This window comes from Galeopterus variegatus, unplaced genomic scaffold (genome assembly GCF_000696425.1).
Source record: "Galeopterus variegatus unplaced genomic scaffold, G_variegatus-3.0.2 Scaffold106, whole genome shotgun sequence".
NCBI lineage: Eukaryota > Metazoa > Chordata > Mammalia > Dermoptera > Cynocephalidae > Galeopterus > Galeopterus variegatus.
The window spans coordinates 713,986-766,628 of record NW_007726217.1 but is presented as its reverse complement, the minus strand read 5'-3'; the positions used below and the strand labels follow the sequence as shown (position 1 = coordinate 766,628).

The 52,643-nt window shown below is 40.4% G+C and overlaps 1 protein-coding gene across 2 annotated transcripts; it reads left to right on the top strand.

Annotated features, from left to right (window-relative positions):
• The first annotated feature begins 17,596 nt into the window (after nucleotides 1-17,596).
• Nucleotides 17,597-51,954, top strand: PSMB2 (proteasome (prosome, macropain) subunit, beta type, 2). 2 transcript variants are annotated; one of them, XM_008585410.1, is made up of 6 exons: nucleotides 17,597-17,764; nucleotides 22,771-22,893; nucleotides 27,693-27,763; nucleotides 47,179-47,341; nucleotides 49,148-49,197; nucleotides 51,736-51,954. In XM_008585410.1, the coding sequence occupies exons 1-6, from the start codon at nucleotides 17,674-17,676 to the stop codon at nucleotides 51,841-51,843; spliced, it is 606 nt and encodes a 201-aa protein (XP_008583632.1). In that variant the 5' UTR covers nucleotides 17,597-17,673; the 3' UTR covers nucleotides 51,844-51,954. The 2 variants fall into 2 exon arrangements, with proteins under 2 accessions (XP_008583632.1, XP_008583638.1); XM_008585416.1 differs by lacking the exon at nucleotides 17,597-17,764 and adding an exon at nucleotides 17,833-17,997.
• Nucleotides 51,955-52,643: the final 689 nt, after the last annotated feature.

The following is a 52,643-nucleotide window of genomic DNA, read 5'->3' as shown; positions in this document are numbered from 1 at the left end:
CCACAGGCCCCATCTCACTCATCCAGCTCATCTGAAGACTAGCTTAGGCTAGTTTGAAGTAGATTTTCATTTCTTGTAAACAGAAGAATTTTGGCTAATCCGGGTTCATAAGGATTGCCCTTCCAGGATAACACAGTCTGTGATGTCTGTCTAGGCTGCTGACATGTGCCTCTATTGACTGCTTCATCATGGCGTCAGGACCACTGAGCTCAACCTTAACCCAAAGGACCCTGCACCCCATGGCATCTGTCCACGGTTCTGACCAAAATCCTCATTTGACACTACAGCCCTAGGAGTCTTTATCAAAGCTTATAGCCCTTTAAACCCCCCCTCTTTTTTTCTTTTTTAAGATATCACATATGAGTGAGATCACATGGTATTTTCGTCTTTCTGTGCCCAGTTACTTCACCTAACATGATCTCCAGTTCCATCCATGTTGCTGCAAATGACAGGATTTCATATTTTTTATAGCTGAATAGTATTCCACTGTGTATATGTACCACAGTTTTTGAAAATCCATTCGTCTGTTGATGGGCATTTAGGTTGATTCCATCTCTTGGCTATTGCGAATAGATTTGCAGTGAACACAGTAGTGTATTTGTCTCTTTGAAATATTTATTTTATTTCCTTGGGGTATATACCCAGTAGTGGGATTGCTGGGTCATCAAAGCTTGTAACTCTTAGTCACACTCTGCATGTATGGGGACTCAAGAAGATGTTCTCCTCTGGCAATAGTATCAGAGACCTTCAATGGTCCTGCAGTGCCCAACTCAGGCAAGGCTGAGGCCAAGCTCTGGTAACAGATGGCCTGAACGACTTGGGGCAGAAGGCCAGCCATCAGTAAACATATTCAGGCCCTTGGGCAGAAGTCTGGCAAGATCAAGGCAGGGGATCAGGGCCATTGCCAACCGGGAAAAGCTCCAGACTTGGAGGGACAGGGAAAAAAAACATGAAGGAAGCCTGCCATGTGGACTTGGTACAATCAGGGGTAATGGAAGAGGCCACAGACTGGTAGGCGAAAGAATACACCAGGAACCACCTGGATACTATGTGCCAAGCTTAGGATATAACCTCTAAGGCCAAATGGACCTTAGGGGTCTGATGATTCTGAACCTGTCTGGTTCTCTCGCTGGAACTTGACAGCTCACTCCCACAAAAGCAACCCAATATGGGCTAAGTTTCCTTGAAGACAGAACTGCTCTAGGTCAGGACAAACACGGAGGCTCTTGCTATCACTTATTCACGACATTCAAATGATGAAAAGACAAGTGTAAGTGAGATTAAATAGAGAGGGCTTCCCAGGGTGGACACCTATTGAGGAGAGTGAGAAGTCATTTTCCAACTAACATTTTTAGTTTCTACTATGTGCCAGGGACTGCAAAGTATTTTGACACACATTTCTTTATTTAATCTAACAATGTAGCAAGGAAGCTATTTTTAATCCCATACACGTAGGGGAACTGAAGCCCAGAGGTGCAAATGACGTGCCCAAGGTCGCACAGTCAATATGTGGCAGAGTTCCTGCTTTTGCCATCTCATGATGTAAGCTCCAAGCTGAACCCTGTATCTGCTCACACCTACTGGACCCTCCAAGCAGGTAGTGCCTTTCTAAAAGGCCATCTGTCCTTCTAACAGTTATACCTAGCATGGCTGAATGAGGTGGGTACCAGCCACGTCTTCCTCTTTGGTCAGCAGCAGTTGTAGGAGTTCTGGGCACCATTGTGCCTTGGGTTTGGAGGTAGTCCAGAGACTTCAGGTGGCAGGGATGGGAAGGAAACCTCTGTGGAGGGAGGAAGGTAATGGGAATGGGGATGGGAGAGGACTGGCTCCCTGCTGCTCCCAGAAAGATTCTCACCTGCCAATCGATTGCTGGAGACTAACGCAAGTGCTAATCAGCTCCATTGACACACACAGGCTGGGGCTACAATCCATTTTCACATGGAACGGCAGATCGATTCCTCATTCTCTACAGTCCCCAGCCAGCCTCGTCAGGCCATCCATCCTCGAGGGACTGAGAAGCTGGTTAACTCTCTGCACCTCTAGCCAACTGTGAGCGTTTTCCTTCTCTATACTCTCCTCCAGATACAATTTTGCTCCCCAAACCACTGCTAGGCAGAGCAGTACAGTGGAACTCTGGTCTGCGAGTCCAACATACCTGGGTTCCACTTTTAGATCAGCAACTAATTTTGTGACCTTGGACCAGTCACTTCACATCTTCTAACCTAAATTTTCTCAGCTGTGCAATGGGGATAAAATTGTCAGCTCTGCAGGGTTTCTGTGAGGACTCAACTATATTTAGTGAATGTAAAGCTGGAAAATGCTGCAAAATGTAACTACTGTAATATAAATCACAGGCTGCTGTTCCTAGAAGAATAGGTTCTTCCCCTAAGCCCAGCCCTCCCCCTTTCACCTCAAGCCTTCTCCTTGAGTTCTGTTGACATAGACCTAGGAGAGGAGCAGGTTGTTAAGGAGCCGAAAACAGCTCTTGATCCCTTGTTTTTCTGATATGGTCAGACCTCCTGGTGTGGACCTTTGAGTTCTGGAAATTCAGCCAAGAGGCAGCAGAAACCAAGCAGACAGTAGGTAGACCCACCTAACCCAGGTGGAGTGCCTGGGAAAAGGGTGTTTTTACGGTTCTGGGTAAATTTCTGGGCTTACCTCCTGTATTAGTCTATTTCTGTTGCTTATAACATAAATACCCCAAACTGGGTAATTTATAAGAAAATGAAATTTATTGCTTACAGTCTCAGAGGTCAGAAAGTCCAGGGAACACATATGGTGAAGGTCTTTCTTGGCAGCAATGCAGGGATATCACCTGGCAGAATGGCAGGGCAGAGAGAGAGACTCTCATGTGCTCTTCTTTTAAAAGCCCTAGAACCATGCCCATGACCATGATTATTAATCCATTCATTCGGGCATGGTCCTCAGAATCTAATCATTTCTTCAAGGCCCTACCTTTCAATTACCATAATAGGATTTACCACTCTCTTAACACGGTAAGGATCAAACTTCCTTACCAAATACATAAAATTTGAGGGACACAATTCAATCCATATCACCTCCTTCTCTCAAAAGCAAAATTCCACCCATGTTGACAGATATTTTTAATATTGGAGGAAGGGTCTGGGGAGGCCTGATAGCTGGCCTCAACTCACCCCATCCTCTTACCAGGTTCTCAACTCTGCCACAGGAAAGAAATCAAGAGCAGAGTCACAGTAGAAGATGAAAACAGGTTTAATATAACAGATACGAAATACAGACTTATCAGAGAAAGTGCAGCCTAGCTCCAGAGACTGAGGAGGGCCCACACCAAGTTTAATATGTAAGAAATACACACTTAAAGTTCAGTACAGAGTACAGGCTGGTTCTAGAAGAGTGAGCAGCAGCCTTGCCTTCTGCTAAGATTCCACTTTTATAGTTTTGCTACCTAATACATATTCATGATACCTAATGAATATTCAACTAAGGGGTAGGCCCAAGTTATGTAACATGAAATTGCACATGCTCAGTTGGTCTCCTTTTAGTGCATGTTCATTAGTCAAATTCTGTCACGTGCACCAAATATATTCAAGAATATTCTGTGCTCTTTAGCACCTCTAGTGGAAGGTTATGCAAAGGATAAATTCGACTTTACTGACATGCTGGGCTATTAGGGTTATCTAACCCCTTTCTACTGAGCATGCCCATCCACTGGATTTGCATAAGTCAGCCCCCTGAGGTCTCAATTTCCCCATGTTGGTGCCCAAAATAGGCCCATTAAGCAACAGTTACTCTCCTCTAGGGGAGGACCTAGAGCAGGGGCCTGAGACCCTGGGGGTGGCTTGAAACCCAGAGGTGTATCCTGAAACCTGAACCCATGGAAACTGAGCACCTCCTATCTCATTTTGACAGTACTCATCAGCTTTATTTAATTTCAGAAAAGAGGGGCTGACTGGTTAGCTCAGTTGGTTAGAGAACAGTGTTGGTAACACAAGGTCAAGGTTTTGTTCAAATCCCCGTACCAGCTGGCTGCTAAAAGGGAACAATGTTCTAGAGTTGCCCTTCACGTTCTTCCCACAAATATTCTTTTCCGGAAAGTGGTACCCTTTCTGTGTCTCAATCCCATCCCCTGGACGTAAATGATTAGACAGGAGTAGGGAATATTTGGCCAAGCTGGGCCAATCAGATTCTTTCCAACTTCATGTGCACAGGGGAGAGGAGCTAATAGTGTATGTGAAAACAGAGGAATCCAGTTTGCTGAGAGGAGACTGCAGCAGACATGCAGAAAAATTTACAGGCAAGAACACATGAGACCCTAAGAGAGAGCAATGCAGGGTTGCTGCATGATGGTTTTCTAGTTCCAGAGCACATCAACTATACTTCTTGGGGGTGGGGCGGTGATTCGGTCAGCTTCCCCTGTGTCTGTCCACTATAAACAATTCTTTATAAAGCTGGCTTGCAGTCAAATAGCCCTCTACATAGAACAGACCCCAAACGTGCAACTGCAGCTTTACCTTTTTATTTTATTTTATTTTTTAACTATCTAGAGTTAGTATTGACACATTGAGTGGGACAATTACCAAACACTGAATTAGAAGCTGTTTGGCCATAGAATAGGTCTGCCAAAGTGTTTCTCTCTCTCTCTCTCTTTTTTAAAAATTGTTTTTTGTTTTTTCTTTCCTCTTTTTTCCAAAGTGCTTCTGAATTAGCATCTGCACACTGCATGTACCCTGGAGTTAGAGTGTCACTCATTTATTCATTTGAAAAGTATTCAATAAATATCAAGTAACTACTGTGTTCCAGGTATAGCAATGGGAGCTATACAAAGTCTCTGCTCATATGAAGCTTTCTTTCTTTCTTTTTTTTTTTTAAAGATGACCGGTAAGGGTATCTTAACCCTTGACTTGGTGTTATCAGCGCCATGCTCTCCCAAGTGAGCTAACCAACCATCCCTATATAGGGATCCAAACCTGTGGCCTTGGTGTTATCAGCACCACACTCTCCCAAGTGAGCCATGGGCTGGCCCTGAAGCTTGCTTTCTATTGGGCTTTCTCTCATATATAAACTGGGAATCATAGCAGTATTAAAGAATCTAAACGCATTTAATTGAAACTCATGATTTAAACACATACACAGGACCTAATTCTGTATGTCCTAGGAATTGTTATATACTCACTTCATATATTAATTAACTCATTTAATAATCTTTACAATGCAGATACAATTATCCCCTCTTTTTTACAGATTAGAAAATTGAGGCACAGAGAAGTTAAGTAACCTGCCCAAGGTTGCCCAGTTGTTAAATAGTAGAGCTGGGATTTGAATCCAGTCTGCTTGGTGCCATCACCCATAATTAACCATTGTGATGTGCTGCTGCATTGTGATGTGATGGTTAAGTATGGGTGATGGCACCAAGCACAATGTGTAACTCCTTAAGGTCAGGGATGAATCTGCACAAATTTTCCTGGTCTTGTCTGGGCCCATTTCCCCAGATGAGGGCCAGGAAGCTGAGTATATCTAACCAGTCACTAAGAGTGACCGAAGAGAGCCTGTCAGTCACCTCTGGTGCTAGGGCAATGCACGGAACTTGGGCCTGGGGTACTGGAAAGGAGCCCTGGCCACTGCCCATCCTACCCCAGGCTCTGCACAGCCATCTGAACTCCCCAGACGTGCCAGCCTGCTGAGTTCTTCAGAGAGATTCCTAGTATAAAGAATGCCAGGTCACTCACATGGATAGCTGCTTGGCAAATGCCTCCAACAGGCTGCTGCTGTGGTCTGAATGTTTGTCCCCTCCAAAGCGCATGTGGAACTTAATCTCCCATATTGTATTTGAAAGGTGGGGCCTTTAGGAGGTAATTGGATTGTGAGGACTGTGCCCTCATGGATGGATTAATCTACTCATGGATAAATGTATTATCAGGGAGTAGACTGAGGGCTTTATAAAAAGAGGAAGAAAGTATGTGGACACACTCTTGCTCAGCCTCTCACCATGTGATGCCCTGTGTTGCCACGGGACTCTGCAGAGAATCTCCACCAAGAAGAAGGCCCTCACCAGATGCCCCACCCCAGCCTTGGACTTCCCAGCCTCCAAAACTGTAAGAAATAAATTTCATTTTCTTATTAATTACCAAGTTTCAGGTACTCTGTTACAAGCAACAGGAAACTGACTAATACAGCCACCCTGCCCAGGGCCTGCAGCTCCTGACTGTGCTCTGGGTTCTTTCTCTTCCAGAACACTCATAGCCAGCTGCTCTGATTCAGAAGTTTTCTCAACCCATTAGTTAAATATGGGTGAAGGCCCTCCTTTTTGCCACCGGTCTTGACTGCATCCTTGCTCACTGAGATGATGCTAACAATTTCCTCATGGGTCTGCTGGGGACAAGTCTCTCTCCCTTGAATTCTTCCTCCTCGTAATCGCTACAACACACTTTCTTTCTTTCTTTTTTTTTTTTTTGTTAAAAAAAAAAAAAGATGACCGGTAAGGGGATCTCAACCCTTGGCTTGGTGTTGTCAGCACCACGCTCATCCAGTGAGCCAACTGGCCATCCCTATGTAGGATCCAAACCCGTGGCCTTGGTGTTATTAGCACCACACTCTCCCAAGTGAGCCACAGGCCGGCCTGCTACAACACACTTTCTAAAATACATGCCTGACTATGTCATGCTCTTGTTTTAAAACCAGTGGTTCCCTTTAAGATGTTACCATTAAGGGAAACTGGGTGAAAGAGACATTGGAACTCTCAAAAACTTTGCAACTTTCCTGTAAATCTAAAATTGTCCCCAAATAAAAAGTTTTTTTGAAAAAATAATGGCTCACCATACCACTTACCCTGATATTCAAAGTACCCTGTCACACTCCTGCTTCCCACTGCCTTCCCACCATTCCTTGAGGAGGCCATCTTGTCAGAAACCCCAGTACCGGGCCGGCCCGATGGCGCACTGGATAAGTGCGCCGCTTGGGAAGTGCGGCGGCGCTCCCGCCCGAGGGTTCGGATCCCACATGCAGACCGGTTCCCGCTCACTGGCTGAGCGAGGCGCGGGGGCAGCAATGAGGGTTGCAATCCCGTTGCCGGTCCCCGGTCCGGTACGGGGGCAACACTGAGGGTTGCGATCCGTTGCCGGACACGGAAAAAGACAAAAAGACAAAAAAAAAAAAAGAAACCCCAGTACCATTACATTGCTTGGAATGCTCTTCTTCATACCCTTAACTATCCACCCTGTTAGCCTGATGGGCTCCTAGCCAGTAACATTCATGTGTCAGACACTTATGTAATACTTAACTACTTACTAAGCACTTTACTAATATCAACTCATATAATCTTTACAACAATCCCGTAAGGGAACTACTATTATTAACCCATTTCACAGATGGGGTAACCGAGGTCAAGCACAAAGAAGTTCAATAACATGCCCCAAACCACACAGAGTTGGTGTTCAAACCCAGGCAGTCTGGATCCAGACTTCACACTCTTTTTTTTTTATTCCTTTTTGTCTCTTTTTTACTGACCGGTAACGGGATCGCAACCCTTGGTGTCGCGCCTGTACTGGGGACCAGCAACGGGATCACAACCCTCGGTGTTGCGCCCGCACCATGCTCAGCCAGTGAGCGGGAACTGGTCTCCACATGGGATCCAAACCCTCGGCGGGAGCGCCGCTGCGCTCCCAAGCGGCGCACTCTCCAGTGTGCCACCGGGCCGGCCCCAGAGACTTCACACTCTTAACCAGTACAGTACACTGTGTTGCCTTTTGAGCTTTGAGTTCAGCCTAAATGTCTCTGGAAGTTTCCTCTTATTTCATTCCAAAAAAGTTACTCTCTTCTCTACTCTCAGATTCACAGCCCTTCAGCTGGTTAGAGAGCACCCTTATAACAACAAGGTCATGGGTTCAGAGCCCTGTACTGGCCAGCCTCCAAAAAAAAAAAAAAAACCAGATCCCATAGACCTTTGTGAACTCATTCATTCGTCTGTTCACTCATTCAATATTCATCAAAACTTATTTATTGAGCTCTCACTGTGTCTTACTATTTAAGCACTGGGAACATATCCATCTACAACAGTCTTTATAATCTTATGTTGGATTTATGTGTTGATCTCCCCCCCCCAGGTGGACTACTTCTTGAAGACGTAAAGCTTTGTAACTCCTTTAGAATTTTGCACAGTACCTGGCATGTAGTTTGTTCTCAGGAAATGTGCTTTGAGGGAATAAATGAATAGTTATCAAGAATTGTGATGACAGTAATGATAATGTCAACCATTCAAATGAATCTGGTGTGTGACTTTGACAATGTGGGCTGTGGGCCAGGGGCCAGGTACATCATCACAGTTGAGCCCTAGGCCAGGAGGATCCTGGGGAAATGACAAGTGCCTTCTGCATGTAGACCAAGCCGTTGTTGTCACTGTGATTATGTCTGCCATTACTGTTGGTGTTATGCTACAGTGTGGCAGGTGCCAGCAGCAAGCTGGTTTGCCGCACTTCCTCGTGGCAGGAGAAGCATCAGGGAAGAAAATAATCTAAGAGAACAAGCAGCAAGGAGGACCAAACTCAGGCTGGGCTTTCAGCCTGGAGTCTCAGCAATCCAAACATCAGTTCTGCATGGCTGGGGTTAGGGACATTTGCATCTTGCTCCTGTTTCTACAGTCTAAAGCCCTGGATTTATCAGGGATTGAGTACAGAGAAGTAAGGTGCGATCGGGCAGGAATCACCAGAAGAAAGGACCCTGAGAAAGAGGGCTCATCAAGTTTCAATAGATCAGAGCCCAAGTGGATAATGGGGTAGTTAGGGGTGGGTTCCTGGTGGAAGTTGGATTTGGGCTGAGAACAGAGGGAAACAGGTAAGGCAGGGATAAACATGGTCCTGAATTTTTTTTAGTCCCAAACCCTGGGAGGAGGCACACCAGGCTTCCTGATCTATTGAAACTGTATAATCTCCCTGGGGATCAGAAATCAGATGGCACAAATGATACTTTTAATGTTTGTGCAGAATCTTCAGAAATCCTCTATGACTTTTCCTCAAGGATCACAGAATCACTGTATTGAATGATTACAAGCTTCCTAGGTGATTGAAATTCTCTAAAAGTCATTAGGTTCATTCCCCTGCCTCTGGGCAAGAGATTGAAATAATTATAGATGGTAAACAACAGTTGTTTGCCAGTGATGTGCTCGGTGATGTGCATCAGTTTTAAACAGTACAAGAAAGAAACAGGTCTCTGATCATGGGCCAGTTCAGTTCTACTGGGGCTGCATCAGCTCCTGTGGGACCTACAAGAAAAATGTGTTTTTGGCCATCAGCAGATGTGACTGCCCTGGTTGGTCTCCGGGGGTAATGCAAGGAGTAGGAAGGTGTCATTTGTCTAAAAGCCCCTGGGATGCGAGAGCTTGCTGCTGAAGACACCAGCCAGCCCTTGTGTTTGTGTTTTAGGCCAATCACACACCCCAGAGGGGATGGCAAAGAGGAGATTTTCCAGGAAGGGGTCTTCCTTTCCAGGTGAAGCCAAAGCCTGGAGTGAAAGACCCAGTCACAAAGTTTATTGGATCTCTAGGCCCCTGATTTTCAGTCCTGTCCACTGGGACTGGCTCCATTCCAAAACCTTCTAACTGAAAGCCAAACTTCTTTTTCGTGGGTCAGCAGTGGGGAAGCAGAGAGAGAATTTGACATTAAAGAACGTTTTTTTCTGTCCTGGCTCTACTTCTCTAAGACTCTGCTTCTATCACCTTAAGGGACCCTGGGCCAGGAGGTATATTGCCTTTCTGAGTATTTATTCCAAATCTGCAGTTTACTTGTTTGTACTTTCTCTAGCTACCCCAAACACACCCCACCCATCCCCGGCCTTCTGCCTTGCCCTGCCTCTCTAATTGAGGCTTTGATGGGCAGCTTTTCCCCTTCAACACTTCGGTTGGGTAACCTTCCTTTCCTCTGGCCTCCCTCTGGCCCACCCTCTCCCATGAACTTCCTTCTGATACAGCCCTGGGCCCTCCCATACTGATACATGGTTCCGATGGATGGTTCTTACTGGGCGTTGCCTGGCGCTTGACATAACTACTGGGCAGCTCTGGGGCTTGAAGAGCGACCTTTGAAGATGGTAAATAATAGCAATAACAACAACATTTATTGAATGCCTATCATACATGTATATCAGGCACAGGTTTCCTTTCTTCCTTTTTTCTCTTCTTTTGGACTATGTTATTTCATTCCATGTTTTCTGTTGGCCTATTAGCTATAACCCTTTGTAGTGTTATTTTAATGATGGTTTGGGGTTTACTGTATCCATATTTTACTTATCTACCTTCAAGAAATATTATCTCATGTCTACCTCATGTATAGTATAAGATCTTACAGAAGTGTATCCCAGTTNCTTCTGATACAGCCCTGGGCCCTCCCATACTGATACATGGTTCCGATGGATGGTTCTTACTGGGCGTTGCCTGGCGCTTGACATAACTACTGGGCAGCTCTGGGGCTTGAAGAGCGACCTTTGAAGATGGTAAATAATAGCAATAATAACAACATTTATTGAATGCCTATCATACATGTATATCAGGCACAGGTTTCCTTTCTTCCTTTTTTCTCTTCTTTTGGACTATGTTATTTCATTCCATGTTTTCTGTTGGCCTATTAGCTATAACCCTTTGTAGTGTTATTTTAATGATGGTTTGGGGTTTACTGTATCCATATTTTACTTAAAGAGCGACCTTTGAAGATGGTAAATAATAGCAATAATAACAACATTTATTGAATGCCTATCATACATGTATATCAGGCACAGGTTTCCTTTCTTCCTTTTTTCTCTTCTTTTGGACTATGTTATTTCATTCCATGTTTTCTGTTGGCCTATTAGCTATAACCCTTTGTAGTGTTATTTTAATGATGTTTTGGGGTTTACTGTATCCATATTTTACTTATCTACCTTCAAGAAATATTATCTCATGTCTACCTCATGTATAGTATAAGATCTTACAGAAGTGTATCCCAGTTTCTCCCCTCCTGGCCTTTGTGCTTTATTGTTCTACATTTTACTTCTAAATATGTTACAAACCCCACAATACATTATTTTTGCTTTAAACAATTATCTCAAAGACACTTAAATAATAAGAATCAAAGCCTTTATATTTTCCCACATATTTTACCACTTCCAGAGCTCTTCGTGTAGATCTATGTTTTCATCTGGTATAATTTTCTCCCCACTTCTAGGAATTCCTCTAATATTTCTTGAAATGCAGGTCTTCTAGTGATAATTTTTTTCAGGTTTTCTATGACTGAAAACGTCTTTTGAAAAGAAAATAATTCTGGGTTAACATTTCTTCCCAATACTTTAAAGATATTTTTCAGGGCTGGCCAGTTATTTCTCAGGCTGGTTTAGCTCAGATGGTTAGAGCATGGTGCTGATAACCCCAAGGGCCAGGGTTTGATCTCCGTATTGGCCAGCTGCCAAAAAAAACCCCAAACAAATAAACAAAAACAGTCAATAAGTAGAGATATTTTCCTATTGTCTCCTAGATTTTATTATTTCTGATAGGGAGTCTGATGCCATCCATATCTCTGGTTCTCTGTATGGCTTTTTTCTCTTGTTGCCTTTAAGATTTTCTTTTTATTACTAGTTTTAAGCAATTTGATTGTGATATTCATCAGTGTAGTTTTTTTCATGTTTCTTGTGTCTGGGGTTTAACATTTTGAGTTATATGTGTTTTTATATATAACTCAAAATATACACTCTGCAAGTTTATACTTTTCATCCAATTTGGAAACTTTTTTTGTTATTATTAATTAAAATAAAATTTCTTTCCCTTCCCTCCTTTGAGGACTTCAAATACACACATATTTGGCTACTTGACCTTGACCCCACATCTCATTAATGCTCTGTTCATTTTTTTTTTTTCAGTCTTTTTTCTCAGTATTTCGTTTGTATAGTTTCTACATGATATTTTTAATATACTATAATGGTTGGAATTGGGGGAAGTTACAGGGGCTTCTACTTGGCCTTTCCTCCTACAATGTCTCTTAACCTAAGGGTCAAGAATTTTATGTGAGAGTTCTGCCAACTCTTAGGCATGTCCTTTCTAATTACACATTTAAGAACCAAGGAAGTGGTCACTGGGTGAATTTCTGGACCTGGTGGACCTACTGTAAGGATTATATTTATTATCTGATCTCCATATGCCCCTCATCTAAGTAGGAAACCATGATGGCACTTTGGGTCCTCTGGTATGAAAATTGACTTGGGGGCCAGCCTGTGGAGAGTGTGGTGCTGATGGGATGGCCAGTTGGCTCACTTGGGTGTTGCTGACAACACCAAGTCAAGGGTTAAGATCCCCTTACCAGTCATCTTAAAAAAAAAAAATTGACTTTGATTCTGTATCCACAGCCCTTAAAAAATCTAGGTATTTCCTTTTCCTTGGCATATGACCACCTGAAATTACCATAAGTCCCCTTGGGGAATAACTGAGGGACTCACTACTATATATATACTTGTCCTGGTGTTGTAGGGTCCTTCCTCCTGGGGAAATAACACTCCTTTAGTTGATAAGTACTGGGTCTGAAAACTTACTGGGGTTTGGATAATTGGCAAGGGATTGTGACTTTCTACTGAGAAGGCTTACTTCAGAAATCTTCTAATCTATTCTTGATCTCCTTTGATTATATATATTAAGCAGTACCCAGCTACCCAGTTACCTCATCCCTAGGAAAGCTATGACATCTCTTTAACCTGCAGGCCAAGTTCCCCTGGATGCCGTCCTTACCTATATGACCACTGAGGTAATTACACCTGTCTTGTTTCTGATGTCTAAGTGCTGCCTACTGCTATTCAGAGACCATGTCATCTCCAGTGGTAATAGGGAGTCTGGTTCCGTAAAGCGTCACCTACCATTAGAGCCACCCTACAGAGGATAGCTATTACTGAGCTTTTCAGTGATGCTAGTTTTCCCTCACCACCACCTTCCTTATCACTTTCATTAATGGAGAGTCTTCTGTGCCTCCCCAAAACACATGGTTATGTGGTGGGTTTTCTGAACTTATTGAATAGACCAATTTTAGCCTGCTGACTTCAGAGCCTTTTAATCCCTTCCTCCAAAATGTGCCATGGTAATTCTAGCTTCTCTTTTTTGTTTAAGATAAGCTATTGCTTTTTTCAAACTCCCAAGAGTCATTTAAGCAGCATATTAATACCATTTCTTAGGGCCCTTGCCAAAGTATTACATCCTGTGTCATGGGAAGGTGCTCCCATGTTGAAAACTCTGTCTTATCCAGCTTTATATTCCCTTAATCCAGCACACTCAGATCTATGTCCAGACATACTGTGCTGGTTCCTACTGGCACATATTAAAAGATTCTATAGTTCTTTGGTGTGTAATTTCTGTCCTTCCTTAGCAGGACCAGGACATCCCCAGGCGGGATATGCTGAGATTTGAGTCTAACTATGGTCCTACTGGACAGAAAGGGAGTTGGAGGAAAATCCTAATTAGGGCAAGCATTATTTTAATAGATACTTGCCTCCTTTGAGGCCTCTGCATAGGTTTCAAATGTAGTCTCCCAGCAAGAAGATTGAATCACTTCTGCAGCTCAGAGTTCAGAGGAATCTTAGAATTCATGTTCGCAAGTTCATTGTAGTCAGATATCCCCATCCAAGATCTCAGGGTTTCATTCCTTCCTTATCAGGATCCTGAGTTGGAGTAACATCCTGGCCTCAATTCAGCCTTTCTGAAATTCTGTCACTCTACAGTTAAGTCTGGGCCTGATCTTGAGTTCTCTGCCCTCCAGCTCCAGGAGAGGAGAGTACCTTTAATGCTGCCAAGGAGACCGTCTGACTCTCACACTTTTCTTTAAGTTGTTGATTAACAGAGGTGATACCATCACGTTTTCTCTTCACTGAATCAATGGCACTTAGCAACAGCTCACCAAATTCCTTGGTCCTTAAAATTATTGTTTCTCCCATACCTCTCAAATGTCCAAGAGTTTGTCAGCTAATGCATCCTCTTTCACTGTATCCCATCCTAGTTAAACACAGATGAAAGTCTCAGCAATTGCACTGTTATGGCAGGTCAGAGACTGTCAAGATTTTTCCTACTGCAAGTGTTGGTGTCCTCACTGTCATCCAGCTGGTGACTGATCCCACACTGGGATCCGTGGAGACTGCTTGTAGAATCACTTCTGGTACCAAAGTTTTTTTAGTTTGAGTTCCCTAGAAGTAAACTGAAATGTGGATGCTTGGTCAAGTCATTAATTGGGGGAGTGCTCTCAGGAGAAAGAGTAGGGAAGCAAGATATGGCAGGGAGAAAAAGCTAAGTAAGGACGTGATCTTGGCTTGAGACTAGCTTTAGTCTGATCCTACAGGGAAACTCTGGAGGGCAAACTATATCCCACTTAAATTAAGGGAACTGGCCTTTTATTCCTGTGTCAGTCAGTCACCAGTCAAAGGGTATAAGTGCACAGCCTCCCAGGCAAGGGTGACCTCCTATTTGGCTGAGGAAAATTCTCTGAAGAATAGGGTAGTTGTGAGTTGTTATCAACCAACATTATCAACCAAACCTTTACCAGGTAGGTAAACGGGATATAGGCAGGACATCAAATGTATCCAATACATTAACTGTCCTGAATATTTAGGGATGCACCTGTGATCTCTAGTCTACCATTGTCCCAATCCTGTTGTCTAAGTTCACAAGGTCTTTTGAGTGTAAGCCATGCTGATGCTTTCATCTCAAACTTGGGCTTAGGAGTATTGGTAAGGCTGGCAGCCTCCCACATTATGGCCATATTTCCTAACACTGCAGTCATTCTTCATTAAGTTCCTACCAAACTCACCAGGGTTCATGAGGGAGCAGGATATTGTTCCTTATACTCATGGAAACAACCAAACTTGTATCCCCTTCCCATCTCAAGGGAAAAACAAAGCAAACCTCTCTTCTGAATCCCCTTTTATAAATAAGGAAATTGAGGCTCAGGGAGGCTAAATGAATTTTGCACCAAGACTGAAGGAGGTCGTGCTAGGACCAGAATTAAGTGCTGACTACCCTAAAGCTTCCCACTGTATTGAGGTTGGAAAACTTATGGCCCATGGACCAAATCCACCTTCCTCCTTTCCCCATCTGTTTTGTAAATAAAGTATTATTGGAACACAGACACCCTCACTTGTTTATGTATTGTCTGTGGTTGCTTTCACACTACAATAGAATCATTGAGTAGCTGTTACAGAAATGGTATGACCTTCAAAGTCAAAAGTATCTACTATCTGGCCACTTTACAGAACAAGTTGGTTACATCATGGTGTTTCTGTGAACCTCCACACACTTTCTCTAATTCTAAAACTTAGTTATTCTAAGAGTTTCATTGGAGGAGGGGTTCTCCCTGATTCTTAGCGAGGTAGTGCAAGTTAGGTCTTGAAAACTAACTTTCTTCTATACTAACAAGAAGTTAGAGCAGCTCTAATGTTACTCAGCTACAGTGGATTTCAAGAGTCCTGAGTAGGAAGAGCCATCTTAAAAGATAACTGGGTCCTGTTTAAAACTATATATTTTTTTGTGAAGGACGTAAGTAGGATTCCTCTGAAATTAAAGATCAACAAAAGACTGTGCGCATCCTCCAATTCAGAATTCTGCAGCCTTTGTGAATGACTGACTGACCTAATGAATGAATGAATGTTGGTATATACAAAGGAAAAGATCTGGAAGGATACAGACATTGGTGGGTGGTTACCGTTGGCAGAAGAAGGAGAGATATTTAACTCCACTTCTTTTGTATTATTTATTTTTGTGTGTGTGGTATAACTATGAATTTTTTGCAATTAAAAAAAAACACACACACACACATACACATTGACAGTGAGAGAGAAAGTGAGCTTCCCCAGCGGTGTTTAAGAAAAGAATCTTTCTAGGATGATGGATGCAGCTGTGTTCATAGTGGGATGGTTGACTTAATGACCTCATTTGCCCCTGGCATCCATCCTATGATAGATAGGCTTCTCCAAACTTCTCAGGCTCTGTGTTCCTTTATGGCAGACAGCTGGAAGAAACATTCGGAATGAAGTAAGTACTACAATTTCTGCAGAGGCAAATGAATTGCATACTTGTGTTTGCAGATGTAATTGCAACTCTTTTTCCATTTCTCAGGAAACCAGCATGAAGGCTCAGTTGTGGATGTCAGAAACTAGTCATGGAATATTTCAGGTTTTTTCAGAATTGCTGCAAGATATAAAGGGATGGCTGGGTTTTTTTTTTTTTTTTTTCCTATTTAAAAATTACCAGTAATACATGAACATTGTAAAACAGTCAAAGAATACAGATGTGTATAAAATAAAAAGTTAAAGTCCTCCCTTTAAATTACACTCACCATGGGCTGGCTTGTTGGCTCAGCTGGTTAGAGCATGGTGTTGATAACACCAAGGTCAAAGGTTTAGATCCCCTTCAAATATTTATTTTTAAACCAAAATGGCATTGTGCTACAGAAAGGAAAGCATTTTCATTTTCACTTATATCTTGGGCCATGGCATATATAGGTATATTGAGATTCATTTCATTCTTTTTAATGGCTGCATAATATTCCACTGTATGAGTGTACCATAATTTATATAATAATATCTCGACTTATGGACACGTAAGTTGTTCCTCCCCCCCCCTTTTTTTTTGTTGCTGCTGCAGTACTGCTACACTGGATATCTCTGTACACAAATATTTGGGTTACTTGTGCAAATATTTCTTTTGAACACATTTAAAAGGTTATGTACACTTAAATTTTGATATCAAATTGCCCTATATAAAAAGGTCTGAACAATTTATAATCTTACCACCAGTTTGTACTTTCTTCTTGTTTCATATTTCTCGTTTTCCTAATTACCATCAAAGTTGAGGCTCTTTTTATGTTTATTGGCCTTTAGCGTTGCTTCTTTTGTGGACTGCTTTTCCTAACCTTTGGTCCTTTTAAAATCATGTTGTGTCCCCCCAACCCCCATTGAAATGTAGGAATGCTTTTAAAATTACAGACATTAAATATTTCATATGTTGAAACATTCCCAATTTATATTTACCTTTGAGCCTAAGAATGGCTTTCATCATATAGAAACTTGTAATTTTATGTAGTCAAATCTTATAAGTCTTTTCCTATATTGCTTCTGGGTTGCCCGTCATGCTTAGAAACACGTCTCTCCCAAAGACTATACAAATATTTTCTATTTTTTCTTCCACTGTTGTTATAATTTTAACCTCCGTATTTATATCTTTAATCCAACTATACGTTATTTTCGTTAGGATGTAAACTCCTGTGAAATTAATTGCAAGGAAGAGATTTCTGGCGAGATTTTACCGAGCAACGAAGATAACGGCCACCTGGGGACCTACCCCTTTTTGGCACGTACCGGTGCTCAGCACTTACATACAGGGCATGGTTTTATCCTGAAGTGAACTTTAAAATCCCATCTTGTAGATAAAGAAACTGGGTGTTACACAAAGTAAGCGACCTGCAGAGCAGGTACCATAAGAGTCCAGAACAATCCCAGAGGAAAGTGCAGTGTAAGACGGCCAACACCACGCCGGGAACCACACCCGCTCTCCAACCTCTCGCGACAGTTGACGTCATCAGAAAGCGCCGGTGGTCGGGGTGGCGCGCTGCTTGCGTCATGCGGAGCTAAGCGTCGTGCTGTCTCACTGGTGAGGCTGAGAAGTCGGCGAGTTCCACGCTCTGTCCAACCCTCAGCCCCCGGCCTCCCTCCACCATGGAGTACCTCATCGGCATCCAGGGCCCCGACTATGTCCTTGTCGCCTCCGACCGGGTGGCCGCCAGCAATATTGTCCAGATGAAGGACGGTGAGGGGAAGCAGGGAAGGCCCAGCCGGGCCTAGGTGTAGGGATAGCCGGAGGGAGTTCGTGGAGAGGCGGGTGGTGGATACCAGGGAGGTCTGGGGGTGGAAACTGCTCTGCTCACACTTATTTTTTAGAACTGAAGAGACAGGCAGACAAGCCTAGGGCCTTGGTATTCGCTCCTCCCAGGGCTCCTAGGTCAATGCTCTGCTCTGGCCTTCGCTAAATGCTTCTTCTAGGTGAGTTGCCTAGGCGAATTCTGTTTTTAAGTGTTTAAGCGCCTGCGGGGCATCAGGGCCCCCGAATTTCTGATGTTTCCTGCTTGCGCTGGTGATGAGGTTAGTTTGCCGGCGGCATAAATGGGATCCTGGGGAGAGCTGAGACTGGCATTTCCCTTCCGCTGCCCGTTATTTTACCGTGGCTCAGCTCATGTCCTCTGCCATTTTTCCAGGGCACTGACTACCAGGCTTTCCTCATTTTTCTTTTCTTTTTTTAACTGTCAGGATCAATCAGGTAATGTTTTCCTTATTTTTAAGTAGTTATTGGACTTAGGAGACCGGAGCCCCGTCACTTATTTCTTTTATGACTTTGTGTAAGTTATTTCACAGTTCCCAGATTTCCTCATCTGTTAGATTAATAACACCAAATTCACAAACTTGTTGGGAGGATTGAGTGAATGAGTTACTTGAGAATGCTTAGCTTTTGGCAAATACTTAATAGTAGTAATGCTAAGCATTTATTATGTATCAAGTGCTGTGTTAATGTTTCATTAATTCACTTAACCTTTTGAGATAGGCATCATTATATCACCACTTTACAGATGTTAGTTCTAAGGCACAGATATTAAGGTCACAAGTGGCAGAAACCAGTTTCAAACCTATGCTGTCTGAATCCAGATCTTTTGCCTATACTCCTATACTATACTGTCTCTTTATAGTAAGTACTCAATACATAACTTCTAAACGATTTTAATTGTTGATTAGTAGAATCTAAGAGAGTGTTTTCGTGATTGATCATAGACATGCTACTGTTGGAAAAGTATTATGCTTTGGTTCAGATGATTTAATGTTAATTTGACAAGTAGGTTTTGGGCACCTATGTGCACTTTACAGTGCTAGGTGCTGAGAGGTTGCCCCTATTTTAAAACAATTTGCAATTCAGTAAGAGATTCGGATATGTGTACAAATAATTATAACAGGAGCCAAAAAGGGATGTGTCATATGAAGAGTACAATTAAACTTCTCAGGTAATACAGAGGAAAAATTGATTCTGGCTGTAGAGATTAGGGAAAGCTTTGAGGGCAGATGACAGTTCATCTTGGGTTTAAGGAAAGGAAATGATTAAATCTGGGGTTTTCTAAAGTATGTGAACAATGAACAAAGGCAAAAAAGTGTGTACTACTGCTATTGTAAAGTGACAAGCATCTGATTGTCAGGCTGTGGCTCTCACCTCGGGAGATGGAAATAAGTCTGAGGGACTTTGCTAGAGTTCTATTTTTTTTTAGTTCTATTCTTTCTGAAGAAGGAAGAGGGACCTGAAAGTGGTTTGTTAAAAATCTGTGCTATGCATTATTCCTCAAGTGAAATTACTTTATGAAATTCCATTATTAGTTTGTAGAAGTTCTGTTTGTAAACCAGTCTTTCCAAAGGAGTAAATTTGTTTTGAGAGTATATTTGTCAATTATTTTGAATACTAAGGCTTTTGACAAGCAAGTGATTTTAGTATGAAATAGTGTCTAGGTAGAGCAATAACGAAGTCAGTACCTTTATGGGACTTCTATTTCATCCCAGTAATGTATGTGAAATCACATATTGGGAAGAGAAGAATTTTCCTTAAGCCTACTTACATACTTAGTATTTCTAGTTGTTATAGGGGATACAGTGTATTAAATATAATCCATAGAAGGGTCCACAACATTAAGAAAACAAGGAAATAAATACTGCAGGATGATTTTGTACAAGAAAAGAAGTATCACTAGTTAGTATTAGGTTGGTTTTTTTAATTAATAAGTTCAGGACTAAATCCTAAGAGTATTCAGAGAAAAGAAAGATGACTATGTATGGGAGGAAGATGAGTTTGAGTTAGTTCTTAAGAACTAGTTGGAGGCTGGCCAGTTAGCTCATTTAATTAGAGCATGGTGTTAAAATACCAAGGTCAAGGGTTTGGATCCCCATACTGGCCAGCTGCTGAAAAGGAAAAAAGAACAATAGTTGGAAATAATTACATTCAACTCTCTGTAATTTTCCCTATAAAAAACTTTTATGATAGGAATTTTAGAAATGTATGAGGACTTTTCCCTGATCATTTACTTCATGAAGGAACTTGTGTAGAGTAGGCAAGAATGCTGAAAAGTACTATCCTTTTGGAACTAATTTTCTTTAAGTGTAAAATGAGAATAATATTTCCAATCAGTTTTTCAGTATATCGCTTTGTAAAATATTTTGATACTGTGGAGAAGACATTTCCGCAAGATTGCCTGCTTAATAAAGTTAGGTGATGCAACTCTTGGTTTGATTATGTGCTGCATTTCATGTCTCTTTCCTCTTGGCATATATAGAATTGCTTTCAGGTTTCTCAGAATACTCCAGCCCACACAGAACTCTCTCTTTTCTGAATTCCTATAGTGTGTGTAATCTGAACTATGTTGTCTAACACTGAGTATAATGATGTTGTACATGTACATAATTCATTACAGTTTTCCTCACCCGCTAGTTAGTCAGGGGTAAGTGTTTTTATCACCATTTTACACATTTGGAAACTGGGGCTTAGAAAGGGCACATAATTTGCCCAAGTTCAGTGCAGAGTCAAGATCATAACTGAAGTCTATTGGGTTCTAGTCCAGTTTTCCATCCACAGTATTACACACTGATTTTCATTTTGTTGTCCATTTGTTTCATGTATGTGGATCTTGTAAGTTCCTTGTCAAGGATCAGAAATTCCCTACAGCTACATAGGCGGTTTCCTACAACTCAGGCCATTAGTATTTATCACTTGTGCTTTTATATAGCCCCACACTACTCACTGGACATGCTTACTGTTTAAAAAGAACATTTTGGCCTTGTATTAAGTTTATTTCAAAATTGAATGGGTTACTGCCTATAATTTTAGCCTTCCCTCTAAATGTGAAATAAATTCTTTGTAAACAAGCTCCCCACCCCCAAATAAGGACAGTCTTTTTTCTTATTGTAAAAATAGTGCAAACTTATTAAATAATATTTACAAAACATGCATATTAAGAATAGAAGTTTTAGGGGCCGGCCCGGTGGCACACTGGAGACGCCGCTTGGGAGCGTGGCGGCGCTCCCGCTGAGGGTTCGGATCCCATGTGGAGACCGGTTCCCGCTCACTGGCTGAGCGCGGTGCGGGCGCAACACCGAGGGTTGCAATCCCGTTGCCGGTCCCCGGTACGGGCGCGACACCTAGGGTTGCGATCCCGTTACTGGTCAGTAAAAAAGACAAAAAGGAAAAAAAAAAAAGAATAGAAGTTTTACAAAATTGATGCATATTAGTATAGAAATTTTAGGAAATACTGATAAGCAAAAAAAAAAAAGGGCCGGCCCGGTGGCGCACTGGATAGTGCGCCGCTTGGGAAGCGCGGCGGCGCTCCCATCCGAGGGTTCGGATCCCACATACGGACCGGCTCCTGCTCACTGGCTGAGCGAGGTGCGGGAGCAACACCGAGGCTTGCAATCCCGTTGCCAGTCCCCGGTCCGGTACGGGGGCAACACTGAGGGTTGCGATCCGTTGCCGGACTCAGAAAAAAGACAAAAAAAAAAAAGAAGGAAATAAAAATTGCCATACTCATCACTGGCAACTCAGAATACACTCTCTGGTCCTTTTTCATTGCATAGATAACATAACTATATGTGAATTTTTTTCTTTTATAAACAAGTTTTTTTATGTTATAAACAAGTTTTATAAATAGTCTTCAAATCTCCTGTAGCCTATATAACAAATAAAAGTATGTTTGTTTAAGAGTTTTAAGGCAATTTTCTTTTCTTTTCTTTCTTTCTTTCTTTTTTTTTTTTTGGCAGCTGGCCTAGTTTTAAGGCAATTTGATACTATCTACAGGCACATTTGTGTGGGGGGGGGGTTTTCAAAGTCTAAGAAGACATATTATTGGTATCTACAACTCTCAAACACTTGTAAAGTATTCGAAAGTAGCATTTTGTTCTTTAAATCCTATTAAGGGATTTTTGACATTTCAGAAGCTTTCAAACAGGAAACATGTCTCCCAGGGAAGATTATTCAGCACTATTTGAAAAATGAAAAGTGAAAGCGAGAGTAAGATACGAAGATTTAGGCTTTTTCTGAAGCTGCAGACTGAATATAGAGTTTTCTTCCTCAGGCAATAATTGCAATCTGAATATTTATTTATCTGTCTAATCTGAATGAGTCTGGTTCAGCTAGATTAGCCTATTAGAATTTTTGTGAGGTATTTTAAATAGTTTATGTTAGAATATTCATTAGAATGTTTGCTTTGTCGGTCATTTCAATTCTCTCTTTCTTTGGAAATGGAGCAGTTTACTTTTTAAGATGATTTATATTCTCAGTTGATTTTCTATTCTTCCTTGGGATGGCTCTTTAATTTTAATTGTAGCATGGGTCCTTTTCATATATGCTTTTGTATGTGTATAAATATAGTAACTAAGGTTTGTATTTATAGAAACATTTCTCAGCTTTGTAATTATGAGCCTAAAGATAATCACTATTGGCTAGATTCCTTCAGTTTCTTCTGTTGCTTTGCATTTCAATTGCCTTTAAATGTTTTAAATTTTATTTTCAGTTGTCAGTTTTCATATACATTCTCCAACTGAAATTGACAATAATATATGCTGATGGATAACATGGAGAGTGAAAGCGAGAAATTAATACTGTTATTTATTAAAGTCTTCTAAAAACAATGATTTGTGAAATTATTCAGTATAATTAATAAACACGTTTACGGTTACATGTATAATAGCTGTCAGGTTCTATTAAGGCAGTTTCTAACACTTTTTTTCTTTGAGCAGATCATGACAAGATGTTTAAGATGAGTGAAAAAATCTTACTCCTATGTGTTGGAGAGGCTGGAGACACTGTACAGTTTGCAGAATATATTCAGAAAAATGTGCAACTTTATAAGATGCGAAATGGTGGGTAAAACTTAGAGTGTAACTGTGGTTGGTGTATTAGTTTGCTATGGCTGTCATAACAAAGTGCCACAGACTGGGTGGCTTATACAACAGAAATTTATTTTCTTACAGTTCTGGAGGCTAGAAGCCTGAGATAATGGTGTCCACAATGTTGATTTCTTACGAGGCCTCTCTCCTTGGCCTATAGATGGCTGTCTTCTCCCTGTGCCTTCACGTGATTTTCCCTCTGTACTGTCTGTGTCCAGATTGCCTCTTCTTATAAGAACACTGGTTACATTGGGTTAGGGCCTACCCTATAAACCTTATTTTAACTTAATTGCTTCTTTAAAGACTCTACCTTCAAATGCAGTCACATTCTGAAGTACTTCAACATATGAATTTTTGGAGGAAACAATTCAGCCTACCACACTTTATCTTTAAAATTGAACTGAAAAAGACTATTCTTTACTGGCATTTCTGTGCATGAGCAGACTTATGTGGTCATATTTTCGTGTTACAAAGCTGCACTGTGACCGAGTGAGCTAACCAGGCAGCCCTGAGTCTTCTTCCTTTTATTTTTATTTTATTTTATTTTATTTTATTTTTCCTTTTTGTCCTTTTTTTTTCGTGACCGGCAACGGATCGCAACCCTCAGTGTCGCGCCCGCACCGGACCGGGACCGGCAACAGGATCGCAACCCTCAGCGTTGCTCCCGCACCTCGCTCAGCCAGTGAGCGGCCGGTCTGTATGTGGGATCCGAACCCTTGGCGGGAGCGCCGCCACACTCCCAAGCAGCACACTGTAGCAGTGCGCCACTGGGCCAGCCCTTCCTTTTAAAAACTTATCTAGACTCTAAAAATTCTAATGCTTCTGATCTCAAAGATTTTTTTTTTTTTTTTTTTACAAAAATCCCAGAACAGAGAACCATTGTAACACTGATACTTGGTAGGTGAAACTATGCACCATCTTGGAGATGGGGATGGAAATATCAGACTTTTTTTTTTTTTTTTTCCTTTTTGTCTTTTTTTTTTGTGACCGGCAACGGATCGCAACCCTCAGTGTCACGCCCGTACCGGACCGGCCACGGGATCGCAACCCTCGGTGTTGCTCCCGCCCCTCGCTCAGCCAGTGAGCGGCCGGTCTGTATGTGGGATCCGAACCCTCGGCGGGAGCGCCACCGCACTTCCCAAGCGGCGCACTATAGCAGTGCGCCACCGGGCCGGCCCCAATATCAGACTTTTTAAGTGTTAGATATTTCAGAGGATGAGATTTGAGCTTAATCTCAAAGCTAAAGGATCTAAGTAAAACTTGGCTTTACTATTCTCTATGAGGCAAGTCACTTATCCTCTCTGGGCCTTTATTTTCCTTATCTCTAAAATGGAATTATAATAATACTAATGAATAATACATATGAAAATACTTTTTAAACTTAAAGCTCTCTGTAATTGTATGGCATTTATTGTGCCATAAAAGGATTCTATCTTATCTCTCTGGTAGGTTCCTGTCTAGAGAGATAATTAGGATTTTTGTGAGGTATTTTGCAAGCTCTCTCTGAGGCTAATGAATTCTTATTCGCTAGGAAAACCTCTCTATCAAACAGTACAAGCCACGAGCCCTCTGATCCTGGAAAGTTTGTAGTGGTGCTCTGGCAGAGAGAACCTTAACCATTACTTACTTCACAGTTGAATGACCCCTATACACCACACTGGTATGATATGGTGCCGTGGAGGAACTTAATTTGAATATAACTGCATTTGTAAAGTGAATAGGTAAGATCCATTCATATATTTTTTTAGGCAGCAGATTTAGCATTATGCATTCAATTTCATAAATTTTTTTTTTTTCCTTTTTGTCTCGCAACCCTCAGTGTGGCGCCCGTACCGGACCAGAACCGGCAACGGGACCACAACCCTCGGTGTTGCTCCCACACCTTGCTCAGCCAGTGAGCAGGAACCGGTCTGTATGTGGGATCCAAACCCTCGGCGGGAGCGCCACCGCGCTCCCAAGCGGCACACTGTAGCAGTGCACCACCGGGCCGGCCCTAATTTCATAAATATTTTTGAGGGCTTCATATATGTTAAGCACTCTGCATAGTACAACAGAATTCAAAGATGAAGACGGCTTAGTCCCTGCCATCCAGGAACCTAAAGCACATGGTACTTAGGTTTAAACAAGTTTAGAATATTTCAAGGGCTGGTCAGTTAGCTCAGTTGGTTAGAATGTAGAGTTAGAACACCAAGGTCAAGGGTTCAGATCCCGTTATGGCCAGCTGCCAAAAAAAAGAAAAAAAAAGAATATTTCCATAGTTCTGCTTTTTTTTAGTGGTTCCACTTTTTGCCTACATGGCAGGTAAAGTGTGCCAATAATGTTTCTGAAGTATAGTAGGTACAGCAGTATTTCACTGGGAGAGAGGGGAAGAGTGGACAAGGTGCTTGTTACAATGGGTTTTAGGGTCTAAAGTCAGTGTATAGAATAAAAATTGTGTTTAGTTAAAATTGCCCTTAAAGATCCTTACATTACCTGTCAAGTACAGTTTTGTATACGTAACCCTATATAGTAATTCTTATGCATGTAAAGTTAAAGAACTGAGCTAAAATGAGAGAAAGAAAAAGAGAAAAAAGTCTATATGCAGATAATCAGAAATCAGACTTCTGCTTTTAAGATAACTAATTTTTTGTGGTGTTTGGGAGATTAGTGGAAGAACTGAAAAGTATTCCTTTTTGTACAGGGTTGCTTTCATTATGATTTAATATGCACTAATAGATTTGTGAGGATGAAATTCAGTAATACATGTGAAAACACCCAGTGTAGAACCTGAACATAGTAGTTGCTCAATAAATATTTGTTAGAATTTTAATCTAAATCTCACCTGATCTGTCAGTTGTGTTTGATGTTATAGGGAATAACTTAACCACATTGTGTCTTTCCAAACTGGCATTTTCTGTGTGGGTCCACTGAGTTGTAGATGATTCTTGTGTCTTTTGGCACTGGTCCCATTTTACTGGGGGGTTAAATTTTATTTTTTAAAAATTATATATATACATACATACATATATATATATATATATATATATATGTATATATATATATATATATATATATATATATGTATGTATGTATATATATAATATTCATGAGATACAAAGCTGATTGTTCCCCCTCCTGCCCATGATGTGGGGGCCAGATTCATACTGGGGACATACCCATTACCAGAAATTGCTTTTGTACCCTATGTTCCCTTCCAATTATCCCTCAACCTCCCTCCCCCTCCCCATCTCCCCTCAACTTCAATTTGTAGCCCTAGGAATGTTTCCTCCCTCTGTTGGATCATGGGACTACTGTGGTCTTTCTTTCCTGCCTTTCTTTCTCTCTTAGCTCCCACAAATGAGTGAGCACATGAGGTATTTATCCCTCTGTGCTTTGCTTGTTTCACTCAACATAAGTTTCTCCAGTTTCATCCATGTTGTTGCAAATGGGAGTATTTCATTCTTTTTTATGGCAGAGTAGTATTCCATAGTGTATGTATACTACAGTTTCCTTGTCCACTCATCTATTAATGGACATTTAGGTTGGTTTCATATCTTGGCTATTGTAAACGGAGCTGCAATAAACATGGGAGTGCAGGTATCCCTTTGACACGATGATTTCCATTCCTCTGGATATATACCCAGAAGAGGGATTGCTGGAGCATATGGAAGATCTATCTGTAGTTGTTTGAGAAACCTCCAAATTGTTTTCCAAAGTGGTTGTACTAATTTACATTCCCACCAACAGTGCAGTAGTGTTCCCTTCTCTCCACACCCTCACTAGCATTTGTTATTCACCGTCTTTTTGATCATCGCCAGTCTAACTGGAGTGAGGTGGTATCTCAATGTGGCTTTAATTTGCATTTCCCTGATGACTAGTGATATTGAGCATTTTTTCATGTATCTGTTGGCCATTTGTATGTCTTCCTTTGAAATATGTCTATTCAGCTTCTATGCCCATTTTTTAATTAGGTCATTTATTTTTTTACTGTATAATTGCTTGAGTTCTAGGTATGTTCTGGATATTAGTCCCTTGTTGGATGCATAGTTGGCAAAAATTTTCTCCCACTCTGTAGGTTGTCTTTTTACTCTGTTGATTGTTTCTTTTGCTGTGCAGAAATTTTGGGGGAGGTTAAATTTTAAAGTGAATACATTGTTAAATGCACACCTGACATCATTCCTTTGGGTTGTACCTTTGTTGGCATTACAACTATTTTTTATTTTTAGAAGTTTTATTCTTGAGATGTTATTTTTTTATAATTGTAGAATGATAGAAACTTTCTTTTTCTGTAGCTTGTACTTTTGAAAATCATATTATACTTCTAAATAAAGTTAGATTTTTTTTTTTATAAAGCATGACTCTGAGGCAGTCCTAACTTCCAGCCTCTCTTCTCCTGATAGCTTTTCAGTTAAGCTTTAAAAAAATTGGCATCTCAAGGTTTCTTTCTTTTTTTTCAACACCCGTGTATTTATATTCCTTTCCTTCTGCAGAGGAAACCACAGTCTGTTGATGAATGAATAGCATAAGCAAGGCTATGAATTTGATCCCACCACAGAACAGTGACCCTGATTCTGTTTGTGGATGGGAATTGCTGTCAGTGCTAAAGAGCTGTTTATTAACTGTTGCATGAGAAAAGAGACCAGAAGTAGGATTGTACCCCTCTATCTGTGTATTTTATATACTGTGAGTGTACAAAAGATGGTGGGCTTTAAGAACATGGGTAGTGAAATGATTTGGGGTACTGGTATTCCTTCTGCCTCACTTTAAATATGACTCTTTATCTCTTGTACCAGGATATGAATTGTCTCCCACAGCAGCAGCTAATTTCACACGCCGAAATCTGGCTGACTGTCTTCGGAGTCGGGTAAGCTATATATAGCAGCCAGTCTTGGATAAGAGCAGAAAAATTTTCTGTGCTTCTTTTAGATTCCTATTAGACATGAGTAGTATTTTTGGCTTTCCTGAACCCTTCCTATTTGTATTAGCCCGTTTCGTGTTGCTATAACAGAATACCTGAGACTGGGTAATTTATAAAGAAAAGAGGTTATTTGGCTTATGATTCCAGGACGGTTGCATCTGGCACGGGCCTCAGGCTGCTTCTAGTCATGGCGGACAGTGGCAGGCAGCCGGTGGGTACAAGCAGATCACGTGGCAAGAGGAAGCAAGAGAGACAGAGAGAGAGAGTGTCTTTGTGACTTTATAAATAAATGAAATGTAAAAACCCAAAACAACAAAAATAACGATACAACAGTAAAAAATAATACAAATAAAAAATACAGCATAATAACTATTTACATAACATTCACATTGTATTAGATATTATAAATAACCTAATGATGATTTAAAGTATATAGGAGGATGTAAGTAGGTTATATGCAAATGCTATACCATTTTATGTAAGGGACTTGAGCATTTGTGGATTTTGGGTTTCATGGGGGGTCCTGAAGCCAATGCCCCAAGGATACCAAGGGATGACATTGCAAAGATATCCAGTCCCCATATCTGTGGCGTCCCTCATTTTCAGCATTCTCCACCAGAGTGGTACATTTGTTACAATTGATGAACCTACATTGACACATCATGATCACTCAAAGTTCATAGTTTACATTAGGATTCACTCTTGGTGTTGTACATTCTGTGAGTTTGGAAAAATGTATAATGACATGTACCGATAGTATCATACAGAATATTTTCACTGCCCTGAACATCCTCTGTGCTATTCCTATTTATCCCTCCTCAATCACCCAACCACTGGCAATGACTGATCTTTTTACTGTCTTCATACTTTTGCCTTTTCCAAAATGTCATATAGTTGGAATTATACATTATGTAGCTTTTTTCAGATTGGCTTCTTTGACTTAGTAATAGGCATTTGAGTTTCCTCCATGTCTTTTCAGGGCTTGATAGCGTATTTCCTTTTAGCGCTGAATATTACATGGTCTAGATGTACCACAGTTTATTTGTTCACCTACTGAAGAATATCTTGGTTGCTTCCAAGTTTTGGCAATTATGAATAAAGTTGCTATAAACATCCATGTGCAGGTTTTTGTTTGGACGTAAGTTTTCAACTCCTTTGGGTAAATACCGAGGAGTGTGATTGCTGGGTCATATAGTAAAAGTATTGTTAGTTTGTAAGAACCACCAAAATTTTTTTCAAAGTGTTTTCATAGCAAACCATATTTCTTAATTCCTGTGGCTGAAGGTTCCTACATGGTGTTGGCAGTAAAACCTTGAAAATAATAATGCAAATATTTACATCGTGTTTATTTAACTTTTTCTCTATGATTGTTTTTTTTACCAAAGCATGCAGAATTGTTCCTCCTCACCTATTCTGGCTTTGTTGCTGTCTTAGAGCTGTCTCAATTCCATCAACAGCATGTTAAAAGATGAACATTAAGTTCAGGGTTGAATCCATTAAAGATTTTGTAGAATGTGCCAAGAAAGTTCATATGATTACTAAAGGTGTGTATTTCTCCCTTCCCACAGGGACTAAGTAAACAGAGCTTTACCATGTGACCTTACCTCTGTGCCTGTTTACTCATCTATGAAATGGAGATAACTTCCTAACCCTAGAAGAGTGCTAGGAAAATGAATGCTTGTAAATCATAATATTTAACATTCATATGACGTTTGCCCAAAGCATTTTGCTTAATAATTTAATCTACTCACTATTCCACTGAGACAGATAGTAGTTAATTCTATATCACTGATAAGGAGTGAAAGGCATAAAGTGGCAAAGGGACTGGCTCCAGGTCATATAGCAGGTCAGATAAAGCTATGATAATGGTGTCATAATTGTTTGACTCTTCTGCTTTAAGGTCAGCTCCTTGGTTCTTCAGTAGTGTTTCTAGAATGCTGGTGCTATTCATGTTTTTATTATGTTTCACTTTCATCTGCACTTGCTTAAACTGAGTTATAAGAGAATCTAAACAAGTACAGGTATTAATCTTTTTTAAAAAGTTACTTACTATGGATCTTTAAAGCAGTATATTTTCTAGTACCTAATAATACTGGACTGAGATCTCAATAAATGGAATCTCTCAGTACTAGCTTTGACCAAGGGCTTTTGCAATCTGAAGGATCATGAAATTTGAAGAGAAGCTAGAGACATGATTGTAAGAGGAGACAAATTTACATACATTGTTTTGGTCTAGGTGAAAGATCGATGGTTTTATTCACGCCTTGAGAGAGGAAAATGGGTCAGATATTAGCTTTCCTACACCGAGAAGTTCCTGCAGTATTGGGAAAAGAATATGCTGTGGCTCGCTGTGTAAGACTTTCCTCTTACTTATCAGGCAGAGCTGGAATAAGAATTTCAGCTTTGGGCGCAATAAAAACTTTGTTGTAAATGCTACAGACACTAAGTGAATTAAGCTCCTTTTAGAATTGAGATAAGAGCGGAAATGTGTTTCATGCAAATACAGTAAATCCAATTAATCTTCTAGCAGAAATGTTTGATGTCTTACTAAGTAAATATCTCTTGTAGACAGTGACATGAGGCTCTAGTAAATATTGGCTGTTTCTGCCTGTGCATCTACTAGAGGTCCAATTTCCACTCCCTCCCTCCCCATCAAAATAAAATTTTAATTCTAAAATTTGAATTTATATTTTAGTCATTTTATTCTGTGGTGATGATAGTTTGTCAGTCTTCCAAATAAGTCAAAGTCACTAAATTTGGTATGTTCACACCAGTTGGCACATGAGACTTATTTTGGGTCAGCTAGTTACTGTGCACATAACCTTGTGTCTAGGCTCAAATAGTTTGATTTCCAGTTTGCTCTGTGTGTGCGTGTGTGTTTGGGGTTGGTGTTGGGTTGGAAGGATGTTTATTTACCACAGTGTTTATAATGAATCTTAATGTAAACTGGTTCATTAAGATGCAGGCAGTTTAGCACTGTGGTTAGGAGCACAGTCTCTGGAATTAGACTGCCTAAATTTGAATGTTTGCTTACTGACTTGCTAGATGTATGTCTTTGGACAAATTCTAAGCTTAATTTCTCTACTTACAAAACAATAGTACCTATTTTATAGAATTATTATAAAGATTAAATGAGGTAATCATTTAAGAAGCTCATAGTACAGTGTATGGCACATGTAACTGATTAATAAATCACTTGTTTTTATGCTGCTGTTGCTGTTTGATGGAAGAAACAATTTAAAAGCTCTTAGTTAGCTTCCTATGGGGGATTCTTTGTTGTGCTATTTTAGTTGAACTTATCTGCTAGTAAAAAGGGGGATATAAAAATTACTGGTACTCATAGAGAAAATAGAAATAAACTAACATTGAACATCTATAATGTGCTAGGATTTTTTCTAGATCTACACAGTTCGGTATGTTAGCCACTAGACATATGGGGCTAAATTCAGCTCCCAGAGTAGAGTTTCCTGGGCTTTGCCTGAATAAGAAATAAACTTTTGTTTATTTAAAAAAAAAAAAAATTCAGTTCCTCAGTCACAGCCATATTTCAAGTGCCCAAAAGCCACCTGTGGCCAATGGCTACCATGTTGGATATCACAGATCATACTCTTTCATGCTGTCTTCTTTTTTAGTTACTGGACTAATGTACAGGTATGTTTGTGCATTTAGGTAAGCATGAAATGTTCAGTTCTATTAAAATGTCAACATCTCGGGCCGGCCCTTAGCTCACTTGGGAGAGTGTGGTGCTGACAACACCAAGTGAAGGGTTAAGATCCCCTTACCAGTCATCTTTTAGGAAAAAAGAAAAAAAATATCAACATCTCCACATTGGATTATATAGATAAGCGATGAATATATGCCGTTGTAAGTGTTCAGTAAGTATTTGCTCAATAAATGTCATCCAGTTAGGTCCATATATACTACTGAGAATGTCGTTGTGCATTTATACACTGGAAGGGAATTGTATTAAGGTTTTCTTAATGAATGAAAATTTACGTAAGAATTAAAGACATGAGATCATCAGGAGAAGATGAAAAAAGAGAGATGGGAAAAAATTTCAAAAGCTTTCATGTTAGTTTTTTATTTAAATGTATTTAAGTTGCTCTATTCCTGGTTAGACCCCAAGAAACAGAAAAAGGGCTTATTCAGCTTTTGCTATGGTTTAACTCCCCATTTTCAAATATTTATGAGGCTTCTTAAAACATGTGTTTTAGAGTCAGATATGCCAGAGTTACAATCCATTCTCTGGTATGCACTAGATTGTGTAATCTTCAATAAGTTACTTACATTTGCTAAGCCTCACTTTCCTTGTCTGTTAAGAAGGAAGGAATGATCAAATTATAAGAACTGAGAATTAACCATTGGTTTAATAAAACATATTTTCAATGAATGAGTGATACCTCCCTGGAAAAGAGTAAGTATTTATTAAATGACTCCATCATTAAAGAACCACTATTTGGATTTTTAACAGGATTACTTTGAAAAATTTGTAATGAACTTAGACATTGTTTGCACTGTATATGAGGCCTGCTTGCTTAAATTCTCCTTATGATTTGATTATTGGGCTATAGAGGGAGGATGATGAGTAATGGGGCTATTTCTTAGTTGAAATAAATTATGTGGCATATTTGGTGTAGCCCATCTGAAAGTCCTAAAGTTACTTGTTACCATCTGCCATCTCCATTTTACAGATGTGGAGAATGAGGTATGAACCAGCCAAATCTGATGTCCTTGGGGAATGTGGTGTTTTGTGGCAAGGCTTAGAGTACAGTGCAGATTTCTATGGGGTGTAATCTTTAGGGCTTTCTTACCGCTACTCACTGGCCAAAGTGTTTTCATAGAAGCTTTTCTGAAGTGCTTTGTGAGCCTTTGGTAATTTACCTCTATAAACATTTAGCAAGTAGGCAGTAGAAATAATGTGTTGGGAAAATATCCAGCCTCGTATAGTGGTTTTCAAACTTAATTTCATGAAGCTGCCTCAGGAAACTCACCAAGGAAGACCAGCATGGCAAAACTTAAGCTGTGCTTTATATAGATCAACTTTTATCTATTTTATATACAGGAATTCCATGTAAGGTTTTATTTGAAAACAGGTGGCTTCTCTGTCAGCTTCCCACTGAAGTTTGAAAACTAATGGTGTAGTTGGAAGAGCCCTCTTCTAGGAGTTTTAGCACTAGCTCTGCTGTGAGTTAGTTGAAAACCTTGGGAGAGAGAATTTGATTCAATGATTTTTATGATTTCTTCCAGCACCCAAATAGCATGATTTAATGATGTGATGTCAAGACCATAACCAGGCTTGAATTTATTTTTTCAGTGAAATGGAAAGAATATGTAGCAAAGAATTTTAGGTATTAGTCATTTTCAGAAAGGACCAAGGCTTGTCCCAGCACTCTGGCCTGAGTTTGAGTGTGTTTAGTGGTAGGCATGTATAGTGTACTCCTATCCTAGAAGAGTCCTGTTGCTTTTTTTTTTTAAAAGATGACCGTAAGGGGATCTTAACCCTCGACTTGGTGTTGTCAGCACCACGCTCAGCCAGTGAGCAAACCGGCCATCCCTATATGGGATCCGAACCCGTGGCCTTGGCGTTATCAGCACCGCACTCTACCGAGTGAGCCACGGGCCGGCCCGAGTCCTGTTGCTTTAAGCCTTCTATTCTGACCACCACTCCTCATGCCTTCAGTGGCTGGCACAAGGACATCTCTGTTTATTTTTATCAGCAAGTCACGTGACCTTGTGAACAGATGGCCCAGGTGAAACCTTGACTTTGCAGGTCTTATCCCCTAAACACAACCAATCATTTGTTACATATGATTAAAATATCACTAACAAGGGTAATTTCACATGCTTTTTGGCAAATGTGGTTAGCAGGATGTGACATGATGCAGCACTGCCTTCTTCCCCCATGTGCCATCTCCCTTGAGGCCTCATCTCCCCTGCTCGCCCCTGTCTCACCCATGCTGAGGCTTGCCTTCCAGCTCACCTGCTCCAGATGGGCAGCACAGTGGGAGGACACTGGCAAAGGCAGATGTGTTTATTTTCCGGAGACAAAATGTTGTGCTGCTGCAGATGGCAGTGCCTGGGAGCAAATGGCAGCCTTTGACACTACTGTCACACAGCCTGGGCATTTTGACAGAGCTGGCTTGCTTTTGGTGATGGGGAAATTGAAAACAAACAAACAAACAAACAAACAATATGTTCAGTATGAAACTCCTGGACTTTCAGTGCAAGCGGCAGCCCTTTTAGACCTGGGGAGCAGTTTTCATCCACACTAGACCTCAGTCAGTCAGCTAACTATGGATTTTCACCATAGGCCAAGAGTTATATGGGTATGTCCATTCATTTCGTTTGCCTCTTAGCTTTAATAGGACATGAAGTAAAAACTGGAAACATATGGCTACATTTAGATGGATATTCAAGGGTACTGCGTAACAAATGTGTATCCCAGGTCACCTCTCACAGGAGTCTCTTAGGATTGGGAGTGGCTCACATCTGCCCCATTGGAGATACGCTGTCCTATATTTAGTGGTCATTTTGATTATCCAGAGTCCCAGGGACAGATGTGCCTTGAGCTGAGATGCCTTAATTAATTGACAACACTTTGTGCTCATAGTGTTTTTCTACCAAGAGGAGTAAGAATTCTGACAGCTGCCCTTTTAAGCAGTTTGCTTATGCAGTCATTAGGGTTTGACTAAGTCCATCAGGAAAACAAAGACTGGCTCTTCAATCATTATGTTTGCAGGTCTCCTGAGAAAAAATGGCTTGAGAAGATTTTTCTTTGAAAGTTACTAGCTTTATCAGGAAATCTTTTTTTCTTCTTTTTTTTAAAAAAAAAATATGTGCTGTTTTTCCCAGCCCTAGTGCTGATAGAGTTAGGAGTTTGCAGGTGTAAAGTCCTCCCCCTCCTCTTCCCCATCTCTCTCCAGGGGGTTGTATGTGAGAAGGTGTTGCTTTCTCACTCAAAGAGCATATATGTGCTACCCTGTTGGGTGCCTGCTGAGAGTAGAGAGAACCCCAGTTCTAGTTTAATGGAATAAGCCTATTGGAGGGCTGGAATTCTACAGCCTCATAATGCCAAGTTTCCACTTAAAGCACCTTTCTTATTTACAGTAGAGGTGAAGCAATATAGGTAATTGGTCTGGATTTGTATTGTTTGGAACGTGTCTTAAAAATTATGTGATTTTCTATTAAGGTTTGGTTTAAGCCTGGAGCAGCAAAGTTCTGTGTCTGTTTAGTAAGAACATGCTTTTATTTGTAAAATGTGTACTATTAGAAGTTCAGATTTACCCCCACCTTTTAAGATTGATTTAGAGGCCGGCCTGTGGCTCACTTGGGAGAGTGTGGTGCTGATAACACCAAGGCCACGGATTCGGATCCCTATATAGGGATGGTCGGCTAGCTCACCTGGGAGAGGGTGGTGCTGACAACACCAAGTCAAGGGTTAAGATCCCCTTACCGGTCATCTTTTTAAAGAAAAAAAAGATTACTTTAAACCAGTATCCTAGACTGGGTAGGCATAGGTGTGGTCATTCCCTCACACACATTCACATATACAAACACACATATACCCCAGCATCTTGGTGCCTCTTTTTACCTGCCCTGGCCCAGGATCATGTAGAGATGTCCCTAAAACTCCATGAAGTTTTCCTTCCTCTCCCAGAAAACAGTCATCTGAAATGAAGGGCAGTGGGGAAGGCAAGGAAGGATTGACTTTATTTGTTGACCTGGGAGGTAGTTACATGTGTATTCACTATATTCATTAGCTCTACATGTATATTTTATGCATGTGTGTGTGTGTGTGTTATTTCATAAAAAGGTTTAAGAAAACAGGGCCGACCTGTGGGTCACTCAGGAGAGTGCGGTGCTGATAACACCAAGGCCACAGGTTCGGATCCTATATAGGGATGGCTGGTTTGCTCACTGGCTGAGTGTTGTGCTGACGACACCAAGCCAAGGGTTAAGATCCCCTTACTGGTCATCTTTAAAAAAAAAAAAAAAAAAAGAAGTTTAAGAAAAAAAAAAGGAAAGCGGAAAGGGCAGGGAAGCATAACTTTTTTTTTTAAGTTAAAGATGAAAAAAACCCCCTAAAGTCCAGGGTTTGATCGCTGTACTGGCCAGCCACCAAAAAAAAAAAAAAAAAAAGAAGTTTAAGAAAAAAAAAAGGAAAGCGGAAAGGGCAGGGAAGCATAACTTTTTTTTTTAAGTTAAAGATGAAAAAAACCCCCTAAAGTCCAGGGTTTGATCGCACAGGGCCGACCTGTGGGTCACTCAGGAGAGTGCGGTGCTGATAACGCCAAGGCCACAGGTTCGGATCCTATATAGGGATGGCTGGTTTGCTCACTGGCTGAGTGTTGTGCTGACGACACCAAGCCAAGGGTTAAGATCCCCTTACTGGTCATCTTTAAAAAAAAAAAAAAAAAAAGAAGTTTAAGAAAAAAAAAAGGAAAGCGGAAAGGGCAGGGAAGCATAACTTTTTTTTTTAAGTTAAAGATGAAAAAAACCCACTAAAGTCCAGGGTTTGATCGCTGTACTGGCCAGCCACCAAAAAAAAAAAAAAAGAAAGAAAGAAAGAAAAGCTTAAAAATGAAAAAAAATAAAAGTTCAAATTTACTATTAGTTTGAGTGTAGACAACAGAGCAAATAGGATTAACTAGACTGGAAAGAAAAAGGAAGGAAGAAGAAATAACAGTCTCTGAATCTTTGTAAAAAGATGTTTCACCAGAATTCCACACTTTTCTGATGCCTCCTAGTGGGTGTGGTTTCTTATAGATGAGTTGTTCTGTAATTGCTGATAGTCATTCATACAGCAGATCTCCAGCCTGTGTTGTCCTTGGGCTGAGGAAACAGAGGTGCAAAGCTCAGTGTGTGCGTTCAGATGGAGAAATGGAGAACTAAACAGTCAATTGTTCTGCAGAGTGACATGTGCTATAATAGCCATATACACAGGGTACTCTGGGAACACAAAGCCTAACCTGAGCCTTGGAGGACTAGCTATTATTAAGGCAAAGAGGAAACAAAAGGGAAAACTGGAAGTATGGACCAAGGTGTGTGAGAGTATGTTAGTTAGGCATAGTGGTTTATGAAAGATGTTTGGGGCAGGAACAAATAGTTCTCTGAGCCTCCTACTCATAATTTTATCTGTTTTAACTAGTGGAATACTGTATACAAATTAGGGCTCTACTGATTTTGAAAAATATGTAAATATATAGTTTATAGTACATATATAAAATCCATAATCTAAAGTAGTTTATTTTGTTAAATAAGGCTGAGGGTTTTAGGGGAATGGTTAGAGATTGAAACTAGGCCGGTAGTTCATGTTATGAAGACTTTGCTGAAAAAGTTTTATCCTAAAAGCAGTGGGCCTCTTTGGAAACTTGTTGGCTGAGAGGGGCTTAGCATGATCAGATGAGATTTGGTTAGATCATTAGCTCCTCTTTGGTAGAGCTTTTGGGGAAAGAATGATGGAAGCAGGGAGACCAATGAAGACCTTCCAAGACCATTGAAGCTGTGGGAGTAACTTGTGTTGGGCCTGGGGTGCTAACAAGGAACACTGTATTCTAATAGAAGGGCTTCTAAACAGACTTTCCCCCAGAAATTTCTTTAGTACTCTGTATCTAGTGCCTATGGACATCTGAAAACATCTACAATTGTATACAGTCCTAAATACTTTTTTCCAGGAAAAGAAAGTATCTTATTTATTAATTCAGAGAGAGGAGTCAGCTGTGATGTTCAGCTTTCATAGATATTTGTGGGCATGTTTAGCATTTACAACTTGATATATGCCTTGTGGTGTGCAAGTCTGTAGCAAAACATGACTTCTGCATTTGAGTTTTTTTTAAGAACTGACTTAAAAGTTTATGGAATCTTAAATTTTCCCTGTAAACTGCCAGCTCATTAAAAAAAGAATTCAAGTGGCCTTCTCGCAGACATGGAGCTGTCGGTTTTACCATTGCACAATCAGCAATTTTATTTTGATGTTATTTGGGCGGGAAATCAGTACTTTTGATTAGCAAGTAAAATTAATGTAGAAAAATACTGTGTTAACTAGTTGGTATAATAAGGCATCTGTGCCATGTTGCATTTCAACTTGTTAAATTTCTAAACTTCTAATTATAATAATTTACAACTTTAATAGAAGAACCAGTCAAACTTGGGGTGAATGATGGCTTTAGAGAAATAATATTTATAGACATTTTGGAATTATTGAGGGGAACTTTAAAATTCAGTTTTTTAAAAAATTGAAATGTACACAATATTTAAATTTTTTTACTCCTAAAATTCAGATTTATTGGCTACCTCCTACTTACCAGGCCTCCCTCCAGAAACTTTAAACACAGGTGAGCCCTTTAATTCCTCACAACTCTGTCAGGCAAGCAATACTGTTCCCCGTATTACAGATGGGACACTTGAGGCTCCAAGTGAATTATCTCAGATAATACGTCTGTAAATTGATAAAGCCACTTTTGATCTTCACTGCTTTTTTTCACAACAGCACATGCCAATCTTATATGACTTGTGGCATTTAAAAGCAGAATTTATCCGAATAGTAATTTAAAAGGTGTTTTGCTTTTAAAGTTTAAGATATTGATTTTAAATATGGTAACATTCTTGAGCTTAAGTTCAAGAACTCAACCATTATATGAGTTTTTACTAGTATATTAAACAAAAACATTTGAACATGAGCTAATCATTATTAAAAGAAAACCAAGACAGTCTTTGTATTTTGATTTTTGCATCTGCCAGCATCAAACAGGTACACCAAATACATTTTCAGAGAATGACCTGAGGTAGAGAAGAGAAAAAGTAAGAACTTGATTACACACTCTCATTTTCAGAGAAATGTTTCTTTTATTTCATTTTGGGCTTCTGAAAATTCACGGTTTGCTTCATTTGAGACATGCTTGCCTCCTTTTTTCTCAATTTAGTATGAGAATTTATAAATATGGGCCAGTTTGGTTTTTTAGTGTTGCAAAAGATAAATATATCTGAAACAAGAGAGAACAAGGAAAGTCAGACAGTTTAATTTAGCTTCCCTGTTTGTAAAGCTCAGTATATTATTCTGATCAGTTTAAACTTGTGGGTTTTTGTTTTTTGCTTTTTTTTCAGTCACAGGATTAAGAGGAAACTCTTTTTAACTTCCAGCTCCATACCTTTTTTTCCCTTCTGAGTGACAAGAGTAGATAACAGGACCCTAACCTGCTGTGTGTTCTCTCTTGCATCTCTGCCTTTGCCCACACCACCACTTTGCTGGTCGTTCTGCCCTGAATGTACCCACACCCCTACATAGCTAACTCTTATTTGCTGGTTAAACTCAGTTGAGCATTTATCAGGGAAACTTTGTATTTCCCCACATCCCACTCCCCCACACATAAGTCACCCTCAACTTCTTTTTTTTTTCCTTTTTGTCTTTTTTACTGACCGGTAACGGGATCGCAACCCTCGGTGTCGCGCCCGTACCGGGAACTGGCAACGGGATCACAACCCTCGGTGTTGCGCCCGCAACACGCTCAGCCAGTGAGCGGGAACCGGTCTCCACATGGGATCTGAACCCTCGGCGGGAGTGCCGCCGCACTCTCAAGCGGCGCACTCTCCAGTGCGCCACCGGGCCGGCCCAACCCTCAACTTCTTTGTGCTGTCATAGCAACCTAAGTATACCTCTGCCATAGTGTACTGTCGTAATTGTTTCCTTCACTGTCATGCATGTGTGAGTGTGAGCGTTTGTGAGTTTATGTAAGTAAAACCTCCTAACTGGCTGGCTTTTCATTCAGTCTCATGACTTTGGCTGTACACTGTTTTCTCTTTCCAGCTGTCTCTGGACAGCTCTAGTCAAGCTTATTGGGTTCAAATTGAACTCTACATTTGTACTACTACTCTTCCCATTGTTGATAGTCCTCTTAACTCCTCTTTCTCCCTCACCTCCTCTGTTCTACCAGTTATTAAGTTCTATCAGTTCTACCTTCTAAATGCATCTTATATTCCATATTTCACCATTCATCCCCTCTGCTTCTGCCTTAGTTTGGCTCTCATCATCTTCTGTGTAAATTATTGTAGTCCCTTTCTCTCTGTCCCAGTCCCACTTCATCGTCCATTTAATTGTTAGTTAACATCCTGAAATGGCAATCTGTTTGTCTTTCTTGCTTTCCTATCTAAAAATCTTTTTAAGAGAAGGGGAAAAAAATGGCTGGGATCAGTGGAATATCAATTCTGAGACATCAGGGTTCCTTGGCACCACTTAACCAATGTCCTAAGGCATGAAAAAAGGCTTAGATCAGCAGAGGGATATTCTTTAGTTTAGGAGGCTAGTGACAGCATCATCCCAGTTCCTCTCTGCTTCCTGCTGAAATAAACTAATTCTTCAGGTATTTGTGTCCCATATATCCAGAGAATATGTCACCTGTATGCAAACATTCCATGTTCCTCCATGTTTCTTTATCTTCACATAGGCTTTTTCTTCTGTCTGAAATCCTTCCTACCCATGTCTACCTTGCGAGTTTCTTCCAGATCCAGGCTTCCATCTTCATCACCTGACACAATGCTTCTCACATAGTAACTGCAAAATAAACATTTATTGAGTTTATTCACATTCTAAATGCAGAAGCGAAGTTTCTTGGGGCATCTGCCCATTTCATAATTATCCTGTGTGGTAGTCCCAGAGAACTCTGGTGGGATTTGGTTGAAGCCTTTTATAAACTGTGTGCTTTTATACTTGAGGCTAAAAGAGACTGAATCTACACATAGCTTTCCCTAAAAAGAAATATGTCCAAGAGGATTAAAGTCAGGATACAAATGATTCCATATTGCTTAGGAATTAGAGATAGGTATTTCTCTCCCTCCCCTTCCCCATCCATAGAACATAATCTTTTAGAGTTAGAAATGATACTTAGGTTATGATAACTAGAGTTTGCTGAAATATTTGAGATTTTTTTAAAAGTGTTTGAAACAGTGAATTCCCATTCAGGTACAAGATCCTTCTTTAATTAAAAGGGCAAAATTGAAATTGAGATTTTAAAGTTATACCAACAAACCCACTCAAAGCAGATAGATAGTAAATTCTACTGGTTATTGGAAACAAGCTCTGGATTCAGAGTTCAGAACACTGGTGTAAGAAAACAACAATTGATCCATTTTATTTATTAATGAAGTTTATAAAAGTTTATTATAATGAAGTTTCTTAAAAATTGGGCACTGGCAAAGCAATTAAGGTGTTGGTATCTGTCATCACAGGTTTTTATTAATACCTATTACATGTATTGCATAGTTTTAATTCTCATAGAGGAGTCATAATTGTGTGACATTAAATCTGCCCTTTTAAAACTTAAAATATTATTGGTCATATAAGATGTGATAAGTGAAATAGATAGCAATAGATGCTGGTATGTGAAATAGTATATTCTGAAATGTCTGAGTGTGAAATTGACATTTACATAGTGAATCATATTTTTACAGTAATTTCCATTTTGTGGAGGCAGCATGGTTTCCTGGAAAAGCATACAAGACTTGCAGTTGAGAAGCCTGAATTCTGGTCCTGACTCTGATGCTAATTACCTGTGTGGTTTAGGGCAAGTCACTGTCTCCTCTTTGAACTTTAGTCTCCACATTTGTAAAGGGGATGTTGGATAAACTAACTGAGTTCTTAGATCCCTTATAAGTATAAACTGCATTTTTGTGAAATACTCTCAGTACTCAAGATGGAATTTTAGGCAGCTTTGACAATCAGCTGGATGGAAAGAAATTTGTTCCTTTCAAAGTCCAGTCTCTGTTTAGTACATGTAGAAGTCTGTTTATTAAAACACTCATCTCTAAACAAACTCATTTGTCCCATTGATTCTGCATCTCCTTCCAAATTAGTGATCCATCAGGAGTGGAAGTGTGCCTCACACACTGCTTAGCATTCCAAGGTGCAGTATACTGAAAAAGAAACTGTACCATTCTCCAAGGCACCTCACTCATAGCAATGTCATCCTATTCAATTAGAGGTGACAAAGGCTGGCCTGGCTCCAAAGGAAGACTGTCAATTCCTCTCTTTTTCTGTGTCCACGCTCGGCAGGATGCTTCCTCACGCCCACCTCTCTCCCCCTTGCTGTGACTTTGGCTTCCGCCAGATGTCACACCGCTGCTTGTCACTGCTTAGACTCTTGTCGCTGATTTTGTTGTTTCAATCTATTTATCACAACCGTTCTCTTTAGCTGTAAAATTTATGGAATTTCACACTCTTCTTAATCACTACAGTGCTTCTTTTTCATGAGAAAGAGAATATACAAGGAGTTACATGTATGTATAATAGTTGGAAGGAAGGAAACATTCCATCTAAACTTAAGGAAAGTTAATGTGTGTGCCATGTACACCCACCATCTCTAAATGCACAAGAGTCCAAAGTGGAACTGAGCTGAGTTCTGTAGGGCTCATAGTCTCAGAAGTACTTAAGAAGTCCGTTTCAATTCCAGGAAAAACTACCTAAGAGATGTGCTTATTGGCAAATACCCCTGGCTTAAATTTTACCCCTTTTAGCAAACCAGAAAAAGGTGGTTATCTTTATTGGCTCTCTGTGCTACATCTTTTTGATCTTATTATTTAGTCAAATCTGTTAGTAATGCAGTCAAATCCTAAAAATGATGGTGGTAGTTGTGGTGATAATAGCTCATCTGTATTATTACTATGTAACAGGCATTGCACTGAGCACTTTACATATATTTAAACCTTACTACAACCCTATAATGATGGATATTTTTATTATCCCTGTTGTATAGATGAGGAAATCTCAAAATGACCTAAAGCTCTTCACTTTAAAATAAGCTTGTACCGTGTACTTGTTAAGGTTGCAAAAGATACATTTGTCCCTCCCCCAACTTGTATTAAGAGGCAAAATTTTGGTAGTACCTTTTTCTAGAGGAATTAGAAGAGAGCATCTTAACTAAATGTTTGGATTCGTTTACTAATCATTTTTATGTTTGGTTAGTTCAAAATTATATATAATTTTCAATCTTAGCCTTTGTTATAGAAGATGCCTAGTCATATATGATACAGTTCTTCTCCTTGGGGATCTCATAAAAACTTTATTACCTAGACTTGTTGTCTAAACAGTTAGAATAGTGGAGATGACCAAAGACTAGATTATATTTCACACAGAATAGAGATTACTTGGTAAAAGAGGATTTCTGGAAGTTCTGTCATTATTGATTAGTGTTTGCATTTCCCCAGAATAATTAGACACCTTCTTACATGTAATACTGATCATCTGTAAGGGAGGTACGTAATAAATGTTAATTTACTTTCCAAATCAGAAAGTAGTTCTTTTTGGGGGAGATAGGGTGGGTTGACCATGAAGCAGATACGCTCTACTTATCTAATATGAATGCTTGTGACAGTGAACACCATTACCTTAGGGCCCCTGAAAAGAGTCCTGGGAAGGAAAGAGGAGGAAACTATCACTTACTGCTTTTCTCCCATATGTCAAGCAATGTGCTGGGCACTTTTTATAAACATCCCTCTGTATCCCTTTATGAAGACAAATACGAGGAATTTATCTTGTATCTGTGCCAGGAGTGGTTGGTCCTCTCCTGGTTCTTGCACTGTTTATTTCATAGATGCTTCATGGATGATTGTGTTTCCCTAGTAATAATTACTGTTTATTGAGACTTTTCTGTGTTTTAGGCACTATGCTTACCATTTACGTGCATTATCTCTTTGAATCTTTACTGCAACCCTTTTGTAGTAGGTATTATTTCATGTTTTAGATGAGAACACAAAATTCAGAGAGATTAAGTGAGTAACTTTTCTAAAGTCACACATAACCCAGCTGTTTTTTCCTGAGATATTTACTTATGCCCTTGGTCTCCACTTTGTTCGATTCTGATTGTCTGACCTGTATCCTAAACTTTTCTTTACTTAGCAACCCCTGTCTGAGGAAGGAAGAAAGAGAAGGACCCAGAGCCTAGCAAAAAGGAACAGTATATGTGCATTAATAGAGATGCTGGCAGTTGACTTAAACTAGAACCAGTTCTCAGAAGTAGGACCTATCACTTTCTGACATTTGTGTAGTGCTTTTCTTAATCTTTTCTTGTGATATTAGGTATTGGCCACATACATATTAAAACGTGTAATGCTTTCTGATATGGTTTTTATTACTCATTCATTCAGCAAATATTTGTTGCACATATACTGTATACTTACACGTCATTGAACAAGCCAGACTTAGTCCTGCCTTTGTGGAGTTTATAATTGGCGTAAATATTTGAATAGGTGGGTCATGTCTTAGATAGACTAATTTTTTTCCTAAACACACCATAAGCAGTCACATCTATGTATGCTGTAAGACTCGCACAAAATTGGATTGCTTAGAATTTATCTCATTCTAGGAAAACACTAATGAATCAAGAATATGAGGGAAAGTAACAGTCAAGAAACCCATAATTATGGTTTGTCATTTTGCCACAATTCTTAGAGGAGTGAGAGAATGACAGTACACATGACTTTATTTGAAATTTTAAAAAACTAGTGAGCCAGAGATCTTTGATGGAGCATTCTTAGAAGAATTTCGGAAACTGCAAGTTGTTACACAGATGTATTGATTTAATTAGTCTAGATAACACCATTTATTTATGCTTAAGCATCTCACACATGCAAGAGTTGGTAATTCGAAGTCACACAATAATTTGTGAGTTATATTCTGTACCACAAGATGTAGCTTCTGAATACCAACTTCGGTGAGTGTGTGTATCAGATGCTTAAGCATAAATAAATGATGTTATATAGACCAATTAAACAATATAGTTTTCTTCTGGAATTCTGTTGACATGGGATTTCATGTAACATATTCTGCAAAATCTTCTGGTAGTATCTTTTTTTTTTCAAATAACATTAGGGCCGGCCCGTGGCTCACTTGGGAGAACGTGGTGCTGACAATACCAAGTCAAAGGTTAAGATCCCCTTACTGGTCATCTTTTAAAAAAATAATTAAATAAATAAAATAAAAAATAAAGTAAAATAAAATAACATTAATTGTTTTAAACAATTTAATCTCATAGTATGGGCAAATTCCTCACTGGAAACAGAACATGTCTGGTTTCTGCTGGTTAAGGTCTCTTTGGTTATCTAGGCAGATCTTCAATATTCCATTGCAACGTGATAAATTGTTGGGTTAACCATACAGTGGGTGTTCTGCTAGCAAATGGAGAAGAGTAGAATTATCCTCTTAGCAAAAAGATTAACTTACTTTGCAATAGGTAGGAAACTGTATTTTTAGTTCTCTTGGGGAGGGAAACCACCAGTTAGAGTCCCTTTGCTATTCTTTCCCTCTTTCTATTCTAATTTTAACTGTAAAAACACCAAGGTATTCTATGTCTGCCGGATTTTAGTGTTGTTTTTACGCTCTTTTTTAAAAAGATGTTATTATATATATTTTTTATCTTTAGTCAATTTAAACAGGTTTTGTTGCTGTTGTTTAAAGTGGTAAGCTATCAAAAGCAGACTTGGATGAGTTTGGGATTTTCACCTCTACTATTTTTTCTGACCATACTCCCTAGAAGACAGAGAGGGGAAGGATTGATTAACATTGTTTTATATACATAAGAAAATAGAAGCTCATAGGGGTTAAGTGTCTTGCCTAAGGTCAGACTTACTAAGAAGGTAGTCACAGAACTCGGCAGAGAATTCCAGAGCTTGGCTCAGACAGTTCAGCACACTACACATTGGGAAATGTGATAGGCAGGTAATTATTTTCTCAGAAGTCTTGATTACTGCTGTTCAGTTCTAATTCCTTTGAGACTATCCACCATCTTATTTCCAAAGCAGAAATTTGTTTGGAGGTTAGGGCTCCTCTGTAATCTTCGGGAGATGTTAGGAACTCTTCCTACTTAGCCCAGCTGGCTTGGAATTCCAAGTAAGTATGTAATATTTTCATGTGTTCTTCTAACAGGAGTTTCTTTAGGCTGCCAAGTGCCCATGTTAGTCAGTAATCAAAGAATGCAAAATGTCACTTTTAGGACCATTAGCTGTTACTACCTCATGCTCCATAATACGGTGTCTCATTTACTGTTCACTTCATCTAATACATACATAAGTTTAGAGATGGGCACATAACCACGGACAAGGCCTGCTCACTACCCACTGAAGTAAATGCAAGAGGAAAAACACATCCTGCAGAGAAAAAGGAAGCCATATAAAATGGGAGTCCCACCGCTGATGCCTGGGGGCGTAAGCAGATGATTTAACATGGTAAATGGCCCAGCTGGTGTAGAAAAAAATAACCATCCATTTGGAGATGAAGAGCAAGGCAAGCTTCTCTATAGTAACTTGTGTTTTTAGACTTAATAAAAAGAAGGGACACCTATTAATCCAAGTTATAATTACTTTTTATTTATCTCTTTGATAAAAATTACTTCTTAGCTGTCTTAGGGGAACCTTGTTATATTAGAAAAATGTTAGCATTTCACCTAAAGCTACAGTTCCTCTAGAGTTATTATGTTTCTTTGTGTTTGTGGATTCTCATAACTACCGCCTTCATTGAAAGTCTAGTGATGTGACTTAAATATTTGAGACCATTATGATTCCCTACCTCATAAATTGTTTCTTTTATAGTGAAGCACACAGTTTACCATTTGAGATCTTGGTCCAGATGCCCAGACTGAACTTGTTTATTTTGGATGATGTGGTTGGAGCTGCTACTTTCTTCAGTCTGTGGCCTGACACTCTCAGAAATGTGCTTGTTGGTTTCAACGATTAGGAATGACACAAGAGCACTTTTGCTTTGCCTTTAAAGTGCTTTTGTAACAGGTTCTCGTCCATAGGCTGTAAGAAGAAAGCAGTTATATCTGAATGTGCTCCAAATGTTCTTCTGTTCAAAGAAAACAAGTCAACCTCCCTTCACCTCTTACCGCATTCCAGGTCCTGTAGATTTCTCTACATTTTTACTTTTATTGTGATATACAGGTTGAGCATCTCTAATCTGAAAATTCAAAATCCAAAGTGCCCTAAATTCTGAAACTTTTTGAGTGCTGACATGATACCACAAGTGGAAGATTTCACACGCATCCTCATATGATGGGTCATGTGTTTCATGCACAAAATTATTTAAAATATTGTGTAAAATTACCTTCAGGCTATGTGTATGAGATGTATATGAAACATAAATGAATTTCATGTTTAGACTTGGGTCACATCCCCAAGATATCTCATGATGTATGCAGATATTCAGAAGTCCAAAAAATATCCAAAATCTGAAACACTTGGATAAGGGATACTCAACCTGTACTCACATGCTGCTAATATTTTCTTATTCATCAAGAGTCAGAATACTCCCACTTGCTATGGGAAGAGATGTTGGTGTTCTGCTTTAGTCATTACTTTGCTGTATCTTTCGTTTGCAGACTCCATATCATGTGAACCTCCTCCTGGCAGGCTACGATGAGCATGAGGGACCAGCACTCTACTACATGGACTACCTGGCAGCCTTGGCCAAGGCCCCTTTTGCAGCCCACGGCTATGGTGCCTTCCTGACTCTTAGTATCCTGGACCGATACTACACACCAAGTAAGTACCAGCTCTTTAGGTAGGAAGCAGTAGCAGAGTCCTGCCTTCAGCTGCTTCCGAGTTTTGTCTGCCCTTGGAATTGGGTGGTCAGGGCTTGAATGGAGGATGGATCCTAAGAAGCACAAGCAGGTACCCTCTGGAAGCTGCTTTCTCCTGTGGGTCAGTAGGGTCTTTGAAAAGCTGATAGAAGTCCCTCCTTTGCCAGCCAAAATGAGGTATTGCATATTTCTAGAGCTGGGTTTTGTTGTATTTTGTTTCAAAGTGGGGTTGAAGTAGATGTCTTAGTAAAATAAAATAAATTAAAATATTTTTTAAAAAAGAAAAGATAAATGGTATAAAAACTAATTAAAAAGCAGAGATTGACAGATTGATTTTTTTTTTTTTTTCTTGTCCGGCAACGGATCGCAACCCTCAGTGTCGCGCCCGCACCGGACCAGGACCGGCAACGGGACCGCAACCCTCGGCATCGCACCCGCACCTCGCTCAGCCAGTGAGCGGGAACCGGTCTGCATGTGGGATCCGAACCCTTGGCGGGAGCGCCGCCGCACTCCCAAGCGGCGCACTGTAGCAGTGCGCCACCGGGCCGGCCCTGTAAAATATTTTTATTAATTTCTGTAATTCTCCAGTTACAAGAGTTAAGTTTTTTCACTCGTTTTTCTCTGACTAGATGCTTATTGGCATCTCAGCTGTAAAGAATGAATGAATAAGCCACGTGGTTTTTGTGTTTGTTTTGAACTTGAGAGGATGAACAGTTGCCCAACATGACAACTGAGAGTTTCTTTGCTTAAACATCAAAGTTTTTAAGGCCACAAACCTGGGCCCTGCCCTTGGTTGTCATCTAATGGCCACTCCCTCCTGTAAGAAAAACTGTCTCTCTACTTGTTCATGAACTGTCAGCTTGTCAAAGTTTTAGACACAGGGATGCTTTTATGCTACATTCTATCTTCTGACTTCAATCCCAACCTCGAGTTAGCCACTGTGTGGATAGGCAGTTGGGATTCTCAGCTTTTACATACTGTTGATGTAGCACAGATAACCGCTTGTCTTCTAACATTCCATTCTTCCCTGTCAGTTTTATAAGAATCTGGCACTTCATTCCTTTTTGGTGCTGCCCTCTCACTCAACCTCAACTACGCTAAAGCTCCAGACCACATCCTGAAAAGAATTATCCTGGCCTCCTGTGACTGTTTCTTGATTTGGCATCTGTCAGTAATACAGCTGATTTGCCCACCAAAATAACCACTAACCACCTCTGAAACCTAACTACATAATATGTCTTCCCAGTTTGCCATGCCCACAGGCAGTTACTTTCATTCCTTTTTTAGGAGAGTCCCAGTCCCATCCGATGAATTCTTTTCCCATTGTTAAGCTGCAACCCAGCTGGAAAGTGAGGCTAAAACTCTGGCCCTGTCCTTCCTTTCCCAGATTTTCAGCTGGCTAAGGCAGATGGAATTAATTTAAGCCCTAGACTAAAGCGGGGTGGTGGGGTGGGGCATGAAAAAGAGATGCAGGCCGCTAGACTTCTTTAGAGGCAGACCCTGGTCAAGGGAGAGAGAATTCCGTCATGCTTACCCTTCTCTGTAACAAATCAATTTGCACTGGCTTGTGGCTGCTGGAGCATTGGGTCTGGGGCACCCTCAACTGCATGTGGAATAAGTTTGTTGCAGACTAGCAGGCAAAGCATTTTTTGCCTTTTCCATTTGTGTGGCACTGGGACCTGAAGAAGTTTGAAACTTAATCAAAAGCTGCCGAGAGTTGGACTTCATGACAGCACCCTGAATGCTTGGTCTCTGTGTTCTCTTTCAGCTATCTCACGTGAGAGGGCAGTGGAGCTTCTTAGGAAATGTCTGGAGGAGGTGAGTAGCTCCCATGGGATCCCAAAAGGAACGTTTTGTCTTTATGTTTGCCAGTATTTTTCCTGTTCCTCCTTTGCATTTTTTCTGATCTTTGCCAGAAGGTGTAATAAATACCCACTAACCAGATGTGAAGTTGTTACCACGGAAGAGTTTGGTGTGTGTAACAAACTTATTCTTCTCTTGGGTTACCTCCTCATCAATGTCAGTTTTGCAATTTAATTACTTTTCTTTCTGGTTCATCCAGACCAGTGGTTTTCAAATTTTAGTGTGCATAAGAATAATCTAGGGAACTTGTTAAAAAAGCAGATTACTGTCTCTGCCCCACTCCACCCGCCCAATTTAGATTCTTCCTCATGTACAAACTGAGAATCTATGTTTTAACTAGCAGTCCCATATGATTTTGCTAAAGATGGTAGCTGGGGCCGTACTTTATACTTGCTCTGTTCTTGTGCCACCTATAATTGCTATACTGTCTGCTTCCTTAACAGTGCATGAACCCTTGTAATCTGGAGAGAAAGCCTTCCTTGAGAATTCAGGAGGACATAGAAACCAACTAGGAAGTTTTGGGCAGAAAGGGAGAGTAGCCTTTGGTTTGTGAGACCAGGAACATGGACCACGTGCATTCTAGGACTGTTCCTTGAGTTTGAGGCTTTGGGTATGAATGTAGGATAAAAAAGCAGCCCCATTAGGCTTTTTCATTCTTTCACTATTCTTGTGGCATATGGATGAACTTGAATTCATGGTCTAGTGAGAGTAGGAGGGGGAGAGCAGGTGGAGGCATTGGAAGTAATGTCAATTTGCCCCTTACCCAAGCCTGTCATTTTCAGTCCACAATCACCCCTTCACCCCTGTTTGTAAATTTCCTTTCTAAAGCAGAAGCTGAGAATGGGTTCACATGCTTTTCTTTTCTTTTTTTGGTGGCTGGCTGATAGGGGATCCGAGTCCTTGACCTTGGTATTTTGAGTACCACGCTCTACCAGGTGAACTGACCAGCCAGCCTTATATGCTTTTCTTATCCGTTCAGCTGAGAGTCCATATTAATCTCACAGCCCCAAGGGTTACAAGAGATAATCAGGAAGAAGCCACTAGAATATCTAGGGCTCTTGAGACTTTATTTCCCATGAATTTTAAAGAGGGTCATTTTAGAAACCCTTATTTACTATCATCTTTTCTTGATCTTGGAGCTTGTTTCTTTTCTTCTTTTTTTTTTTTTTAAAGATGACTGGTAAGGGGATCTTAACCCTTGACTTGGTGTTGTCAGCACCACACTCAGCCAGGGAGCTAACCGGCCATCTCTGTATGGGATCCAAACCTGGGGCCTTGGTGTTATCAGCACCACACTCTCCTGAGTGAGCCACGCGCCGGCTCTTGGAGCTTGTTTCTGACATAGGAGTCATCAGTCAGAGAGGACTCTGGAAATGGAATGGGATGTTGCTGTCCAGTCTTCAGCTGCAGAGGAGATGGGAAACATCAAGGGAAGGAGGGCTTAAGTCTGGGGAGGTAGACATTTCCAGCATAGGCTCCTAAGGGAGCCGGTGGAGAACTTTGTGTCTCTTCTCTCAAGAAGGAGAAGGTGGAGGCTTTAAGTGAAGTATGCAGGCAGAGTAGCCACAGAAGCAAAGATTTCCTCCAGCTGGTTTTTAGTGGGGCTGTCGTTTTCATGTACAAAGACCACAGCTCCTTTGGAAGAGTCTCTCAAGCAGAGTCAAGAGAGTGCAGAGATGTTACCTTAATGACAGGTCATTGGAAGAAACAGAAGCAGGGGTTGTTTCACGAGCAGTTCTGTTGACATCCTTCCCACCACTCCTCTAGCTACACATTCAGTCACTCACACTCTCACACTTTTACACAGTCCTTATAATGTGGGTGTATGACTGGAGCAAACCGTTGGAACCTAGGAATGCACTACTTTGGTCAAGAGCTTGTTCCTAGGGTGATCACTCCTTGTTAGCTTATTACCTTGAGACATTTTAAGAAAGAAGTCTGTTACCAGACTGACTGGTAACAGACTGTGGGGAAGAGAGCATTGGATTTTCTCATTCTTTCATCAGCTGACTGGCCAGAGACAGGCTGCCAGCTGCATCTCCACACTCATGCTCACAGCCTCCTAATCAGCTTCTAGCTACTGTTTGGGGTTTCCTCAGTACCCTAGTACTGACTGCCCTGATTAGAATGTCAGTTCCACAAAAGCAGCAGGGTTTTTTTTTTTTTTTTGTCTTTTTTCGTGACCAGTAACGGGATCGCAACCATCAGTGTTGCGCCTGTACCGTGACCGGCAACGGGATCGAAACCCTCGGTGTCGCGCCCACACCGCGCTCAACCAGTGAGTGGACCGGTCTCTGTGGGATCCGAACCCTCGGCGGGAGCACTGCCGCACTCCCAAGCGCCACACTCTACCGAGTGCGCCACCGGGCCAGCCCAAAAGCAGCAGTTTTTGTCTGCTTGTATCCCCAGTGCGCAGAACAGAGCCTGGCACATAGTTAGTGCTCAGTAAATATTTGTTGACTAATTTCTAATTTTCTTCATGTCTCTCTGCAGCTCCAGAAACGCTTCATCCTGAATCTGCCAACCTTTATTGTTCGGATCATTGACAAAAATGGCATCCATGACTTGGACAACATTTCCTTCCCCAAACAGGGTTCCTAACATCATGCCCTTCCCACTTGCCAGGGAACTTTTTTTGATTGGCTCCTTTATTTTTTTCTACTCTCTTGATAGATGGTTAATTCAGAATAAAGCTGAATATGGATAAATAAAGCTTTCTAGTTTGGGTCTCAGTTTACCTAACATCACCTTAGAAAGGGACAAGAGGGAGGATTATCTTTTTGCCAGGACCTCTTACCTTTGTTATTGCTCTAAGTGCCCTTTAGCAGCTGACAGCCCCACGTTCTATTTCACTGCCCAGCTTCTTTTCCAACTAGCTCCTTCATACATCTTGCTTGCTAATGTCTCATTCCCTTTAAAGCAGTGTTTCCTTTTACCCTGAAGCTTAAATTTTTAAAAATTAATTATGGGACTGGCCTGTGAGCCCAGTTGGTTAGAGCATGGTGTTTTAACACCAAGGTCAAGGGTTTAGATACCTGTACCAGCCAGCTGCCATAATAAATAATAAAATAAATTAATTTGAATAGGTAATGCATGCACTCAGTAAAACATGCAAACAGTACAAAAACATGTAGTAAAAAATGTTTCGGGCCAGCCTGTGGCTCACTCGGGAGAGTATGGTGCTGATAACACCAAGGCCCTGGGTTCGGATCCCATATAGGGATGGCTGGTTTGCTCACTGGCTGAGCGTGGTGCTGACAACACCAAGTCAAGGGTTAAGATCCCCTTACCGGTCATCTTTAAAAAAAAAAAATGTTTCTCCTATTATAATAATCTAATCACCTGCTTCTCTTCCCAGAGGAAACTTCAGCTTCTAATTTCTTATCTGTCTTTTAAGAGAT

What these genes read in the sequence shown, in the direction of transcription:
- PSMB2 (XM_008585410.1), top strand. Translation starts at nt 17,674, where the DNA reads ATGGAGTACCTCATCGGCATCCAGGGCCCCGACTATGTCCTTGTCGCC. An exon ending in CTGACTGTCTTCGGAGTCGG is followed by an intron (nt 27,764 to 47,178) that starts GTAAGCTATATA and finishes TTTCGTTTGCAG; the next exon opens with ACTCCATATCATGTGAACCT. An exon ending in GGACCGATACTACACACCAA is followed by an intron (nt 47,342 to 49,147) that starts GTAAGTACCAGC and finishes GTTCTCTTTCAG; the next exon opens with CTATCTCACGTGAGAGGGCA.